Raw genomic sequence first — 72,089 nt, forward strand, 5'->3', positions numbered from 1 at the left:
TATAGTATTGTTCAACTCATGTCAACTAATTATAGTATAAATCAATCTATTGATGTCAAATAATTACAATAACAAAAATGAAGACTCGAATCTGAACATAAGAACACAAACCATTACACATTCAATCAACATTAATCATAAATCAAACAAGTTTAATTACAATATAAATCAACCTAAATCGAGAATCAAACAATTTTAATTACGGTATCATTTAAGCTAAATCGTAAATCAAACAACTCCATAACCAAAAAAAAAAAAAATCAAACTACAAGAATATCCTTATAGAAAGTGATTGAATTGCGACTACGATTCCAGTTACATAGCTCGCACACCCTCCACTGATAGCTAGCTTCAATCCCTCCGCCTGTTAGATAGTTTGCAAACCTCCAACACTCAGATAGCTTGCGCACCGTTCAGACAACTTCGACAATTAGCGCGCTCATCGAGATATCAACAACCAAACAACCTCACAAAGACACTTGAACTACTTATTCCCTGTAGCTCAACATTCACCTCAATATTTGTCACCACCCTTAATTTATTTTCTCACTCATAGGATTTAGTTAATGGTCCGTTTGCGAAACCGTTAGTCACACATATAACGGACATTTTACTAAGTGTCAAAATTTCACATTACAAAAATAACCTTCCATATAAATGTTAAATGACATATATGACTTGTGATAAACTTTAGACATTTCTCACGGAGATGAACATTATTTTCCCCTTATTTAATTATGTATAAATAACGTATAGTTTAAAATATTAAGCAATTTACAAACAAAAGACACAAATCCAATCTAGTGCTTAACAAGGTAGCAAAGGTTAGAGCTTTGAGATCAATCGTGCATGGATTTTTATCTTGGAAAAAATGGTTTTAATAATCCCAACTTTAACCCATTCTCTTTTAATAATCCCAACTTCGGATTATTATTATTGAATACTCCCAACTTTAAGGGTTGTTTGCTTTCATTGAATCCAAATGACTGGTGACCTGATAAACAAGTTAATTTTTTTTATTTTTTATTTATTTTAAGTTAAAAATTGCCACGTGTTGTCGTCTGATAGGTTTAATCTCTCTCTCTCTCTCCCCTCCCTTCCTCTTACCTTTTCTCTCTCCTCCCTTGACATGACCAGCACCTCCCTCCACCATGCCGTCACCTTCCATTGCCCACCACAACATCATCAAACCCACCTCCCTCCTCCCTTAACCCCCGACAACTCTAATCCCTTCCCCGACGGTTGTTTTATGTACATTAGGGTGGTTTTGGGGGTCAAAGGAGGTGGTTTATCGGGATGAAGGAGGTGGTTTTTCAGTTAAGGGAAGGTGTTTTCGGGGGTGTAGAAAGTGAGGGACGGTGTTTTCCGGGGTGTAGGAAGTGAGGGACGGTGTTTTCAAGGGTGGGGGAAGCGATGGAGGTAGTTTTGGGGGCGAGGATCCAGGGTGGTTTCGCAGAGGGAGGGCAGTTTTCGCGTTCGGGGAGGGTTAGGATTACAGGTAGGGGCAATTTCGGGGGCTCAGCTTGGGATGGAGGCCATTTTCGGTGGTGGTCAGGTAGGGAAGGGGCCATTATGGGTGGACAAGGGGCTGCTAGAGGAGTTGGGGCTTGGCAGAGTGTGCTGTCGGAGGTGGCTATAGTCGGGTAATTTTTTTTTAATTTTTCTTAATTTATTTTCTAAATTTTTTTTTATTCTTTCGAATAATCATATGTTGCCATGTGATCTCGATAACCTGTTATATTAGGTTGATGATCGGCTGGGAGTGGGACATTAAAGTTGGAAATAATCCAAAGTTGGGATAATTAAAAGGAAAATTTGCAAATTGCAGTCATTTAAAGTTGGTAATTTGCAAATTGAAGCCATTTATTAAAAAAAAAATGCAAATTGCAGCCCAAAAGTTGTTATAAATTGTAAATTGCAACCTAATTTAATTTTTTCATTGGTTTGCGTGTCGAAAAATGTACGGTTATGTTTTTAGCGGTCATTTTAGTCCTGCCCATAAATCGATACATTTTGGATATGCAAAACAAGACATTGATGTTATTTTTTGCTAATTCCGAGCTCAATTCAGTTCCTTAAGAACTAAAACGACACCTAAAACCTTAACCGAATATTTTTTAACATGCAATCCGATAAAAAAGTTAAATTAGGTTACAATTTACATTTAAAGAACTTTTAACTTGCAATTTACAATTTATTTTAAATAGTCAATTTTATAATTGGACTCTTAAACCCCTCACCGCAAAAGTCTTTGTTCTACAATCTACACCCTCGAAATTTCCAGTCTAATTATTGTTTCCAAATTTCGAATGACTAATTTATCCCAGTCAAGTGAGTGTGTTCGTTAAACGGATCCCAAAAAAACAAGGAAAAAAAAAGCTTAATCTCAAAATTAGATTTGATGATGGGAAACTATGATGGATCAAAGTTTTGGGTTTTGATAATTTTGATTTTCATTTGCATTAGCGGGGTTTTTGTTTCTGCTCAATCTCATCGTCCCAAGAATGTTCAGACTGCACTTCGTGCTAAGTGGGAGGGTACTCCTCTTCTTCTGGAAGCTGGGTATGATCTTTTGTATTTTTTTAATTTTTTTTGTGAATTTCTAATCTTAATGTATTGATATGTTTTTTTTTCTTCATTTGGGTATTTTTTTTTAATGGAAATTATTATGGAAATTAATTGATTTATAAGTTTTATGAGTAATTATGTTGATGATTGTTATTTTTTGAATCATGATGCATTTAGTTTTGATGAATTGTAATGAATAATATGTCATTGGTGGAACTTAGTTTATGTATAAAGTTTAATGCTTGGAAATTATGACGGGTTTCAATGATTTTAGACTTTGCTTATTGTTTAGTGAAGTATTCTGAAGAATTTGGACCATCAATTTTAAGGGGATTTAGTGATATGGGTGTCTCTTTTTAATGTTACTGATGTCTTTCTGTGCTTTTGTGGCATTGCAAATCTGTATACTGTCAAAGCGTCAAGGAAATAAGTTGAATTTACGAGATTGGTTGTTTTGTTTATAAAGTGAACAACTGGCCTCAGTGGTTTATGGTCAATTGCATTTATTTTCGTGGTGTCGATGTCAAGTAGTTGCTTTATGGCATTTTTTTACGTTTGACAATCATAATATGCAAGTAAGAGTAGAAGCTGCTTTATCTTGTTGAGTAATTATTAAAGGGTCATCATCATTTTGACAGGGAATTGCTGTCTAGAGAGTGGAAAGACCTGTTCTGGGATTTTATTGACGTCTGGCTTCAACATGAGAACGATGCAATTGATTCAAACACAGCAAAAGGATGCATGGTTAAGATTGTTAAATATGGGCGCTCTTTCTTGAGTGAACATCTTGGCTCCATGTTTGAATTTTCTCTAACTCTCCGATCAGCATCACCTAGATTAGTCCTATATAGGCAGTTAGCGCAGGAATCTCTATCTTCTTTTCCATTGACCGACGAAGCTGTTACGAATGCTGGTGATGTAGCTTCAGATTTGCATGATACAAATACAGGGAACAGAAAGCCTGACCTCCTTCTTGTAGGGGTGAATCCGAAGAGTCCAGGAGGAAAATGCTGTTGGGTTGATGTTGGTGCTTCATTATTTTTTGATGTTGTTGAATTTCTAGAATGGCTGCAGATCCAGTAAGTATCTTCCATCCCTTGATGATAAGCCACATTGATATAGGATCAGACGATCAGTTATGAAGAATTGAGTAAAAACAAAACTCTAATATTCAAATGTTTATTAATTCACCATTGTATTGTAGTAAGTTTTTGGAGTTCTTGTTAAGGGTATCAATAAGGATAGTTTGATAATTTAAAGTCCTACTAAAATGTAGGAAGCTTCCTATTATCTAAAGAGGAGCTAATATAGAAGTGTGGCCTAATATAGTGATGAAGGGAGGATACAAATACGAAGGACATAAGAGTTGCGGTTCTGAGCTTGAATATCTCCTACTGTAATGTTACAACCTTACATTGTTTGATTGTTGCAGTGGCGGGGATTCATCTCAGCAGCCTGAACTTTTCGAATTCGATCATGTATACTCGGTTTCTAATAGTTCAAGTCCAGTTGCCATTTTATATGGAGCTTTGGGAACAGTATGCTTTAGGGAGTTCCATGGGGCACTTGTTAATGCTGCCAAAGAGGTACTCTCTATCTTGAAATGCTCTCTCTATTGTTTCATGGGGTACATTACTCTTTGCTAGTCATGATGATTATTTATAGTTTAGTACCATAAGCTAGGAATTTCAGTCACATACACAGTGTGCTCATGGCTCATCATGTGGTGGCTTTTGTTTGTGCTGTAATTTGATGACTTTTTGGGCTGTAAGATTTCTTATTTGAAGTCATTTGTATAATTTCATCTTAAGTTTGGGAACCCACCATGAGAAAGTGTTGTGTTTCCCTGAACATCTAGCCTGTTGTATTAATTAAGGGATTTTCCATCTGGTACCACTAAACTTCTGTCTTTTCCATATGGTATCCAAATATGTTTTCTCTTCCAAGCGGTACCACCCAAGTTTATAGTTAATCAATTCCATAATACTTTAGGAATTAAAACGTTAATTACACTGTTATACAACCAAATTTAAGAAAAGATGCTTTAAATAACCCAATTATCAAGCCCACCCACCCACTGAACTTACCACTCAAGATTCCCCTTCTTCAAAATAAAAAAAATGATCTTTCTTCTCTCTTCTCCCATGTCTTTTCAGTTGTGCCATATATACTCCAATCAGTTTGAAAAAAAGATAAGGAGGACCATTTACTCTCTTAGCCGATGAGTATAACTTGCTGTAAACATTTGCAAATAACAAGACCCTCTGAGTAGTATTGAATCTAGGATCTTTATCTGATTTTCCGAACTCTGCCAAAAGCAATGGCTTTCGGAAAATGTTCTGAGCGTCCACGATGTGGGATGTTAACTAGTTATTCATAAAGGCAAGTTCAGATTGATCATTTAAGTTAGACAACCTGTTGATTTGCAATTAAATCAATAATTAGGATTCTGAAAGTAAAATTAAAGTCATGAATTTTGAATCAACCCAATTTATTCAAAATTTGACCTCTAATTAACTCTTCCCCCAATTTCAAAGCTAATTCACATGAAATTAACAAGAAATTCACCGGCAAAGTCAGCAAAAAACAATAAAATTGACAAGGAATTCAAATAAAAACCAATTACAAAAGCATATAAAAAGCCCATTAATATAAACATGAAAATAAAACTACAGAAACTTTCAATGGAGATAGAGAAAAAATGAATTTGAAAAGGAGAAGAGAGAAGAAAGTCATCAGCCTGAGTAGCGCATAGGACATATGAGAAAAAAGGAGGTCGGTGCTCGATTTCATTTCATCTTTGTTACTTGTGAGTCATGACAAGAACAAAGCAAGAGGAAGAGGCGAGCATAATTCTGCCATAACAAAAGCTAGAAGAGGAAGAAAGAGGAAAGGATGAGTTGAATTATCCAAGAGATAGTAACACTTGTCCTTTCGAAGACAATTGGCAAGGACAAGGGTTAAAACGTAATTTTTGTCCAGTTATCTAACTCAAATCTAATTGTGTAATTAACTTTTAATTAACGGAATATATTAATTAACTATAGACTTGGGTGGTACCGCTGGGAAAAAAAAACATATTTGGGTACCATATGGAAAAGACAGAATTTTAGTGGTACCAGATGGAAAATCCCTATTAATCAAGCTGATTGGACCAAATAATCTGATTGACTGAGTCAATCAAATTGCACCAATGGCTTATTGAAGGATTGGTAGTTTGTGGATTCCATGAGTGGGTTTGATATTTGTGCGTTTATAAATTCGCTATATTGGAGAATACTCAAGCAGCAGCTTTAGCAGATTAAATAACAGATGGTCAAACGACAAACAGGTTCTTGAGAATCAAAAGAAAATGCATCTAAATCTCCATTGAAAATGTCATATATACTTTTTTTTTGTATAGTTCTATTGCAGCAAGCACAATTATTCACCCCAAACAGAAGACGCTTGCTAGATTGTCTGAAAAATAGAGGACACTTGCAAGCAATGCATCTTTGAATTGTCATTGCTGGTTACTTTTATTTATTTATCTTATGTTTACATCACCTTAATATATATAATGCTTCATGAGCTGATATCTGGTTAGCAATTTTCAGGGAAAGGTTAAATATGCTGTTAGATTTGTATTACCTCTTGGTTGTGAAGTGAATACTAGCCATTGTGGTGCACTTGGTACCAAAAGTCCTGTAAACTTGGGTGGCTATGGTGTGGAGCTTGCCTTGAAAAACATGGAGTATAAAGCTATGGATGATAGCATGATTAAAAAAAGTGAGTATGTTTTATTCTTCTCCATTAGCACACACGAGTGGTTTAGCATGACTAGGATATTGCCATAATGATCTCCTGCTGTCTGGCTTGATTCAATGCAACTGAAATTTTTGAATATGAATAATTTGTTATTTAAATTTTTTATTATTCACGCAAGTAGTGCACTTCCATCTATCTAGTTTGTAATCATATTAGACATCTATGCAGTGCATGCAACCTCATAGATGACAAAAGTGTAGATTTAACATTTTTTTTTGTTGTTGTTGTTGCTGTTGTTTTTCTTCTTCTTTTGGTCGTTGATTCTGCAACTTGTGGCATCTTATAATGCTTTCCACTCTAACTTTCTTGTAAATGTCTGCATTTATAAAGCCTTGATTGTATTTACTTCAATTTCTCTTTGTTACTTAAGCAATCTACGAAAATATCTGCTTACTTTGTTTCTCCAAGCTTCTCACAGAGTCACAGTATATTTCTTTCCAATCGAGTTTTTTTTGTAGGTGTTTTGCATGCAATCACCATAAGTGCTCTGATATTTATCTTAAAACAAAAGTTTTATTACTTTTATTTGTTATTGGAATGACAATTTTTTTTTGCCAGGTGTTACTCTTGAAGATCCTCATGTAGAAGACCTTAGCCAAGAAGTCAGAGGCTTTATTTTTTCCAAAATACTGGTTTGTGAGCCTAAAAACTGTCTCAATATATTCCTTTATCTTTCCATAAATTGGTTTGTTTTGCTCTTTGTATTTTCGAATGAGCTACTTTGATGCATATATTATTTCTAGGGATTTTTCAGTAACTGTTAAATAAAATTTGTCAGCGTATTGACTCCATTATTGGGTTTTTGAACTCTCTGGTTTCATCCTTATTCTATTTGTAGACTTATGCTGTCATTTTCTTACATTTGAAGCAGAAGTTTTTAAGAAAAAGTGTGTGAGGGCTGTAGAAGAAACTCTAAATCTTCAATCTGAAGTTTTATTTGTTCCTGTACCTATACAGATGCCTGATGTCAGGGTGTTTTATTCTTGCTAAATAGTTATCTTGAGTCTAAAGATATTAACAATGTGCTTATTATGACTTTTCTTATCATTATGCAGGAGCGTAAACCTGGGCTCTCCTCTGAGATTATGGCTTTTAGGGATCATCTTTTGTCATCCAGTGTATCAGATACTCTGGAAGTTTGGGAATTGAAAGGTAACCAATGGTTGACTACAGTTTCATTGATTAGAGTTGTAATTGAACTGAAAAAAAATGAACCTGATTATTAAATACAGATCTGGGACATCAAACTGCACAGAAGATTGTCCATGCCTCTGATCCCTTGCAAGAAATGCAAGAAATCAATCAGAATTTCCCTAGTGTTGTTGCATCATTATCAAGGATGAAGGTATAGCTCATTATGGTTTACAAATATATGCTATTAATAAATGTCCTTATATCCTTATCTCTTGAAAAGATAGCTCAAGTTATTTCTTCAGCATCAGAGCTAATGGTACTCGTATGCATGCAGTTAAATGATTCTGTGAAAGATGAGATACTTGCAAACCAGCGAATGGTCCCTCCTGGCAAGTCCTTGATGGCCTTAAACAGCGCTTTGATCAATATTGAAGATATTGACCTTTATTTGTAATTTCTCTTGTTAAATCATTCTCTGCTTCCATTTTTTATTAGCACAGAGTATGTTTTTTGCTGTCTTCTTGAGTTAATTTATTTCTTCTCCCCTGTGAGTTAAATGATGTGGCATTTCAAACTCTTAGTCTTTCCTCACCGTGTCCAATAATATTGGTGTTGTAAGAGGCGCTTGAGGGTTCACTCGTCACTGCTCTTACTTTGTTCTGTTGTCTTCATCTTTAATTCAAAAATATGAAACGATTAATTTAACTTTAGTTGCAAATTTTGAATAAATTTGGTAAGGTTGGTAGAAATTTGATGATTTTAAAAGAAATTTGAAGAAAATTGGAGGAATTTTGGAGAGACAATATAGGGGTGAGTTTGTGTTTTAGGAGAGAGAAAGTTGTGTTCTAAAATGTTTATGAGTCTTCTACAAAGAGCTATGAAATTCTTGTTATTAACAAGATTGCCATTCCTTATATTCATTGAGATAATTGATAGAGATAATTTACAATCTAAACCACAAACCTCTTTGAATTACATTTAGCGGTGCAGTTTGGTTTTAGAAATATTTGAAACCACATCTAAACCGCAAACAACGTTTTGGTCCAAATTCCAAACCACCCTGCAATTTTCAAACCACAAACCCCCAAAAAATGGTTTGGTTTGTGCTTTCATGTGGTTTAAACTGCACTCTGAATAATCCTTGTCTACACATGAAGGATGTAACTTGTTTTATAATCCTGTATCAGTGTGTTGACTCCTGGCCTTGCTTAACTGTTCAATATTTCTATCAATACATTTCATGTTAGTCCCTTCATTTGTAGAAAAGTTTTAGTTCTCTCTCAGCTGGTTCATTGATTCTGTTTCTACTACATTGTCTTTATTTTCAATGAGTGTTTCTATATATCTTATTTTGAATCACAGGTTAATTGATTTGGTGCACCAGGAGTTGTCATTAGCTGATCAATTTTCAAAGCTAAGGGTATGGTTGCTTTAAGCTCTCCTTATTTTCTCATCCTATTTCCTTACTATGGTAACATGCACGTTTCAAGATGTGGCTGTGATGGAGAACTTTAAACAGTGTATTATCTTATATTATAATGTGTAAGTGATAAGAATAGTGAGGTTTCTCAAGATTTTATTACAGAAATAAAGACCTTCACTTTTATGATCTAAGAAATAATTGTGCTATTAAGACCATATTATGGATGTACTTCCTCCGTTTCTTTATAGTTGCAACATTTTCCTAAACTAGAAATGTCACAATAGTTGCAACACACTACAAAAGGAAGGTTTTTATGGTGAAAATTGTACTATTACCTTTATTTAAAGAATGCTCATGACCCACTTGATTATACTCCTAACAACCTATTAAACCCATTTTAAGTGTATTATATCACGTAAGGTCCACTTTTCTTAGATACCGTGATAAAGTGTGTGTTGCAACTATAAAGAAATGGAGGAAGTATCAAATTCCATAGTCCATCAAATAACTGAATTGAACTTACTATCTTCAGAGTACTGGAGCAAGGGGGTATTTGACCGGATCATCACAATGTTGATCACAATGATACTGTGATAGTAAATGTTCAACAGGATTCAAACTCCTCATAGTACAATAAAATATGTTGGAATTTGGCCATAACTTCACCAGTAGAAAACCAGTAATGAGGAAGCCTGGGAGATTTGGAGGGTAATAGTCTTTAAGTTTGATGGAACAACAGGAAAGTTTTGTAATTGTTCAGGTCACAACAACATGATATTGAGAGTTGAAAACATGAAAAAGATATCAAGTATGGAAAATGATAGGCCAAAAAGCATACAGCCTTATCAGAGAAGTAATGATTAAGTATAAGATTATTAGGACTTAATATATAAAGTGTTTCATTCATATTGGGACTTACAGTTACTTTCTATTTTGCGAGTAGCATTCAAGTTATGCATACCCCACTACAAACTATTATATTTAGAAAGGAAAATTTGTCTAGAAGGGACATATATGTTTACTATTTTGTCTGGAAGGACCTTATTTGTTTAAAGTGGTCTAAAAGGACCTTATAAGTTAATTTTGTTGTTTGGGCGGCAATAATTGACTTTTTTCCTCCGACCTCTCATCAATCAATCAATCAATCAATCAAAGCCTTAATCCCAAAAGTGGGGTCGGCTAACATGAACCAAATTTGATTATTCCGTGTAGTCATCAACATAAATCTTTCTCCTCCATCCCTTACGATCCAAAACTTCATCCTCACGTAAATCCATGCACTTCATATCCTTCCTCACTCCTTCCAACCAAGTCATCTTTGGTCTCCCTCTTCCTCGTTTAATCCCTCCATGGTCCCACTCTTCCACTCTTCGCACCGGTGCACCCTCGGGTCTCCGTCTTACATGTCCAAACCAACGCAGACGATTTTCCCTTAATTTATCTACAATGCCCGCCACACCTACTTTCTTGCGAATAACCTCATTTCTGATTCTATCTCTTAAAGTGTTTCCACACATCCACCTTAACATGCGCATTTCCGTAACCTCCATCTTTTTAATATGCTCTTTCTTAGAAGCCCAACATTCTGTACCATAGAGCAACACTGGTCTTATGGCAGTCCTGTAGAATTTTCCCTTCAACTTTAAGGGAATGCTGCGGTCGCATAACACTCCCGTGGCCGCTCTCCATTTAAGCCACCCTGACTTAATCCTGTGGGTCACGTCTTGATCAATGTCACCATTCTTCTGGATGATCGACCCTAGGTACTTAAAACATTCACTCATGGTCAAATCCTTTCCATCCAAACTCACCACTTCATTGCTTGTCCCCCTCTGAGTGCCAAAACGACATACCAAATATTCAGTCTTACTCCGACTTAGCTTAAACCCTCTAGATTCCAACCTTTGCCTCCATTGCTCCAACTTGACATTAACCCCATCCTTAGTCTCATCCACCAAAACGATATCATCTGCGAACAGCATACACCATGGAACCTCATCTTGAATTGGTCTAGTTAATTCATCTAGAACCGTTGCAAAAAGAAAAGGGCTTAATGCAGACCCTTGATGCAATCCGATTGTAATAGGGAAATCTTTTGTCAACCCTCCGCATGTCCTCACATTTGTTGACACATCCCGATACATATCCTTAACTAGGTCTACATACCTTCGTGGGATACCTTTCTTCAACATTGCCCACCAAAGTATCTCTCTTGGCACCTTGTCATATGCCTTCTCTAAATCAATAAAGACCATATGAAGATCTTTCTTCTTTACCCTATAAAACTCCATCATTTGTCTTATCAAATGGATTGCCTCCATAGTAGATCTCCCAGGCATAAAACCAAATTGGTTATCTGAAATGCTTGTGCATGCCCTCAACCTTTGTTCAATCACCCTTTCCCACAACTTCATAGTATGGCTCATAAGCTTAATTCCTCGATAGTTAGAACAATCTTGAGCGTCTCCTTTGTTTTTATAAACCGGGACCAAGGTGCTCTTCCTCCAATCTTGTGGGATCCTTGTAGCCGTCCATATCTTGTTGAAAAGGTTTGTTAACCAATCAATACCAATCTTACCCAAACACCTCCACACCTCTATCGGTACCCCATCAGGGCCAACCGCCTTCTTAGGTTTCATCTTCCTCAGTGCAATCTCCACCTCTACTCTCCTAATCCTTCGCACATACTCCATGTTGATTTCTTCATCACTCATAGAGGTATCTCCTATCACAACTCCATTACTTCCATTAAATAATTCATCGAAGTACCCCTTCCACCTGTCCTTGATGCCCTCCTCTTGCACTAGGACCATTTGGTTCTTATCTTTGACACACTTCACCATGCCAATATCCTTCCTTGCCTCTTGTCTTCTCTTTGCCATCTTATAAATGATCCTTTCTCCCTCCTTGGAATCAAGCTTTTCATAAACCTCCTGATATGCCTTTTCTTTTGCTTGGCGAACAGCTGCCTTTGCCTTGCTCTTAGCCTCCTTATACGCTGCAAAGGTTTCATCACTCCTACATTTTCCTAAGGCTTGATAGCATTCCCTTTTTTGCTTAATTACTGCTTTCACCTCTTCATTCCACCACGAAGTATCTCTCTGTACCGAAGTTCTTCCCCTTACTTCCCCTAAGACCTCTTTGGCCACTCTTAGGAAACAGTTCTTCATTCGTAACCAAGTCATGTCCGGATCCACCTCTCCATCCCAATCCGCTTCTTCAATTACCTTTTCTGTAAAAACCTTAGCTTTTGCATCCCTTAGGGTCCACCATCTTATCCTTGGTTCTTCTTGTCTAACTTTTTTCTTCGCCTTCTCTTTCAGACGAATAGTCATTACCAATAGCCGGTGTTGGGTGACCACACTCTCCCCTGGGATAACCTTACAGTTTATGCAACTTTGTCTATCTATGCTCCTTGTGAGCAGGAAGTCTATTTGAGTTGCATTTGCTCCATTCCGAAAAGTTATCAAGTGTGAATCCCTCTTCTTAAACCAAGTATTAGCCAAAATTAAATCATATGATTGGGCAAAATCCATAATAGCTTCACCACCGGCGTCCCTCTGCCCATACCCAAAGCCTCCATGGACACTCTCATAGCCATCTCGGCTCGCCCCAACGTGCCCATTTAGATCCCCTCCAATATATAACTTCTCTGAGTGGTGGACACCCTGCACCACCTCGTCTAGGTCCTCCCAAAATTGTCGTTTCTCTTCTGCATCTAAACCCACTTGGGGAGCATAAGCACTGATAACATTCACAATCTCCTTGCCACATAGCAACTTCAGCCTTATCAACCTATCGTTCTTCCGATAGACCTCGATCACCTCTTTTGCCAACCTCTCATCGAGAACCACACCAACTCCGTTCCTAGCTCCACCATTCCTTGTTCTGTGGCTCGTTTCTTGCCCAACATACCATACCTTATACCCCAAAACCAAGCCTCGAGCTCCTTCTCCTGTCCATCTTGTCTCTTGGAGGCACATGATGTTCACGCGTCGTCTTTTCATTACTTCTACCAATTCTGCTGATTTTCCCGTAAGAGACCCCACATTCCAAGAACCAATCCGCAAACTAAATTCTTTTCTCCCACGCTCCCTCCTGATCCCAACTCCAAGCCCTTGATTATTTGACACCACAATTGGGCAATATGGCGCGTCGCTTCTTGGAATGTGGGGTCGCTTCCTCCGACCTCTCATGTGACCTTAAAAAATGACCCCTTTTTCCTTTTTTCCATGATTTCCCTCAAATTCCCTTATTTTGATTTGTGTCATTTGGGGATTAGAAGAGAGAGAAGGAGGAATTGGAGGGAGATCGTGGAAAAAAAGAAAAGGGGGTCAATTTTTTAAGGTCATGTGAGAGGTCAACGTCGGAGAAAAAAGTCAATTATTGCCGAATGCTGACCTCAAGGTCCCCCTAAACAACAAAATAAATTTATAAGGTCCTTTTAGACCACTTAAAACATATAAGGTCTTTCTAGACAAAATAGTGAACATATATGTCCATTCCAAACAAATTTTCCATTTAGAAATTGGGGATGAAAATGTCATTATTCTTGAAGATCCTATTGCTAGCGGCATTTTTTTGAGTCATTGTAGTGGGTCTTGCTTAATATCACGGTCCCAAAGAAAAAGGCACAACATCAAAAGAGTGGATTAATTCAAGTATTTTAGGGTTAGGGGTCATCTTGTTTACCTACTTGTAATGGAATAATATGAGAATTCCATACTAGGGAGGCATGGAATGGGAATTCATCCCTTTCTGCATCTGATTTAAATAAAGAATGAAGTTGTGAATCTTGGTGGTTGGGCCATAAATCTTGGGGTGGGGTCGTAGGGGTATTAAATGACATTTGAGGTGATGAAAGGGGATTTTGATACTGCTAATAAGATTCACTCTCAAGAAAAACCAAACAAAAGAATTGAGTGCAAACGTGTAATTCATTTCGTTCCACATTAGCTACCATCTTTGGATTTTGATTTATGATGGCCTATTCAAGTAACTCATTAAACTGTTGGCCTTTCTTGTTTTTAATGAAGTAGCATAGTGTCCTTGCATATGAGATATTGGTATATATATTGTATTCGATTTTGATGTTGTGGATGACATTTTGACAGCTCTGACTATAGAGGAGTTCAGAAAAGAATAAATATTCATCACTATCACTATTGATGTTCATGCTGTCATTGATATGCGCATTCTTAGTGCTGGGAAGTAAAACTATAATTGTTGTAGTAGGCCAGTGGATATATACAGTTAGCAAAATCTAGCCTCTGGAACAGTCTTTCCTTATTACTTCCATTACATATTTTCGCCATTTCCGTACGCATGAATTTAGTGCTTTTGAATGACTTTGTAAATAAGCATTTCATTTAACATATATTGCACTGAAAAATGTTTTGCATAAACTGTTTACATACTGATCAGTTCTAGAATTAACTTTGCTAACTTGTGTGCACATTCCTGATAAATTCTAGATTCCTGAACCTGCTATAAGGAAACTACTTTCAACTGTGCTGCCTTCAGAATCAAATATGTTCCGCATTGATTTTCGCTCAAGTCATGTTCATTATATCAATAACTTGGAAGAGGATTCTATGTACAAACGATGGCGTAGCAATGTAAATGAGGTAGCATTCATTTTTTTCCTCTGGTTCTGTTTTAATTTTAAATATGCCTGTTCTGTGATTGTTTCGCAAGATGGTGAAATTTGAGTTTCTGACAAGTGATATCACAACATTTGTAGATTTTGATGCCAACATTTCCTGGACAACTACGGTACATTCGCAAAAACCTCTTCCATGCAGTTTATGTTATTGATCCTGCCACCTCTTGTGGACTTGAGGCAAGAATTTTTGTAGCCCACATTTTAGTTTTGTTTAATCAAGTTTTCTGGGTGTTGCATGCTGATTTCTTCATTCAATTTGTTTCACACTTCAGGTGATTGAAATGATTGTCAATCTATATGAAAATCAATTTCCAATGAGATTTGGAGTAATTTTATACTCCACAACATTTATTAAGGAGGTTGAGAAAAATGGTGGGGAAAATCTTGCAGATATCAGTGTCAACTCAACAGATGAAGACATCTCTAGTTTGGTACTGAACTATTTGAATCACTTTTTTCTTTCTAGTTTAAGGTTGATGATGCTAAATTTTACTAGATTTTAATATTAGGCCAGTAATGCTTTTACTATAATTAATGTCTCACTTGTGCCCTGAACGAGTCGACTCAAAGCTGGCCTAACCGCCTAAGTGACTTAAAAAGCTTGACATATATGGTATATGCATAAGGTGGTATCAATGTATAGAAAGGGTGTGTAGGTGGAGGGCAACAAGGGTCATGCTGCTATCGATCTAGGCCAGGATATTTGAATGAGGCATATAGAACTGCACTGAGGTGCATCCTGATGCCCTTGAAGCACACCATAACTCTTTTTCCTCACAAATATTTTTTTTACTAGTATATAAGACAGATTCAGCTATGTGTTTTGATGTACTTTGCTGCGTATATTTTGGGACTTTGGGAGCGGGAACAGTGATGGTGGGAGAGATGATTGCTAGGCTTTATATTAGGATATTTATCAATTTACCGTCTATGGAGATATCTAACAAATACTATCTTGCTTTCTCTTGCATTACTATTGCTTTTGTTATTGTTAATGTTCTGTTTCCTTCCAATTTTCTTATAAATTTTAAATAAATTTCTTTTCACTTATCATGCTTTAATGATTGCGACTTTGAGAGTTATAGCTGAAGTAGGGGAGCACTACCTGCAGGTGCTGTGCAAAATATGGTCTCACCTATTATTATATTACAGTATAATCTTACTAACCTGAAGCAATTGTCCAAAAATTTATGGTATAACACAGGTGTTTTTAAGGTTTTTTGTAAGTCATTATGTTTCTGTTATGGTATTGTTTTTACATGCCAAAACATGTTGATATTCTGTTTAGTGACATTTTTATGTTTACCAATTAAGTGAATGTTTGGCTGGTGTTTGGACTGAATATACATTCCCTTATTTATTTTTATTTTATTTTTTATCTCTTATTCCCTTGCAGATTATTCGTCTTTATATTTACATTAAGGAGCACCATGGGATGCTGACAGCTTATAAATTTTTGGGCAATGTAAGTTTGTCCTCCGCGCACTTTATAGTTAAGGAAATGTTGTCCATGGAGTTGTAGTTTAATTGAGAGGCTACTTTTTTAGATAGTAGTGTTTGTTCCCTCAATATTTAAAAAAAAAAAAAAATGTCTTTTGACATCTTATGATTGGAGTATATATAAGATTATTCGAACGCCTAAGACTCTAAAAGAACCTTTCTTGAGCTTTCACCTCTTAAAATGGGTAACAAGCATCATATACAAGGAGTCGTCTTGATGTGTTGTTTTAGAATATTAACTTTTTTATTTTTTTTTATTTATTATAATTTTTCATAATTTATAGTTGGTGCTATAATTTGTGTTCAAATGAATGCATTGGAAATTGTTCAGAAAGCAAAATGGCACAAACAAAAGGAATGTAGTATTTTTTATTTCCCTTCTTACCACTTAAAATATTGCTAATGTGAACCACTAAAGTATCTGGATTAAATCTCTTATAACATAATCTAATTTTTTTTTTTTCATTCTTAACTTTATGTTTAATCTTTGATCTATTTGTTGGTTATACGTATGTGGCGCTTAATTTTTATAATTATAAAATAAATTGTACATCACTAATCTCGTTAGTTAGATTTTTGGACAAAACCCTTATTTTTATCTCATTAGTTGGTTTGACTTAGGTGACACATGATTTTTTTAATTTTAAAATATGTAATAAATCTCTCTTCTCATTATTTGGGTTTTAGTGATTGCTTATGTGATACTGCGGATGGTTTGATCAAATTTATCTCATTGAACATTCCATTATCCTTAACTTTTTCTACAACCCTCAATTTCTTAAGACTTTGTTTTCTTAATATTGATATTATGTATCACATAATAATACCTATTGTCGGCTTTGTCGCTAAGAGAACGCATAAAGACAAAAGCTACAATCTTCTATAGAAATGAGTGTTACCAATATTTTATATTTGATTCTATAACTAATCCAAATTTAACTAAAAGGTTAAGATGATACCACAATGATAATTTGACTTTTTAAAAAATCTGTGCATTTCACGGGATGGGTAAGAATTTAACGTAAAGATGCATACAGCACATACTCCTTTTTCCTAGTGATTGAGCAAATCCTGGTTTTTTTTTTTTATTTTTTTCTATTTTTTTTTATTTTTTTTTATTGATGATAAGAGTCTGCTCTCTAGTTTGTTTACCCATTATAATTTGATTATCTCAAATTTCAAACAATTGAATAACTTTATAAAATAATTAAATTCAAAATTATAGTCCGTGACAATTTGAGATTTCCATGAAATAAGCTGATCTCTGTCATGTTCAGTGTTTAAAAAAGCGCGCCTAGGCGCTGAGGCGCAAGGTGATCAGGGGTGAGCGCTTATTTTGGTCTGAGCGAGGCGTTTTGGATTAGGCGCACAAAAAGTGCTTGAGGCGCACTTGAGGCGCACTTCAGCCAAAATTTTTTAACTGCCCATTTAGTACGCCTCACTTCAAAGAGGTGCACTGAGGCGCGCCTAGGAGCAACAGAACCCTTCTCGCTTTAGTGCGCCTTGAACTTTTTTATACATCATGTTTATTAGTTAGCAATGCTAAAGTCTGACTTAATTTAATGATGTTAATTTCATGACCATTACAAACTTCAATGTTATTTACATGGCCATAACATTACCATTCTTAATCTTTTGTGAGAAAAGATGAAGTAGCCTACCCACTTTCCTCCTTGTCTTTGTTTTCTTACAAAGGAGTGTTTTTTTTTACTAAGGTCCTTAAAGTTGACTTTCATCTTTTAGGTTCACTCAGAGTTCGGTGATTCTGGTGAAGAATCTCCTGAGAGGCATCATGTGGAAGGAGCATTTATTGATGTGCTATTGTAAGTTCTGGAAATTTTGGTTGAGTTAGCGTGACTACTTCCTTCATTATTTTGACGTATCATTTTAGTGTTTTCGCTGTTTTGTTATGAATTTTTAATATTCTTCTTTTCTTATGTAAACATATACAGAAAATTTCTTCATCAAAAAATTTGTTTGTATTTTCTAAACTGATTTTGAAGCACTCTTGTTTTTTTCCTGCAGAACTAAGGCAAAGTCTTCTCCCCAGGATCTGCTACTGAAATTGGACCAAGAGAAGGATTTTCAAGATGTAGCTCAAGAAAGTTCTATGTTTGTTTTCAAGCTCGGATTTTCTAAGCGCAAATGTTGCCTCTTATTGAATGGACTTGTGTACAATTCTAACGAGGTAGCCTTTTGCGTGCTGAAAAACTTTTGCTAGAACTTTGATATTAGTTTAGAACAACTTCAAATCAAACCTGATCTGCACATTAGCCTGAGTAGGGATAGCAGTTATCATAGATCTATAATTTTAAGTTCTACAAATCAAACTTTTCTAGATCCTTTCTTTAAAATTATTTTTACCCAAGTGTCCTAGCGTTGCTTTTGTTTTCCTGTTCTTTTTAATACTTTGCTTGAATCTATTTGTATATTTTTAACTTAATCAGTATTCAGAATCATGCATCATATGCTCTTTTCAACCCAATGACATTATTTTTGTTGACATCGTTGCGAATTTTAGAAAAGTAAATGAAACAATACTCCTGCGTGGGGTATTCTATAATTACTGACTGGGAGCAGGCATCAGGAAATGTCAACTATATTTAGTTTTGCTGGATAATTTTTCCTAGTGAATCTTACTACATTTGGGTGGATACATAACATAGTATTGTGTTGAAATTTCTGTGTTGGCTGCTGCCTTTATGTTTTTTTTTTTTATTTCAAACACTGGTGTCAGGAAAGATGATGATGAGATATATGCACTATATATTCTGGGTAAGTGTTTGTTAAGAATAAATCTGGAAGGGTTGGAGGCTGGTATTTTGGTAACTTAGCATCGAAATGTATTTCTTTGGTGCAAAATTTGGCAAAAACCCAAAAAATCTAGCTCTTTGTATAGACTGATAAGGAGCAAATGCAGTTTTTGGAACAGACTAACTGGGTGGGTACCTTCTATGAAACTATGACACTCTGCACTTATGGCTATCTTGGGCGTTTTCATTGAAAACAATGATAGTATCCTCAGAGATCAGAATTCTTGTCAAGAATCAATGTGGCAATGTGGAATGAAATAGTGTTTTGCTTCATAGATGCTTGTGGAGATTTTCTTGGAATGTATTTATCTATTTGGAACCTGATTAGAGATCCTTCTCCTGTATTCCTTGATATTTTGTGCAAGAAGTCCCCCCCCCCCCCCCCCCCCTTTTATTTTTTATTTTTTTAAAAAATGAAATTGTTTTATTTAAAAAAGTTGAGCGTTACATGTATTGGCTTATGGACTAGTTTGAGAACCTGTCATTGCTTAGCTTAAACTGGTTAAGCCGTTGTTGGGTTTGCTTTTTACATCCACTGTTATTTGCATACATTCTTGTGAAACATGACAATATTTACTTTTATTGTTCAGGAAACTCTGCTAAGTGCTATGAATGATGAGCTTCCAAAGATACAGGAACAAGTCTATTATGGAAACATTGACTCTCACACTGATGTGTTAGATAATTTTTTATCTGAGAATGGTGTAAGGCGCTACAATCCACTGGTAATGCATCAAGGAATTCTTCACGTGCTCTCTCTCTCTCTCTCTCTCTCTCTCTCTCTGTGTGTGTGTCTCCTTTTCACATATTCTGTACATATAACCAAACCTGAAATCTCTGTATGAGTTATTTTTGTTAATTAAGTGCTCTGCATTCTGAACGCATCTGTGCAGATTATAATTGATGGGAAAGTTAAACCTAAGTTTGTGTCTCTTTCCGATTCAATTCTTGATGAGGTATCTGCTCTTCATGAGATAAATTACCTCCATTCTCCTGAAAGTAAGTGGGTTTTGCATTTTATTGAATTATCCTGTTACAATTATATTTTATTGTTTCAAACTGAAAACTCATTTGGTCCATTTGTATTGCAGCTATTGATGAATTGAAACCAGTGACACATCTTCTGGCCATAGATTTGACATCAACAAAAGGGTTGAAGTTTCTTCAAGAAGGAATACGTTATCTTGTTAGTCTCTTATTCAATGGAAGTAAGTTTGCTGACTAGCTATTAACTCAGCTAATTAACTGTTTTTTTTTTTTTTTCCCCTTATTTCTCAATATCAGGAAGATGGGTCAACAAAAGCCCGTGTTGGTGTATTATTTGTCCCAAATTTTGCTTCTGATTCACCTAGCCTCCTTTTCGTGAAGATCTTTCACATTACTTCATCATCATATAGGTGTGTATAACATCTTGTTCATTATAGACATACGGGATTCACATTCTTTATTTTTCTTTATGTTTATTATTGTCAGGATTTTTTAAATTTCACCTCCTTAAAATAATCCCAATATGTTTTTACTACCCTGATCAATAAAACTTGTATTTTTTCATGTTTACCACCAACTAAAAAGTAAAATTGGGATTTTACCACCACTTAACTGATTATGTCCTTGAATCTGTTAGTAAGGCACATTTCTCTTAAATTCCCCTTTGTTTTCCAAGATTCTCCCTCCCCCTTACCTCCTCAACCTCCATTTCCACCTATTCTCTTATTAATTCCTTTTGCTCTTTCACTCCTTTCTCCTTCTTTGACACACTCCTTCAAAAAATGTAAGAAACTTCATTTTTTCTCTTCTCATCTCTTACTTCAACCTCTTCTTCTGTCAAAACTCAGAATCACTAAAACCAAATACCCACAAAAGTTCTCCGTCTCATTTCTTTCTCTCCTTTGCAATGTGAAGAGTAGAAGATTTCCCTGAAGGTATTTTTAATCTAGTTTTTTGGAATTAATTTAGTGAGAGAATTGGGTTTGTTAAAGAACTAAAATATTTCATTCACAATTTCAGTGGCATATAGTAAGCTTAATGTGACCAAACAGCTTAATATCAAGTTTTTCCCAATTCCAATTGAACATGAATCCTATTTTTATTGATTAATTATTGTTGTTGAAAAATGTGGTTGTTAAGCTGTTTGGTTAACTTAACAATGACAAAAAAATCAATTTCAGTTTTGGTTGCTAAGCTGTTTGCTTGTTGCTGTTGATGTCAAAAAAAAAGGAAAAAAAAAGAAAAAAAAAAAAAAAAGATCTCCTTGGTAGGAAGCAGCCATTGTTATGGGTATGAAACACTATGAATGGGAAGGAGTGAGATTGATTTTGGTGTGTGAATTGTGGTAAAAGAAGTGAAAGAGGACAAAATCATGGAAAGGAGTGTGAAATAAGAGGGAAATGTAAAACGGTGGGGCACTTTAATGGATTTATTGATATAATCTGTTTAGTATTGGAATATCCAAATTTTTATTTGTTTAGTTGTTGGTAATGTACAACTTTTATATATTAAGGTGGTAAAAAAAAAAAAAAAAATATCAGTTTTTATTTTAAGGTCGTTGAATTTGAAAATCCTTATTTTTTATTTATTTATTTATTTTTTTACATATACATAATTTTTATATACTAGAATATTTTTCAGTTGTCTTCCTGTTTTCATTACATTATCTTTTTGTTTACTTCTTACATGTATTGTGCAGCCATAAGGAAGGGGTTTTGCAATTCTTGGATCAGTTATGCTCATTATATGAGCGTATCTTCATGAAAAATTCTTCTCAGCACACAAAAAGCATTAAAACATTTATTGAAAAGGTTTCTGATCTAGCAGATGTGAATGGATTGCCATCTAAGGGGTATAGCTCTCTTCTTACAGAATTTGCAATCGAGGATTTGCAAAAACAATTGAATAAGGTATCTGATTATTTATTTATATCAGAATAAAAAAAAGGTCTTTTCTTTCATTCGTAGGTGCGCTCATTCCGATGCATGCCTTGTACCAGTTCCATCCCATCCCATTCTTTGATTTAACTCTTATTTAGTTGGAAAGTTAATTTCTGTACATTGTTGTGCACTAGAGTCTTGTTTCTTTTTTTGCTGTCTACGTCCTATTTTGTTTTTGGTTTATGACCTTCATTTGCTTACTGAAACATTTTATTATTATTATTATTATTATTATTATTATTATTATTATTATTATTATTATTATTATTATTATTATTATTATTATTATTATTATTATTATTATTATTATTATTATTATTGTTATTGCTATTATTTACTATGGTTCACTAGGATATTTTTATGCAGCTATAAGTTTATGCTGGTGTGCAGGTGGGTTTGTTTCTACACAAGCACCTTGGACATGAATCTAATTTAAATGCAGTCATCACCAATGGGAGGGTGCGTTTTCTGCCTACATCTCTACCTATTCTGATTTTAGTTTTTCTCTGCTCTTTCAGCGAGTGAACATGCACCATTATTATCTTGAGCAAGTTTCACATGCACATATGTCATGGAAAGGTGTCCTGTAGATGACACCTGTAATGATGACTCTGTCAATTGCTAGATACTCATCCCAAAAACTCAAAAAGTAACTAGTAAATTGTTTAAACGTCTCTTCGAAATCTTTATTCACCTCAAAAACTTACGTATTGCTTCTTGATCTAGCAGATCATTTCTGTCCCTCATTGTCTGACAGAAACTTTCCTGCACTAATCTCATATAAGTCTGAACATGTCTTTTCCATTTAAAGATAATGATAATTTTTTTTTTTCTTAAAATTTGTATGGGGATAATCCTTTCTTCATTTCTCCGTCATTTTTTTTAGGGAGTGGGTGTGCGGGGTAGGGGTGGGGAAACTGTACTTATGCAAATTTGTTGTTCTGATTGTTCGGATAATCTTCTAAATCTACAGCCCGGCTCTCACTTTTCAGGTAACAGTACTTTCTGATGAAGAGACCTTCTTGTCTCATGATCTGCATCTATTGGAGTCATATGAGTTTAAGCAGAGAATAAAGCATATTTCTGAAGTTATTGAAGATTTGAAGTGGGAAAATATTGATCCTGATTCTCTAACAAGGTTCTACTCTTTTACTGCTTGTTCTGGTTACATTATTCTGCCTCCTTTCCATATATCTTAAACTTTCAACCTTTTGTATTTTACTACTCCTTCCGTCTCTTATTGATAGTTCCTTATGGCCAATTTTAAGTCCCGAAATGATAGTCCCATTTGCTTTTTTCAAGTACCATTAATATTAATTTTTTTACCAAAATTCTCTCCAATTTGCAACAATATTTGTGCAAATTTAACTTTCCCATGTAAATTTTGCTTTTCCATGTACTTTTATTACTTTCTCTCTCTACATTATTGCATACCGAATGTTAATTTATCTTTCCAATGTACTTTTACTACTTATTTATGTTTATTGATTCCCGTGAAAATTTCCCACAAGGGACTATCAATAAAGGACGGAGGGAGTATTTATTTTTATTACTTAAAATGGTAATGCGATAACAAACAATTGGTTTTTGTGTACAACTTACCAATTAGTTATATCAACTTTTAGAGATGGCTTACGTCCCCCACCTTCCCTCCCCCTCTTTTCAAAAATGAAAGATACCACATTTCAAGTTTTAATAGAGAAGCACTACTAATTATCCCTATCCGTCCACAAATTTCGTCAGAGGCCCATTTCTCCCTTTCTTTTAACTATTTTTCATCCCATTTCGATTCTTCCTTCACATGATCCTTTGAAATTTGAAGTCACTTTCTCTCAAAGTCCACACTTGCTAGCTTTCTTCATGTGGCACATGCAGCTGGAGACATATGTCCTTTTGCAAAGACTTACTTTATATTATGTATCATCTCTGAAACCAAATTATCTTCTGTTAGTGGTTCTCAAATCCCTTATTGTGTTTCTTGCAGCAAGTTCATTAGTGATGTCATTATGCTCGTCTCTTCATCAATGGCTAGACGAGACCGGAGTACTGAGGGTGCTCGTTTTGAGATTTTGCAAGCGACATACAGGTTAAGTGATCTTAATATCATGTTGCATTTTTTATAAAGTATTAAGTTTTCAGATATTATGTAATCTTGATGCTTAAATTTTCTGAAGAATCTCATGGATTTTATATAGTTTTTCTTAGTATTTGTGTATTTGTGATCTTTCCAAATTCCAAATTATGGAAAAATTCCAATTATGTTGAGGCTGTACTAGGAATAATTCTGGTGAGTGATTGAACTAGTTTTGCTTCCACAAATTCTCAGTCCAAGTTACTTGTCTAGTAGGTACAGAAGTTTGGCTTGTGTTGGGCTGTGATCATGCAGATATTACCTGCTGCTTGTATTATATTATTGAGGGATCCTTGTTGGTTGACATAATTGTTAAATTATTTTGCTTTTGTTGTTTACAGTGCTGTTGTGTTGACCAGTGAAAGCCCTATCCATATTGATGCAGTGATTGATCCGTTGAGTCCATCAGGACAAAAGCTCACATCTGTTCTTCAAATCTTAGGGAAATATTTTCAGCCAAGCATGAGAATTGTACTTAACCCATTGGTGAGTTTGTCTTTGGTTATTTTCTTGATTTATTTTTTGAAGCTGGTAGCTGTGTAAATAAATTTCCTGGTCATTCTTTCCAAAGAGTAAAAAGAAAAGATTTTTATTCCAAGAGTGGGTGTATGCTGAGAAGTTTAAGTTTTCTTGGATGTAGACTTATATTCGCATTGGAGACTAGAATTCTTTTGTTTGGATAACTATACGGATTTTTTCTTTTTGAACGTTTATCTAATTTATATTTTAAATGAGATGTTGTACTTCTAACAGAACAGGTTTTGTGATGGAGGATGAAGCCTTGCTTTAACTTTGCCCCTCTTCTTTGTTCCTCTACATACAGATTAAAGACATCTTGCATGTCATTGTGTTTTATGTCTCTGCATTTTGTGTTAGTATGTCAATATGTGACAAAGAGTAGTATCTTGGAAGACGAATCAATTTATCTGTCTGTAGTATATAGTATTGCTCATGAAGCTACAAGAACTTTGCTGTGGACAATAAACCAGGATTATTTTTAAGGGATAATTATTCTTGAAAGAGGTTCTAAAAAACTGTCTCCTTTGATCTCTGGAGCGGGGACACTTACTGCTAGTTTGCATCAAATATGATGGCATTAGGAGTTGAGATACGTCCCTAAAAAAGTTTTAGGCATTAGAAATCACTGTCAAAATGTCAAATTCATGCCTCTACCACTAATTATGGAGTATTAGGAAATATGAATGATAGGCCTGCAATTTTCTGATTACGTGTTCTATTTAGATACATAGTTTTTGGAAAACAGTTGGTCACTCGAAGTAGTAGGGCATTTTTGACTTTCTAATGAAATTGGAAATGAACTTATGAATATATAAGAGACCGGTGACCACTTGTTAACATGATTTAAACACTGACTCTGAATCCTTTACAATATGAAAATTTAAAAGCGGAGTATTATAAGAGAAAGAAACAGTAAATATCTTGCAAGTCAAAGTTAAGGCATGTGGGAAGCTTATTAAATGGACTAGTGAAGGGGACTTTAAATAGTTCTTTGATTCAGCAGAACGTTGTTGCTTGATGGTCTCACTATCTACTGGAAAACATTCACTGGTTGCTGAAAAAAAAAAAAAACTGAGTCCCTAAGCTTTTTAGGTACTTGCGAGCTCTGCTTTTAGCATCAAAAATGAGTTGCTAGATGACTTATTATCCTTTTCTGTTCTGAATGCTAGGCTGTTGCTTCTACTGTGTTCCACACAAGGGTTAACTCTGTATATTAAAGAGGATTACTGGGTCTCTTGCTAATATTCTCAAAATCATATACTCCCTTCTACCTCAAGTAGTTGTCACATGTTCATTTTGGGGTGTACTATTATTCCTCTTAATTTTCTGCTGGTGTTAAATTGGAGCATGTAGTACGAGTTGGATGATTCATAAACATGATTCTATAAAAAAATTCCCTCACTATTAGAGATGCTGTTGTTGATTTCTTAATTTTTTTTAGATTATATATCTTATGCTAAAATGTTCAATTTATGGCAGAGTTCCCTTGTTGATCTCCCACTGAAGAATTACTACAGATATGTTGTTCCATCAATGGTATTTCTCCTGAATGAGCTGTATTTAAACCTACCACTATTGCTGCTTTGATATGCTGACTGTCTCATTTTGTCCAGGATGACTTTAGTGGCTCTGATTATGCTGTAAATGGTCCTAAGGCTTTCTTTGCAAACATGCCATTATCCAAAACGTTGACTATGAACCTTGATGTACCTGAGACATGGCTTGTGGAGCCTGTCATTGCTGTGTATGCTGCTTGTTGCACTAGCCTTTAGTTTCATCATAAGGTCACTTTTAATATTATATTGTCTGTTTTTTATATTTCAAAACCTAATACAAGCCCTTCCGTTTGTCTAACATGCATCAGCCACGACTTGGATAATATATTGCTTGAAAATTTGGGAGATACAAGAACACTGCAAGCTGTATTTGAACTTGAAGCGCTTGTTCTTACAGGTACGATTTTATGTGTGAAAACTAACTTTTTGCTTCCTGATGAAAACAAGTTTGGCAGAACAAAGTCAAAACTTGCGTTTATGGTCGAATCTGATGCTTACAGTTGGCTGTCTTACTTTTAAATGTGGAGATCAGGTCATTGTTTTGAGAAGGACCATGAACCACCTAGAGGACTTCAACTGATTCTCGGGACCAAGAGCGCTCCCCATCTGGTGGATACTCTTGTCATGGCAAATTTAGGCTACTGGCAAATGAAAGTTTCTCCTGGAATGTGGTATTTGTTGCTTGCTCCAGGCCGAAGTTCTGAACTTTACCATTTGATAGAGGATGATAGTGGAAGTCACAAGACCACCTTTTCAACGCGTATAATTATAAATGATTTACGTGGTAAAGTAGTGCACTTGGAAGTAGTGAAAAAAAAGGGCAAGGAGCATGAGAAGTTGTTGGCCTCTGCTGATGATGATGGTCAATCCCCAGAAAAAATCAAAGTCAGTCTTAATAAATCACCATTGCCTTTTATCTTACATATTTTCTTAATTTTTTTTACTCAATATATTAGCTTCTGTTTGCTGCTTTTGCAGGATAGTCAGAGAAGTTGGAACAAAAATATTTTAAAATGGGCTTCTGGTCTCATTGGTGGAAGTCAGAATACAAAAAAGAGAGATAGCACAGTGCCGGTAGTCTACTGTTGCTTTTCCCCTTCTATGTCATCTTTTTTTATTACACCTGAACTAGATTCATATGTCATAAGAACTCTTGAAGCATCGGCTTGATGAGATGTGAGTGTTACACCTGCACACAACTATGTTACTTGAATAGTTATATCTTGCTTTTTGATACTTGACGATGCTTGTCACCAAAGCCTAAAGAGTTGGGCCAAGAATAATTCTATGATTTTTTCTTCAAGTGAAGATGATACAGATAGTGACTGGTTTATGTGTCTATTTAGGATATCAATATAAGTATCCTTCCGAATCATCTTGAAGAAAAAGACAATGCTTTGGAATTCCCATTTCTAGTTTTTATCTAAATGCTTGTCATGTTCCATGGTCTGTTCACCTCGTGCATGCCAGTTTGTCTTTCGATATCTCATTCTCATTCCAAAATATGTGTTAAGAGTATGCATACCTATCAAATAGTTTGAAGTTAAAGTTAGTGCATAATCAAGTTGATAGTAATATTGCACTGATAGTTTGTAATGACAAAAACTGTACATTGATTCTATCATTGTAAACAATCCAAAATGAGAAACTATTATCAAGTCTACAAGTAAATGATGGAGGAGCTTAGCAAGGCTTATTACAAGAAAGCACCTGTTTTTTGTCCCAAAAAACCACATATATATTAACTTCAGTATGACTCTTTAATAATGATTATCTAGGCTATCATAATTTGGGAATTATTTCTTATGCTACCTTATAAAGGCCCTCATATTTCTTGCTTGGACAGAAAATTCAGTTTTCTCCTTGCTCATCAACAAACCTTTTCCACCAAATAAGCTGCTAAGTTACAACGTAGAATTTTATTTAATACTTATTCCTATGAATGAATTATGGCTTAAGTAATTAACTCCTTAGAACCAGATATTCTTCATCTTTTTTTGTTCATGCACTGAAACTTATGTGCCTTAATCCTCCTAAGATTTGACTAGATTAAAACAGAGAAAGCATTAGAATATTAGCAATTTATTTGGGCAACTCTATGATTTCTGTTTGTTTGTTTTGTCGTTTCTCCCTTTTTTTTTTTTTTTTTTTTTAATATATTATTTATTATTTATTTATTTATTTTTTTTTTTTTTTGTTGTGATTTATCAAGTTGTCCTTACTCCCTTCCTAGAAGTACTGACCTTTCACTTTGCTGTCTAGAATTAAATGGGTCTGATCTGGCTGCCTATACTATTGCATAATTTAGCACTGCAATTCTGTGCTAGTTAAATGGGACTTGGAATCTATAAGCTGTGTGTTGATGCTTAAGCATTAGATATCAAAGAGCCATTTCTATATTACAACATCTTGACATTCTGTACTAAGGCTTGTTGTTTATGGCTTGATATTGTTATCTGAATTCACATTTTAGCCTTATATAGACTTTTTCATTGGTTTTAGTTGATTTTTTAGATAACAATACTTGAACTTTATTTTGCAGGAGAATAAAAGTGATCGACATGGGAAAACTATTAATATATTTTCGGTTGCTTCAGGACACTTGTAAGTAAAGCATTGTTTTCTTTCTATTTACATTCTCATTCATTATTTTTTATAATGGAAATAATCTTTATTAAACAAGTGAGCAATATAGCCTAAGGACAAGTGGTCTATGTTACTTGGACTCTTCATTTAACTTCAAGTACCCATGTCGGACCCTCGACAATCGGACATGGGTATGAAACTTGGACACAGTATCGACTTTTTGCTTACACTCACCTACCTTTTCTTTTTTTACTCAATCATGTGATTTTTCTGATAGATCATGTAGAAAATTATTTTATGATAGTACTTTTTCTGGGTTTCTGTAGTTAGCAATATGTTATTTAGTTGGCTGCAGAGCTTGAAGTTGGCTGTTCTTTCACAAACTACAGCTTATGAATCAAACACTTGAACTCCACATTGAAGCCTTAAATGAGTATTTATTGGATGTGCAATGTGTCTATGTTGTCCTTACCATACATTTTATCTTCTCTATTTTATGTTGAGTTGTTGACATTCACTTTAAATAAGAATCAGATTGTTTTCATTTCATGACATTGCTAAAAAATTCTTTATTTTACAGATATGAACGATTTCTCAAAATTATGATATTGAGCGTTCTGAAGAACACTAATCGGCCTGTCAAGTTTTGGTTTATAAAGAATTATTTGTCTCCAAAGTTCAAGGTTGAAAGTTTTCTTCTGTTTTTTTTTTTTTTTTTTTTTTTTTTGTTAAGGTTGAAAGTTTTTCTTTTTGTTAAGGGTGAAAGTTTTTCTTTTTGTGTTGAGGTACAATTTTGGTATGCGTACTTATCTTTTTATTTTCAGGATGTTATTCCACTTATGGCACAAGAATATGGTTTTGATTATGAACTAATAACTTACAAGTGGCCTACGTGGTTGCATAAACAAACGGAAAAGCAACGAATTATCTGGGCTTATAAAATCTTGTTTCTTGATGTTATCTTTCCCCTGTCACTGGATAAGGTAAATTAGCTTGCTTTGCCCTGTTGTCATCTTTCTTGGTTTATAATTTCTGATTTTGTTCACTTTTTATATATGAAGGAATATCGACTATTTCTGTATTGATCTGCAGGTTATATTCGTTGATGCTGACCAGGTTGTCCGAGCTGACTTAGGCGAGCTTTATGATATGGATATAAAAGGAAGACCTTTAGCATATACACCATTCTGTGATAACAACAAAGATATGGATGGCTATCGATTTTGGAGACAAGTACAATATCTCTTATGATCTATGCAATTATTACCATGGTATTTATCAATTTACATTGATAACATGAAACTTTTTGGTGCAGGGATTCTGGAAAGAGCACTTACGAGGAAAACCCTATCATATAAGGTGAAGTTTTTACTTAATTGCATTTTTCTAGTTCCTTAGTATTTTAAATAATAATCTTGTGCAATTTTTTCTTGCAGTGCTTTGTATGTCGTAGATCTGGACAAATTCCGACAAACTGCTGCTGGAGATAATCTTAGAGTAGTTTATGAAACTTTGAGCAAGGATCCTAATAGTCTCGCTAATCTGGACCAGGTATGCCAATTATCTTTGAGTGAATTTTCAGTATTTGTATCCTTTTTATATTCTATTGATAGAAAAAGCATAACCATCTTCAATGTACATATTTGAACAAAAATTTCTTCAATAAAGTATTATAAAAAACTGTAAAAAGTAAATCTTTTGAAACTAAATGTCAAGACGAATTGAATAGGATCTCACATTAGTGTTTTTTTTTTTCCTCCCTTATATAAATCGATGAGTTTTTGTGGTCAAAGTTTCTCTCTCGTCAATGAGTGACATTACAAGCTAAGGGATTCAAAAGGGAATGGAGTGAATGAACACTTTAGGGGAAAGATGTCTCATTTATCCATTGTGGTAACTCAGGCGTGCGTTAAGCTGACAATATCTGCCAATGTTTCAGGATCTTCCTAACTATGCACAGCACACAGTGCCAATCTTTTCACTCCCACAAGAATGGCTCTGGTGTGAGTCATGGTGCGGAAATTCTACAAAACCCAAGGCAAAAACCATTGACTTGTGCAACAATCCCATGACTAAAGAGCCCAAGCTTCAGGTAGTGTCATACTTGTGATATTGTTGTTATAATTTCCATTTTTGTATCCATTCCAGTTTTCACATATCACCTCCTTATACGTTCAGGGTGCTAGAAGAATTTTATCCGAGTGGGTTGATCTTGACCAAGAGGCAAGGCAATTCACTGCTAAAGTGTTAGGTGAAGAATTGGATCCTGTTGAGTCTACACCACCATCTCCTAAGTCCGAGAGTGTGAAAAATGATGAAGAAATTGACATGGAGTCCAAGGCAGAACTGTGAAGATAAATTTTTTACAGTGTGGGGAAAAGGGTTTTATGAGCACGGCAGAATGCTGATCACTGATGTCTTCCATATCTCCAGGCAAAGATAAAGATTTCACAATGTCAAGGAACCATTGTTGAGAGTTCCTTCACTGTCCAGCTGTTATGAGGTAACTCATCGGACACTTGGGTTAGTAACTAAAATGAAAACTTCAAGGAATATGAACCAACACAACAATATCATTAAGAACTTCAGAGATCTGACTACATTTTAAGCTGGGACAATTTTGTAGGAATAGTATAGAGGTAGATTATTTTATGTAGCTCTACAGTTCACAGTAGTAGGATACATGATGTATAATTACCATGGCTGGTAGGATTCCTACCTTGAAGCAACAACTTTAAATCATGCAACTGTGGTTCTTGGACTTCCTTATCTATCCCTTCTCTTGCGACCAGGATGGCTTCAAATCTGTGCTACGTTTACTTGCACAAGTTGGGTCATTCTTCTCAACTATCCAAAAAAAAAAAAAAAAAACCAATCAAGTGTCCAGTATATTGTTCAATGAAATTGATTCCAGCGTAATATAATGGTGATTATACATGTCAACCAGGTCGGCACCGGGTCAAGTTCGGGTTGGGAATTTTATGTTCCGATCGTTTGTGGGTCAGATTTTTTTTTTTCTCCCTAAAATGGAACTCAATGTAATACAAAAACTACTCATTCTTCATATGAAGCAATGGCACCGGGTTGCTAATTTCGAATATATAATTTCTTAAAATGAATCTTACTACTCTGCATAAGAACACAGTCAACACACCATATAAAAAACTTTAGCCTTCATGCTTCTCTTAATGAAACTTCTACTCTAAAGCTTTTGTTCCTAACGAGGAACTTCTTTGGTTATGACTTCTACTCCGAAGCGCCAATTCCTACCAAAGGTACTCTTTATTGATGCAGAGTACTCTTTCTTTAGCCTAGTGCAAGCTGTCCAAAAGCATAGCTTTAGCTATTACAACCCTGTGTTAGTTGTAGTTTCTTCTCTTCGTTCTTTTTATGTTGCTCTGCCTTCTGATCTCAGATCTGGTTTTAAGAAAGAAAGATAGATCTCAGATAAGAGAAAAGGCACTATCAAAAGTAGGTGTAATAGGCGAAATAAGAGGCCACGTTAAAGAACTCTATTGAACTAGTGTTTCTTTCCTCTTTTCAGATACCCTTCAAGCCCTTAAGTAGGTTATACTTTTTTTGGTAAGACTGGCTATAGATTGATTTGGTAAGTCCTTGTTCCTTGAATGCTTCAGCTAGTAAATACCCACTCTAGAATTCCTATGACCTGCTTTGTTCCTTTTGTAAAACAATAAGCTTCCCAAAAAAAAAAAGAGATCACTAGTAACTTCGTAAGTTTGTCTATGCCATCATCTAGACATACAGTCAACACTATATATGCCATATCTTTAGATAAAATTGAAACTGAGTTCCAAATTTATGTTTTGCAAATACATCCATCTTTTGATGTGGAAACAATATTTTCAACCGAAGTATAGGATACTTAGAGTTCCCAGAAAATATTTATGATAACGGAAGTACTCAGCAAAGTCTGAGAGAAATGAGCTCTCATGAATGTGTCAAGCTAAGTGTTCACGTTATCAAGTACAGGTCGTGTATGTGTGTTGTAACTACCTCAACCCACCCTCTCGCCATCAATGTTACTATACTGAATTACACATTTAATTATTATTATCACTCATGTAGATGGTAATGAAAGATAATGAAGATCTATCAAGAAGATACTACTCCATAATACAATCTTATAATGGGACGAGTGATTCGTATAATGAGACATACATTTGTATGTTAATGTTACAATTTATACAACGCTAACAAATCCCTTTTACATTTATTCAGTGTACTGTATGACATAGTACTATACAAGCCGTTAGTACAAAATCTTTTTTTTTTTTTTTTGAATATCAGAACTAGTAAACCTTAGTTAAGCTATCCAAATAGGCTAGTTCAGTACATAATCGTGTCAAGTACTAAACTATCTTTTATCATAATTTATAATAAAGTAAAGAACTAAAAGAATTTAGAATAATAACATAAAATAAGTGTTAGCAATCTTGATCCTTTCCTTGATACTGTTACAGAAAATTATCCCACTCGCAAACATAGCTATGGTAACATATACAAGTAAAGCACAATCTCATAATTAGACTTTGTTTAACATACTATATCACTTAATCATGTTCTATTTTTCAGGTGCATGAAACTTTGTTGCTTGCATTGTTTGGACAAAATGCTGACAAAATTTCGACAGTTATTTCTCAACTCTACATACTGGGAAATCATTTCCAACTTCGACATAGATGATTCCTTGAATAGAATTACAGACTATCCACTCGGGATTGCTATCGCCTTGGTTGTCATCGCTACAGCTGCCACCATCACATTTTTAGGCAAAAGGAAACAAAAAGGTTTGTATTTATATATCATTACATGGTATTCAATTCTTTCACAGAATAATACATATTATTTTTAGTAAAACAATCATAGTAATATTTTTTTTTTTATTGCATAAGTTTATGATGGTAAATTGGCAATAACTACCTATATATGTTTTTTATAGGCTGCTTAGACCCCAGGAAATTTAAGGAATTTAAGCTTGTTAAAAGAACAAGGGTGAGCCATAACTCTGACAAATTCCGTTTTGCACTTCCTACCCCTGAATCTGTGCTGGGTCTTCCTGTTGGCCAATACATCAGATGCAGATTAGCTTATTTTTTCCCTGTAACTTATTCACTAGCTACTTCAATACTTATATGTAGTTAAAAGTATGTCATGAATTTTTGCAAATCAGGGGAAAAGATAGCCAAGGTCAAGAAATTGTCAGACCATATACTCCGATAACTCTGGACTCAACTAAAGGGTACTTTGAAATACTTGTGAAGGTATACATTCACAAGAAATTAGCAAAAATGGAACATATAGTAGATTTGGTATTTGATTTATAAAAGCTTTACTAATGACCCGAAATCAGAACTGCAATTCTTGTTTTTAGCTTTGTTTTTTGGTCTTTTGATAGTACCTGATTATTCTGTAAGACTTTTGTCCTTGGTTCATATGTGTTTGTTATCGATTAAATTGTAGATGTATCCACAAGGACGAATGTCCCACCATTTCAGACAGATGCGCGAGGGTGATTTCCTGCCTGTGATAGGACCAGTGGTAAAACTATAAAAACTCTCGCAAACTTCATGTACCTTTCTATAACTTTATTCGATGGATTACTCCTTAACAGTACTTAACTGATTATGTTTTTTGTGTTTCAAGGGACGGTTTAGGTACAAACCGGGCCAAGCCAGAGCATTTGGTATGATTGCTGGAGGTACCGGCATCACTCCTATGTTTCAGGTTAAACATCATTATTATATTTCCCTAATGTCATTTTTTGAGAAGTACTCGAACTCTGATTACCATTTAATTCTATCATTGGACTTACTGATATCCCAGCTTACTAGAGCCATACTAGAAAACCCAAAAGACAAGACAAAGATCCATCTTATTTTCGCCAACCATACAGTTGATGACATTCTTCTCAGGGTAGCAAAATTCACCCTGTTTTCTGCATTATAATTTCACTACACTGCAAGTATCCAACTGAAATATACTGAGTATATCGTTTGTGCTGCAATTTTTTGTAGGACGATCTTGACAGATTTGCCAATGTATACCCAGAACAATTTAAGGTCTACTATGTAGTGTCTCAGGTACATATTTTCTTTCTTTACAAACTGAAATGGATTATCTTAAATACAGTTTATATCAAAATGGTGCTTATATGATGACTGTGATTCATCTGATTTGCTAGCCTCCCCTGAACTGGGATTCCGGTATTGGTAACATATCTAAAGAAATGATCAAGGAGCATTGCCCTAAACCGGCGACTGATGTGATGGTACATTCTTTCAGTTCTTCTTCCAAATGTCTGTTGATTATATATTGTTGCTCACATAGCTAAGCTTGTAGCTTTCTGATGGTTTGCAATGTTAATTATACAAACTATTGAAGGTTCAATAAAAAATTAAAATATACTCCATCTGTTTTTAAATACTTGCTCCACTTTTTTTTTTTTTTTTTTTTTTTTTTTTTTTTTTTTTTTTTTTTTTTGTTTGCCCGAATTTAAATACTTGCTCCATTCCTTATTTGAAAAGCTTTTATAATATTAAATTAATTTCTCTCACCTAATGGACCCACCATGATCATATTTTATTATTTTCAAATTCTCTCTCCTCCAATTCTCTCTTCTATTTTTGCTTTTTACAATTTTTTATTCTTCCACCTACCCCACTCTATATTTTATTATTTCTCCAATTTCTCCTAAAATTCCGCACATGGAGAAATGGAGCAAGTATTTAAAAACGGAGGGAGTAATAGGCTAACGATTTGTTCTCTTGACCTTACAAAAATAATTAGTTTTATTTCAGTAATAAGATATTCAATAAAAATTAGATCATGTTCTATTCACCTTTTTAAAAAAAATTAGTAAAAATAATTTTGGTTTAATGAAATAAGTTCACTTTAATAAAAATAAATAAGTTCAATTTTAGTCATTATAAATCAATAGCTTTAAAACAAAAATATTAACTTTAAAACAAAAATGTAATAGACAATTAATAAAAAGATGGATTAGTCTTGTATGTGGCTAGCCACACGATGTGGACACATTAGTTTATAAGAGTAATCTTCATTTATATGTATGAGTAACCTTAATTTTTCATAAGAGTAACCTCATGTTGTCCATAAAAGTAACCCAAATTTATTATACGAGTGAATTCAAATAATTAGAAATAAGTAACTCTGTTTGTTCATTCGAGTAACCCCTATTCTTTTGTTCTAAAAAAATGAAAGAATAATTCCACTTATTTAAGAAAGTAAACCCCTATTTCTCATTTAAGTAACCTACATACGCGTAAAGATAACCACATTTGCTCATCACCGTAACCCCCTATTACTTAATTAATTGTCTTATATGTGATTATGTGAAGTGGTCACACCATGTGGCTAGCCACATATAAGACTTTGTGTAAAAAGGATATTGTTACGATGACATCCAAATCTATTAATATTCACTATCATGAAAGTTAGAAAATACCCCAATATTGAGCTCGTTTTCTAGAAGAAGATTATATAGTTATTTGTATATATAAACTAGATGAAGGTTGTGCGATACACGGTTTATTTTTAATTTTTAAAATAAATTTTATACGTTGTAAATAGTATATCAGTAAATATTTTTATTTAAAACAAATTGAGAATTTCCTTACCTTCGTTATATAATTAGTTAAAATCTATAATCCAAAAGATACCAATTTATATTTAATTAATTTAAATTTAAAAATATTATTCGTCAATTTCACTTAAAAATCTCTTATTTGATTGGCTATAACTAAAATTTTTAATCTTACATAGTGCGTTAAGAAAATTAAATCTTATGTGGCTTTCTAAAATCTCGGGAAAAAACTCCCTTTTATATCACTACAACAGAATAAAGCATAGGTAATAGTGAAAAACTATTGCCCAATATAAAAAAAGTGTTGCTTTGTAACTAAGACAACACATATGAGGTGTAGTTTATGCCCCCGTTGTCTATTCTTAAAGCAACACATTTTTATCCAAATACAACACTTTTAAAAGCCAAGGTAAAATGAGACCTAAGACAACACTTTTACAAAAGCAACAAATAACAATTGTTGCAACCTTAAACAACAATTCAAAATCGTCTCATTATGTTATACTTCCTCTGTTCTTTTTTACTTGACTTGTTTCTTTTATCACGCTTGCCAATGCAAAATTTTAGCGATCAATAACTTTAATTCTCCATAAGTAAAAATTATAAAAGTTGTATATTATGATAGTACTTATTGAGACGAATTCAAAAAGATCTCACATGAATATATTTTTCGTTATATATCATTCATAAAAGACGGTCAAAGGAGGGGTGGTGAATAGTGTAAAAGTCAAAGCGGGTCAAGTAAAAAAGAACGGAGGAAGTAATATGCAACAACCTTTTCAGTTGTTGTATTTGCTAGTAATAATATTAAAATGATGCCAAATTTCTTAAAGGCAACACCTTGAAATTGTTACTTACGAATTGAACAAGCTAAGCCAAATTGAATCAGCTATTTTTACTTTTATTTTTTTTTATTGTAAGTAATAATAATATACACTATATATATCTTATATATAAAGTGAAAGGGGATTTTGGGTGATAAATTTCACTTCCCAAAATACCCCTTTCAGTTTTTTCTTTTTTTCAGAAAAAAATAAAAAAGAATTACCATCCTTAAAAATAAAAAAACCATCATCTCGGTTAAAAAAAAAAAAAATAACTGCCATATTTTCTTTTTTAAATTTTTTTTCAGGAAAGTCAAATTTTACATTTAGCCCACATAACATCATCATCATCATATATTTTTAATAACACATTTTTTTTATTATATTTTTTTAACAATTTTTAAACCCACTAATGTTTTTTAATTAGAATTAAGGAGATAATATTGTAAAAAAAAATCGAGCTTGATATATTACTTATATTGCACACGCACATATTGTGTGCGACATTAGCTTATACAAATAAAATATTAAAATATAATTTATTAAACGACTGTAATGTTTACATCACAATAATAATAATAATAATAATAATAATAATAATAATAATTAGTACAGTAGCATCTTTTAAAAGAAAGTAAATACACATTACAACATCAACATAGCAGTGAGCAAATATAGCAAGCAACAAAAACAATTAGTAGTAGCACCAGTAATTGTGGGCACGAGCAGCTGCATCAACATAGAGAACTTCTCCACAGAAGGTAGGGGAATATCAAAATAAGAATCTTTGTTTCTTAGTAGCTAGAGAAAACATAACCAATGGATGAAAGAGTATACCAAAAAAGGACTTGGAACCTGATTGTTATACGATTGTGTATTTGTGCAGCCAGATATTCAACTTAAGCTATTCAGCTCTGTACCAAAGCTTGTCTCGAGGAGCCCAAATAGGATAGACTTGAGGCTCTTAGTTTCAGCTCGCCAAACAGTTTCTACGAAGTTCTAAATAGCAGTCCCAAAAGTGGTATCTATTGACGAACAATTTAAAGCTCATGGGATATCAACAGTGCTTCTTGGTCACTAACACAGGTCTTGGATAGCAGCAAGAGCAATAGCTTTAGGTTTTGAGATGATTTGATCTGTTTTGCTGATTACACCAGCAGTTCTCATTCTACAATTAAATAACAAAAAAAAATGAGAGTCATATAACAAGCAAATACCAACACAAAAGACAAGTGTCTAAGCTATGTAAACAATTTTATTTTTCCAATAAGCAAACTTCAACCAACGAGAACTAAATTAGACAGAATAACATTATTTAATTAATTATCAGCAAAAAAAGTATCTCAAGTAATAATAAAATCACAACGTATGTAGACAGTACTTTCCCTCAATCACATAATCAAAGAAAAAGAGAAGGTGATCAAGGGACTTGACTTTCCCTCTAGTTAGAATTATAACATCAACTTTTGGAACTTGAGTTGCACCACCAGTTATAATCAAAACTGAAAAAATAAAAATTAAAAGGAGATAGGGAAAGGCACAAGGGACATCAACATCAGCGAGAAAGGTGTCAACAACAGTGTTTAGAACTAGGAGTTGATCTGCCACCTTCAACTCAAGAACAAAGTTGACATTCGTTGTTGATTTATTAATCTTAATTTCACTTCACGTAATGAAAGCTGACTACAACACTAACATGACTAAAATAGCCAATGTAACCCAAAACAGGACGCATGAAGAACAATCTTTTATATTAACAGTAGGTGATGAACTAATCAGTACCATTTAGGACATACACGGATGTTTACAGACCACACACTTTATTGCTTCACCCTAGGATGACTCAAGTATAACATCAATTCTCTACTATTAGCTTTATCTTTGAACCCCACATGCTAAATATCTTACTATCTTAGATACACCACATGGGAAATATATAAGAAATACAGAAAGCAACAAGCGACTCCAACAAAGCACAATGCTAATTGAAAGGGTACATATTGATTCGACAAGTTCAGCGAAATGGCAAACCACAAATCAACAAAACTTGTTAAAGTGTATAACCCTCCGCAACCAAACTCACTCAAAACACACCATCGAACGATAGGATGAAAAATATTAATGTATCACAAGTGTCATCATAGCTATATACATCACAATATAGATATCAAGTGAATAGGTAAATATACATTAATCCTTATCATTTTGGAAAATTATCAATTAGTCTTTATTCAAATTTAACCACATATATATTTAGGAACTAATTTATTTGTAAATAATTGAGGGAATGTATAATAAATAAATAATAAAAGCATTCGATCTAGCTACCCAACGTAACACAACAACACCACATGGATCAAGTGAACAATAACTACCCCGCTGCGATAGAACCAAGACAAATTTCAAGAAGGCATAACTCCTAGCACACAATTCCAAATCGAGAAATTCTTAAGCCTAGATTGGATAACTTTTCAAGATCTACAACTTCCAAGAAGGGACTAGGGGCAAAAAACTACTGCAGGTCTATGAATTTGGGACGAACAGAACTACAGCTACAGGACAACTACAGAATAATAGCAGTAGCAATACATCATGGCAGCAGCAGCATTATAACAAGCGACAAAATTTCAGCAGTAGGTAAACAGAGTATAGCAGCAAGCGGACAACAAAATTTTAGCTACAGTACTAACATTTTGCAACAAAAGGGAAATTGACTAGAGTTTAAAGAACTTCTAGATGAATTACTAGCTCATGGAAACTGATTTCATCATATAATTTCCATTTTTTCTCATATTCCAATATTACAAGACACATCACACAAGCTCAATCATCTCAATTCACATAAAACAAACACCGGAAGTTTTAATTAAAAAGTGCTCATAAGTCTTAATCCAAATTAAGCAATGGGAAAGTGATTACCTGTGTTGGTAATATGATGAAAGGTTTGGTGTTTGAGAAGAGTTGGAACCATTATTGAGGCTGAAGATCTCTGAGGTTCCAAAAATGGGTTTAATCGACTAAAATGTCATTTACACTATATCCTTCAGATAACGTAGCTCTAATTTGATCATCCCCCTATTGCCATCATTTGAATCTCACATTCCTCACTAACTTAGCAACAAGAAAAAAAATATTGTTAAAAATATGAGCACCTAAAGCAATAATCATCTTGGAACTGCAATAGTGAACTAATAAATGAAATTTAAAAAATAAAAAATAAATAAAAAAATAAAAAATCCGACAGTAGACATTGAAAATTTAACCCCATATCAACAATTCTTCAAGATTTCTTGCTGGACCAACATCAAATTCACCCAATCATAAACCATGAAAATCAAACCCAGAAAAATAATCAATTTAACAAGCAATTACTGTTCGTACATTAGAAACAATGTAAAAAACAAAAATCAATCAACATCAGCAAACTTTTGCCGCCACAAACTAACAAGAATCTGACCATACAATTCAAAATCATGATCAATTGACAAAAAAATAAATATAACGAAATTCAGTAAATGAGATGGGTTGACGGAATCGTTTGAAATTAACAATCAGAATTGAAACATAGAAATATGAGGTGAATTAACAGGGCAAATATCAAAACACAAATTAGAATGAGAAAAGCTTTACCCAAGGATGTGAAATTTCGCGTATTCTGAAACATATTCAATGTTTAGGGTTTGCAGATTCAGCAGATTCAGCAACTGATTCAGCAAATTTAGCAAAAACTCGAATATTAGTAGTTAGGGATTGAAAGATGGGGTGCAAAATTTGGGGAAATTTGATGAGTGAGAAGTTAGGGTTCGACAATAGTGCGTGGAAGTAATGGGACTTTTGAAACAATTTGGTCATTAAAAATTTCAAATGGCACCATTTTTATTTATTTATTTATTTTTTTAATGATAAAGAGAAGGATCCTGACCAAATACCTCAAGTCCTCAACCCTCAGTGTCAATATTTTTTTATCTAGCATTTGTAGTTGGCAATGAAGAAGTACGAAGCATTTTTAATAACTAGATGAAATTAAAATTTTCATTAAAATTCCTATAATATTTTTTTGAAATTTATTAACAATTGATAAAATACTTTTTTTTTTTTTTTTTTGACGGGATAAAATAATACTTGTATGTTAAATGCTGATTTTTTTGAATTTTATTTTGTTATTAATTGGCACTCTAATATCACTTTCTTTATTTTTATCATTATGTGTACCTTATGTGGCTCTCATCTTTCCACATATATAATTCTTGTGATCTCTATTATTTTTTAGTTTATAAATTAATTTATAATAAAAATTTGTTGTAAATAAAAAAAATTTACACATAATTTCAATTAAAAAAAATGTGTATATATATTTCAAGACTAATTTATCTGCAAATATTCATAATAATCCTCCCACACATTGTAGGCAACGTAATGGTAAGTGTTACTATATTGTTAGACAATAATTTTGTTTTGTTATCTTTTCAAGCAACAATTTTTATAAATGTTGTCATAGATAATAGAAAGGCAACAGTTTAAGCAATTGTTGTATTATACAGTCTACAACAACACTTTCAAAAATGATGCATTGCAATCTAGTATTACTTGTTTATATCAAAGTAACATATATAAATTGTTGCCCTACACTATCAAGGGTAACAATTTTAATAGTGTTGTAATTTTATATGTTGTCTATTCTCAGTTTTTTTTGTAGTGTATATATACATACTAGATTTGTGTCTGTGCGATGTCCGGGTTATATATATATATATATATATATATATATATATATATATATATATATATATATATAGAGAGAGAGAGAGAGAGAGAGAGAGAGAGAGAGAGAGAGAGAGAGAGAGAGAGAGAGAGAGAGAGAGAGAATTGAGATCATGTGAGAACAAGGTGAATAATAGGAACTAGGAACCAATCTCAGTTTTTAATCACGCTACATTCGACGGCTAACATCTCACTCGCATTCATTAATGGCATTTTCATAATTTTGCGATTTTTAAAACTTTTTTCCAGTTTTTTAACTGTTAAGGCAATTTCATTTACTTTATGACTGAATTCATTTACTTTTACTAACTTTTCATTTACTTTTTAGAAATGAAACCGGAAATCACTTTGTAAAGTTGAAACATTACGAAAATTTTACGGGAAGCATGTTGAACGTCCGATTAACATGATCTAAGAGGCCTTGGTTCTCATTATAACTTGGTTATATATATATATATATATATATATATATATATATATATATATATATATATATATATATATATATATATATATATATATATATATATATATATATATATATATATATATATATATATATATATATATATATATATGTTATTTGAATTTTCTACTCATGGATTAATAATCACTTGACAATCTCAAAAAATTTAAAACTAATAATGTACAATCAAAAAGAACAATTAAACTTGTCCGTTTATGGGTTTTATGGATTAATAATCACTTGACAATCTAAAAAAATTTAAAAGTAATATTGTACAACCGAAAAGAACGGTTGTCTTAAGCTGTGATCTCGTTTAATTTTATCTGAACATCTAAGGAAAGGGCTTAAGAGAACGGTTATATACGATAACATGTTTCTTTGATTTTTTTTTTTCCTTTTGTACCTCTCTAGATCCGTCATTTGTATAGAATTATCGGTATTTTATTGAAAATAAAACTCTAAAATAACTTTTTTATCTTACTAAACCTATCCAAATTTTATTGAAAATAAAACACTAAAATTACATTTTTATCCTAATAAATCTATCCAATTTTTTATTTTTTAATTTTTTTTAATTTTTTTTAAAATCCTATTCTAAAAAAAAAATATTCAAATGAAATCCTACATATCATATAGATGATTAATTGTCGCCGACATGGCGTGACACTTGGGCAAAATGTTATAACGCAAAGTGTCGTTATCTCTTTCCTTCATATTCATCAAACTTCCCCATTTTTTTTCTCTCTTATCAAATGAAGATCCAACCTCTCTCTCCTCCATCCCTGGTCATCTTTTCCTCACCATCTCTTTCTCTTGTCTTTCTTACTCCTGTCTAGAAGGAAAATTCAAGTAGGTAAATTCAATCACAAATTCCAAAATCAAATTAATCATCAATTTTATTTTAATTTTAGATCAAAAGTGATTTGGGAGTTTTTGGGTGACATAAGTCGAATCTATGAACATGCGTTTGATTACTGAGTCAAATTAGTGTGTTTTCCGTCAATGAACCAACTTATCTCATATGCATAATTATCTAACTAAAAATGCATTATTCTTGTAAAGATTGTGCACATATTTGTGATGATATGTGCATATTTATAAAGGGATCTTGCTAACGAGCGCCCCGGGGCGTTAGTTAAGGAATAATTTTATTGGTTGAAAGAGTATTAAGTTAGGAATGCATGACAAAATCACGCGTCGTTCGGTGTAATTAATGTTAGTTTTACTCTAATATTTCCACTTTTAATTCTCTTATCTAACGCCCCGGGGGCGCTCATTAGCTTTTGCCTTTATAAAGTTAAATGTGCAAAAATTTTGTACTAAATGTGCATATGTTAAATATTTTCCAAACGATTCTATTTTATAATTTAAATTTCGTTCGATTAATCCTTATAATGGGGTTGCAAGTCTTTTAGGCTACAATTAGTTTCTCAATCATTTCTAAAGTTGAACTTTAAATATACGTTCTAATGGAGAAGATAAAGAAAACGAGTTGTTTGTCAACGATAAACAATGGGAAAGTCAAAGTGAAAAATAAATATGCATAACTTTTTATCTAAATGTGCATAATATTTGAATTAAAATGCGCATAATAATTATACTAGATGTGCATTTGTTCATGTAATATGTGAACCGTTGGATTCATTTGTACGGTCATGATTCCTTCTCATTATAAGATCCTTCTCATTGGATCTCAACCCTATATATATATTGTATGGAATAATTCAAGCATCCAACAATTGAGCCCCACTGTGATCATACATTTAAGTATGGTAGCGTCCAAAGGGAAGGAAGTTAGAGCAAAAGAGTCGCCAACAAGTTTTAGGAACTTGTAAACTGTTCACAGGGTGAAGGTTACACCCCTTCACGATCCATGAGATCGCTAACTCCATAGTGGTCATGAACCATGACTGGATATTCGGGGATGAAGGTACAAATCCAACCTAAAAGGGATTGAACCTGCCCTAAAAATAGGCCTCTACTTTATTTCTTCTCATATTCATGCGCGCTTTCTGACTAACATATAATCAATATATTAATCCTAAACCTGTTTATCTATGTTGGTTGAATATTAATGCACAAACAAAATTATTATTGACATCACTTGAATTAAAATCACATTAGCCTAAACAAGATTATTAATTATCTTATTAAGCGTGATTACAAGTACAAATTCCCTTTAAACCTGCAAGAGAGGGCGTGATCAAGCAATAACAATAATATATCAAGCAACATAATAACAATCATCATCATAATAATAATCCCAATCTCATCAAAGTATAATAATAATATTAGCAAGATCCTAGGCATGATACTAACATGATTAATAACAAATCCTAGCATGTCACTAAACATTAAAGATCAAAGCTTTATCCCTAACATGATACCAACATGATATAAGAAATAGAAAGCAACCTAAGCATGATACTAGAAAGCAATAAAAGCATTCTAACATGATACTAGGAATTAATATAATATAAACATGCTTTCTAAAGATATAGAGCAATTAAAACAACTTACTTTTTTACCTCGTATCTCTTTCTATCAAAACAATACACACGTTAGTAACTTCAAGGAAAATATTAAATCAAACAATTAATTTAAATAGTTGAAATAGGGATTTGGGACCAAACCCTCAGAAATTATCAACCTTTCACGTTTAGGGCGAAGGCAACTTCGAGCTTGGCTAGGTGTGTCTAGAACTCATGAATGCGGTATTTTTATTTGAAAAGGGAAGGCTAGAAAGAGGGAGAAAGAATAAGCTTCTAGCTTAAGAGAGAGAAGAGAATAGAATTAGATGATTGTTGATGATTTAAAAACAGAGAATATCGACCCTATTTATAGAGAAAATAGCCCGAAAACGATAGAAAAGAGTCAGAATTCGAATTGGAATAAAATTGGTTATGTCGTAGAGCTTTCATATCTTTTTCGTTATAGCTTGGAATTAATATTATAATATATCATTGGAAAGAAAATTTCAAGATCTATCCAACCATATAATATTTGGATAAAAATTATGAGGCAAAAAAAATAATATCTGATCATCTTTGAACGTCTTTCATTTCGAATAGAATTAGGACTTAAAAAAGGAAAGTTTTATTCAATTTCAAACTCTTTGATCTTATCTTTTCAAAAAGGATAATTAAGATCTTTTGAAAACTTGTAGAAGCTCTAATAAATCCTAATTGATTTAGGAATGGGATTAAACCTTTGGACCCTCCACATGATTATTGGACCGTAGGTAAAATTCGGTTTGAGCCTAGTTTAGTTTTTTGGCCATAACTTCCTCATTATTCATCAGAATTGGGCTTATAATATATCGTTGGAAAGATCTTTTCGAGCCCAATCTAACTACACCATTATTGGACCCATATTATGAACCAAACTAAACTGGACTGGATATTTTCATAAATAGAGTACATTTTCAAAAACAGAAAGAAAGATATTTTTTATTTAAAACATCCACATCACAAGACTTTTCACACTTTCACTTCGTTCAATAATCAATGACATGAAAGGTATTCATCACTGGGTTTGGTTTTTTGGGAGACACAATCAGGTGTCTATATATATATATATATATATATATATATATATATATATATATATATATATATATATATATATATATATATATATATATATATAAAAGATCTTTTAGGATTGTAATTTTTTAAATAATGGCATTGAAAAAATATGCTTAAGTAATTAATTTTGAATACATCTTGACCGTTCATTAATGCATTGTGCATCAAAGCCTCACTTTGACACGTCACCAAGTATTATTTAATGGGTGAGGATTCTTAAAAAAAGTACAGAGAAATATCTATATATAATTATATTATTAAAACTCAATGGGTAGACATGAGCTCGTCATGTGTCATCATGACTATACATATGATGTGGGGTGTCATGTCATACAATTACTATAATTTATTAAACAAAAATAATGAATTGTTAGCATTAAAGTTAAAACCTATGGCCTCATGCTTATTATACTTTAACTTTAACCAGTATTCCAATGGCACATATCACGTAAACAAAGTTTTGTTAAAAATAGTTAATCATATTCATAAATTTGAAGTCGAACGAAACAAATAAATAATTTTAAATTAGATACCAGAAATTGGATAATATATTTTGATGTTCAACAATGATTGGAAATATCTATTTAAATAGTACGAGTGAAGTAAATGTAACTAATTTAATCTATGTTTATGCTTGTCACATAATTTCTATTATAAAAGCTTATTTATCATATACATATATTGACCCGGTGCATTGCCCGAGTCAAAAACTAGTTTTATTCAATAACCGGTTATATTTTTAACCGGGTATTACTTTTTCACTCCTTTTTATCTCTTAAATTTTATATAATGTATTTACACTTCTCTCCTAATAGCCATTCCAAATGGTTGACAGCTAGGTTCGCTCTAAAACACTATCATTATCAATTAATTGTTAATCTAGTGGTAAAGAAAGGAACTTCCAACCATAAGGTTGGGGGTTCAAATCCTGTTAGTGGCATTTTTCGGGCTTAGGAACCCCTTACCTTTCCCCTTCCCCAAGTTCAAATTGCAAATTTTCATCGAAATCAAGTTGCACTTCAATTTTTCTCTTATATTGTTGTGCGGAGGAGGGTAGATTTAGGGTTTGTTTTATGGTGGTTGAGGGTGTTGTCTTCTAAATAAAAGCACCTGCATCTCTCTAATCCTCATAAATCTACCACAAAACAAGGGAAGTAATTACCTAACCCCCCCTGGTCAATCAAAATTCATGGGATTACTAACTTCCCACATTGCCAACTAAACAAATTTAAGAAATTCCTAGAATTTCATGAGGGAAATAACTTCTCATGAAATGCAATTTTCTAGGGGAATTTAAATCCCATGTCAACCAATCAAGGCCAAAAATAAAATCTATTCTTTATGTAAAAGAAAAAGTTATTAAAAACAATATTTTGATTAAAAGAATAACTATGTATACAGATCAAGAGACCATAAACCATACAAAGAAAAAAAAAACCGTGCTTGAATCTAATTTGGATTACTTTTATTATATCACAAATATTTAAAATTTTGTTAACTTTTTCAACTTTTATCAATCTTGCACCCACTAATTAACTAGACTTTGTTTGTGATGTATACGATATCAGATATTGAGGTGTGGACCACCAGGAATGAACAAGACTATGACAACTTACCTCAACGAGCTTGGATACACAACAAAAATGCAGTTTGAATTCAAAGCTACATATGTATTAAACATAATCAAGACTTTAATATAGTGATTATATACTACTAATTAATTTGTACAGACTCAAAATAATGTTAGTCTATTGATTACAATATTTTCAAACGCATCTTATTCTTTACTTTTGCCTCTAAACTTCTATTATTAAGCAATCACATTGGATAGCTACAACCTTTGCGACAATGTGTACTATATCAGAATCAGTGGCGTATCCAAGATTTCAGAACAAGCTATGCACAATTGAATAGCAATTAAAATATATCCAAACATGATAGATCTTCATACAATTCAAAGCAATAAAATGTTATAAGTTAATTTTATACGATAAAATCAAACAAAATTTTTGAAATTAAATCCAACAAATTTAAATTAAGTCTATTGTAAAGTAAAAAAAGTTTAAATTACAAATTTTTCTCGACGGGTTCTCATACTTTGGAAGCGATTTAGGATGTCTTCGTCATTTATTTTTAAAAATACATATTTGTCTATATAAGTAACTAAACAATCATTTTAAAATAGATCCCCAATACTGTTTCGCAACCTATTCTTTACAATACTCATCGCCGAGAATGCTCTTTCTACAGTTGTCGTTGCCACAGGAAGAATCAACACTAACTTTATAAGCAAATAAACTAGCCTATAAGTATCATGATTTTATGTCTCACAAGCTTCATAGAAAGTTCACCAATATTCTTCAAATCTTGAAATCTTTCATTACTTCTCATGTCATATATAAAAGTGTCAAGTTCATCTTTAAGATACGATGATTCAGCATTTGAAAAGTCATCAGGATAAAAAGTAACAAGTCTTAGTAATTTAGACTTATCAAAAGAAGAGAAGTTATCAACCGGATTCAAGCAAGTCATACAAGAAAGTACCTCCATACTTACCTCATTAAGTCGATTATCGAGCTTGACGCGGGTGAAACCTAGGTCGTTGGTTACTAAGATTCCCCGATCAAAACCAAAATTTATAAAACCAAACCCAGCCCTAAATATAGGGGTAAGTCCGGGTCGAACCCAAGGGAATGCAGTATTTGCTAAGGTCTCAAGCTAAGCTATTCCGAAGTCTTAAACAATGGGTTGGTCTAGGCTGTCGAATCAATTCAATCAAAACTAACAAATAGAATTCAATTATCAAAGCACTAGGGAATTTAGGATCCACATGCACTCATGATAAACTTGCTAATTTGTCAGGAATTTGATCAATCAAGCAATGTGAGGGAAAACGATATTTGCAATCAAAATCACTCAAAGAGCTATTTCCTAGGGTCAAGCTAGATGTCTCTACAAATGACTTCAAAGGAAAATCAAAAAATAAGATCAATCGATAATAATAGCTTCCAAATCAATTTTTCGTGTCATTGAAAACTACTATGCAATCTAGCTTGATAATCAAGGTTAGCTACTCCTCTTCAAATCAAACACATGCACAAATTTCATCAACCAATTTAATCACATCATCAAATCAATAAAAAACCCCAAATTAGCTATAGATTATCACTCATACATGCTTCACCACTTCCCTAGCAAAGAAAATACTCATTACACATTGTAAATTTGAAAATCATAACAAAACTAATCATCAATTCCATCATCAACATTGTAATCCAAATATCAACAATCAAATCAAACAAACAATAGAAATTCAACAATATATCAAAAATCAAACATAGAATTGCATTGAAAAGGAAAGAATTCTTACAAAACTTTGATCAATATCAAAGAGGAATGAAGATAAAAATGTAGCAGTCATCAATTACCAAGCTCCTCTCTCTAAAATCTAAGAACAAAGTTTCCAAAATCTTGAACTTCTCTTTCTAAAATTCTAATCAAAATCTAATTCTCATCCAAACTCAAGTAATTCTATAATTATTCTCTCTCTAGAAATGAAGGAATTCTATATATAGTAAAACTTACTAAGGAGAAGTTAGTTAGACGTCCAAAAAGAACCCCAAATGGCGCGTAGTTAGACGTCCAAAAAGAACCCCAAATGGCGCGACCTCTCCTCTTAATGCGCAGCCGCAACATAATGGGTACGGAACTGGGGGAAGGAGGCTGCGCGGCCGCTCCTGCCACCTGTGTGGCCGCGCCACTGCCCTGCGCGATCGCTCCTTACTCGTGCGCGCCCGCGCTTGGGAGCAGGGGAGTTCTCTTCTGTGCGATTGTTGATGCTCTCGTGCGCTCCACTTGATACATGTTGGGGGAGGCAGTCACTAGAGACCTTCACGGTGGGTTCAACACCGATTTTGATGTCCATGCAGCATGAGAGCGCGGCCTTGAAGACTTAGCTTTTGCACTCCTTCACTTTTGAGCTTCAAGAGGAAAAACCGGCTTGCATCCTAAGCTTTGTATACCCAGAGAAAAAGCCAATGAGCTTCTCGAACATCACCATTCTCCTAAAATCAAAGAGAAGCTAACAAATAAAGGAGAAAAGGCAAAATAAACTAAGAAATGCAAGAAAATGAGAAAACAACTAAGGAAAACACAAACTAGAGAAATTAAAAGTAAAACTAAAGAAAAAGAGATAAAAGAGATACAAAAGTAATGAAAAATCATCCTAAAAGAGGCTAAATGAGTACCATAAATGACACTCATCAAACTCCCCTAAGCTAGACTTTTGCTCGTCCTTGAGCAAAACAAAAGAAAGAAGAAATAGGATGAAAGACTTATTCAAACAAGAAAAAGGAAAGAAAGAGATAAGAATGTACACTAAGACTCACTTTTGTAGGAATCACGGTTGTTTTTAGCTACAACAAGACCTTTAAACCCCAAAGTCGCCAATGAGGACGAGTGAGGTCTCTTAAGGGTATCCAAAGAGTTTGACCCATAACTCTTGAAGGTAAAAATGAGGCAAGTCAATAAAAGAAAGTAAAATAAAAAATTCAAACAAGTAGCTTTTAAAATGGACTTTTACAAATGATCAAATGCAAGTGAATAAACAACTTTCTATACAATAAAGGTATGCACGTTCCAAGATATCTAAGGTTGATTGAAACATATGATATGCTAAGCATAAAGAACTAATGAAAAACAATCACCTTCATCTCAAACATTCTTACCATGTTCTCCCAATTAGCTTCAAATCTACCTCTAATGAGCATCTCAATGATTCCTCGAAGGAACCGAAAAAAGAAAGAGATTTAAGGCTACTTGACATTTTGACTAATGCACACCGCTCTATAGGCTTGACTCACATCTCCCTCCACCGACTTGTGACTCAACCACAAAGGTCAAAAGGTCTTGAGAAGGATTGTAATGTAAGGGCATAAGAGGTGAAGGTAGGCTAAAATTTAAAATTTGGTGTTATACCTAAATTGTGAAGCAAAGGGTCATCAATCCTCAACACCATAATCAAGCAATCATCAAACAAAAACACCAACACCCCCAAGCTTATTCGAAGCAAATATCACAAACATATATACAAAAAGCGTAATAACGCTTCCCCCAAGCTAAAATGAAGCATTGTCCTCAATGCTTAAATTAGGGAGAAAACATTTACATCAAAATAATTTTGAACTTTTTCATTTTTCACATTTTTTTTTCAATTTTGTCAAAGCTTTTTGAATTTGTTTTGATTTTTTTCTCATTTTTTCAAAATTTTCACTTTATTCCATTGTCCTCGCCTCTTTTGACTATGGACGGCTTTTTTAACTTGGCATTTGCCTTTTATTCACAAGATAATTACAAATACAAACTTGCATACATTATAAGAACCAATATTCAACTAATCCACTATAATCTCCAACAATAATGATCAATTGCTTCACAAAAACCAATAATGGAAACAAGAATGAAATAAAAGGCTCAAAATCTAAATATATGGCTTGAATAGAAGTTTTATGGCTCAAATGGTTATCAAGTAAGCAAAGGAAAACCCAAAACAAAGAAATAGAAAATTATCCTAGAAAAAGAAAAATCACCACCCCGAAAAGATGCCTTTGTCCTTCCTAAATGGCTCGGTCGCGATCTCGGGAGACAAGAGTCAAGTTCTAGATAAATCATACAATAGTCAAGGATCCATGTGCTGTTCATGCAAAATATGTAGAAGGCTTGAAAAGAATGAAATCTCACATGGTTGTAACAATAACTCACTATTAGTTTCAAATTCACCAAAGGGAGCAACTCCAACTTTCCACAAACAATTAGAATCCGGCTTCAAGGTCCCAAAAGTTCTAAAGACACTACCTTAGCATACTCTATCCTAGAGTCAACCAAAGATACTCTCAAACCGTGCATACCGATACCACATAGGAAACCATTCATTCAAAAGCAAAAGTTCGGATGATATTATGTCCATAACAAAAGCATAACATGAAAAGAAAACGAAAAGAAAGCCTCAAAATCATATTTTTGTATTTTTGCATTTTGAAAAGAATGAAAAGGAAAAAGGAAAACATAAAAGAGAAGAAAAGGAAAGGAAAGGAAAAGAAAAAGAAAAGTGCAAAGATGCATGCATGTCATATAAATCCCAATCGTCAAACAAGTGGTCATTCGACAACATCGCCAATGACCCCAAACACCCTTGGTGTTACAAAGCAAACATCCTCGAACTATTCAACTCTTCCTAAACTAGTCCTATTCTATGCAAACAATGAAAGAAAAGAAAGAAAAGAGGTAAATAAGAAAGATCTCACCGGGAATCCAAGCTAAGCTAAGAAAAGCGGGGTAACGAAAATACCACCTCCATGAAGCTCCAATCAAGCATAGCAAGAATTGTTAAAACCGAGTGAGAATGAAAAAGAGAAAATGGAACTATATACAAAGAAAACGGTTAGCAACTTCAAAACAAAATAATGAGAAAGCAAAATCAAAAATAGAAAGACAAAGAAACAAAATCAAACTAATCAACAAAATCAAATAAAAAAAAAACCAATCAAAATATTAAAATCAATATACATTCAAAATAGCAAAATCAACTGTACACCTAAATTACAATTATTTGGATAAAAGGGATTTGGATTCAAGGGTTTTGGATTTAGGGATTTGGATTCAAGGGAGCAAAATCATCAACTCATCATGAAAGAGCAATCATCATCAAAATCAATCATTAAAAGATTTTCAACAAGAAAAACATGATATGATCATGGAAAAAAACAACACTCAACAACATCAAGTATAGATCAAGACAAGCAATCATAAACCATGAAGGCATGAAAAATCAAGGACATCCAACAACAAAATTGGTCACCGAGACCATTCCATAAGACTAGTGTCCCCCCAAGCTAAATAAAAATACATCTCAACATCTCATTAATACAAAACAAAGATCACATAATGAAAGGGATGGAGGTAAAAGCACAAAGAGGGGAACTAATTACCACTAGACCCGGCACCATCATTATTGTCCTCCCTATCATATGAGAAGCCAGATGGGGGACCATAAGGATCCCATCCCCCGGTGTAGTCGGGTGGCCAACCATAGTGACCCCTAAAGTTATCTTGTTGTTAAGGGGCCAAGGGAGTAAATTGATCGGGCAACTCAAGTGGCAACGGATGAGTGGGATCGACATAGGGGTAGTTGGACCCTTGAGGTCCTTGCCAATATGGGTAGGTAGGCCTCCCATCACCTCCTCTGGACGGTACGGGACCGAGTTGAGGAGGGAAGTACGGGTAGTTAACCAGGGGAGTGATCTCCCTACGGTTAACACTCGCATCATAGAGTTGTTATTGTTGGAGAAACATACCTTGTTGCATTTCGGAGATGCCTCTCATTTGGTTGTAGATCGCCTCAAAGTCTTGATCATACATCCCCTCCAATCGAACTTGCATGCCCGCCATTTAGGCACTTAAAGCCTCCATGTCGGGGGTTGGAGAATCGATGTTGTTGATGTTGAGGTTGAGGCACTTTTTGCTCTTTTTGTTGTTAACGTTGATTTTGATTTTTCTGGATTTGTTGCTCTTCGTTGAGGACATCTTGCATGTCTTCATCTTCACCGGGTATGCTGTTGCTAATGGAAACAAACCACACATTCGGGGCATGCCAGTGGAGGGAGGTCAAGGAGGGGTTCGGAAGATAACATCGATGAGCATTCCTCACTATTCAATCAAACACCTCATCATCATTGCCCTTTGCTATGAATTGCACTTGGTTGAGTTGAGCAATGTCGAGGTAGAGGGTGTCGGCGTCCCCTGCCGGAGTAGAAGAAAGGAGATATCTACCATAACCAAGGTTGGTAGCCAATCTAGTCACCATGCTACCACAAGGAATGTCTCCCGACTTCTTGCCTCGCATATCCATACAATTTCTCAAAAATATGTTCCCAAAGTTCAACCTTCCACGCAACTCTTATCTAGTTGCCATCCAAAGAACACGCACCTCGGCTTGCGACATCTTTCCCAAGTCTTGCTTTGGGAATACCGAGTAACCCAACTACCGATGAAGCACTCGAAGGCACGGTTGGAAAATGTCGCTAGCAAGAGAATAGCGGGCGATGAACTCATCTAACCCCGAGATATCATTCCACCATGCATTTTGGGCGTTCCCATCCAAGTAATCATGCTCGGGAAAAAGGATATCCACCCCCGAATTGAAATCAAGGGTCGCATTGAATTCGGCCAAAGACATTTGATGCTCCACATTGAAAAGTTGGAAGGAAATTTGGTAGTCCTTGTCACCAACCGGAGTAGTAATCAAAGAAGCCAAGAACTCCCTAGTCGGCTCAAGGTAGGTTCGGTAGCGTTTGTTGACGAAGCTACCCAACCTAAGGTTGCAAATAAGACCCACAAGTCCTAATCGATTCCCAATTTAATCATACTCGATTGATGATAGTGCCGTGAGGGCTTTAGGTTTTTTTCTTGAATTCATTCCAAAGTGGTTTATGGATTGGGTTGGCGAATCGTGTTTTGGGTAGTGGTAGAGGGTCTTCATTTTGTGTTTTGGAAGTAGGTGTGTTTGATGGTGAAGGTTTTTCAATTGTTATGTTTGTTTTTCTCTTTTTAGAAATGAGGGCTTTCATGATTTTAGACATTTTTGCTTTACAAATTTCACAACCAAAATTTAATCACGACTCCACAATCCACCACAAGCACAATACAAGCATAACACTACCACAATATCCTTGGTTTAACCAACCAAAACTCCAATCACCACTTACTACCATCAATGCCAAATTTCAACCTTCCACAAATATCCACCAAATATCACAATTAAGCTACACAATCAACAACAACACAATGTAAGGCAATATTAATCAACAACAACTCATATAATCAACCAAATAACTCAATCAATCATCAAATTCAACCAAAATAATACTACTAATATTCACAAGTATGCATAATCAAATTCTTGCTACAAATTGATGTAATAATGTAAAATAAAGGTAGAGAAGATGATTATACCATACAAGAAGCAAGTTTGATCAAGTTTTAAGCACCAAAATCCACTACACCGAAAATCCCCAAATTGCTCTTCAATGGAGGAAAGAGATTGGAGAAGAAGAAATGGAGGAAGGTAGTATGATTTTTGATGAAAATGATGAAATTTGAGTAGGAATTTGTTGATTTTGTGAGTTATTTGAAGGATTTGAGGGATGATTTTTGTTGTTTGAGGGTTAGGGTTTCGATTTGGGAGAGAGGAGAGTGCGGACGAGGGTGAGGTTAAGAATGAAATTAGGAAAAGAAAGGAGAAAGAAGAAGAAGTAGGTGCGGCTGGGCACTTGTGCGGCCGCGTAGCAGGGGTGTGCGCCCACGCCCCTGCTACTCCTCTTCCTTGCTTGCTTCTTCTTCTTGGTGCGTTCATTTATGGGCTTAATGATCTTTATCATCTCGGGATTATTCAACCCACTAAACACATCAGTTTCTAAACCTCTTGATAGTTGGTTCAACATCCCAAATTAATGATAGCACCATAATGAACCCACTAAGCACAAATTTGCTTCTCAATTAAACACAACTTTTTTCAATCTTACCTCCTTGATTACCGTACCCATTTAACTCGAAATTCAATAATATCGAGCATACTCTCACCAATTACCACGAAACACCTTCCCATTGTGCTCATGCTCCTTTGAGGGGTTCGATTTCCATGAATTCAACCTATTAATCCAAACACAAAAGAAGTAAAAGATAGAAAAACAATTGAAAGAAAACTAAGAAAGATAGAATCAAAAGAAAAAGTTAAAAAACCGGGTTGCCTCTCGAGAAGCGCTTGCTTAAGGTCCTGAGCTCGACCCTTCCTCCAAATCATGAAGGGTCAAAGAACACCACCTTGTCCAAAGTGGTAGAGGAAACAAACTTCTTCTCATTCCTTGGCAACTTCTTATCATCGTTTGATGTATTCTCATTTGTTGAAAATTCCGAATCAAGTTCACTTTGCTTTAACTTCAATTTCTTCTTCATAAAAGCTCTTTTTTTCTTCTTTGTCTTCTTGCTCCTTGTAGTGGACGGCTTCTCACCATCAACACTGTTGGAGTCAACCTCATCCTCTTTCGGGTAGAGCTCAAATCATGAAGGAATATCAATCACCTCCTCATCCACAAGCTTTAAAGGCTCCTTGTTGTCTTCACTAACCTTCTTGCTTTCAACACTTGAAGCCACATCATCACAAACCTTAAGAATATTGTCAGTCGAAGAAATAATCATGCATACGTTATCATTGGAATGAGGTGAATTGATGCACATAATTCCATTAACAAAAGACAAAGATTCATGCATCGATTTAAGCTCAAAACTAGCCTTATTGTTACCAACCCTCAAAGTAATAAGGCCACCCTTCCCATCAATCAAAGCTCCCGAAGTAGCTAAGAAAGGTCTCCCTAAGATGATAGGTATGTTGTCATCTTCTACTATCTCAAGCACAATAAAATCAATAGAAATTGTGAACTCTCCTATCTTGAGGGGGACATCCTCAACTCTTCCCTTTGGAAACTTAATAGATCGATCGACCCATTGCAAGGTCGTGTTGGTTGGAAGAAACTCACCTAGCTTAAGCTTTCTAAAGACCGAATAAGGCATGATGCTCACACTAGCACCAAGATCACAAAGAGCATTTTGAAACAATTTTCCATTAATTTTCCAAGGGATAGAGAAATTACCCGGATCTTTCATTTTCTTGGGTAAATAATTGTGAATCAAAGCGCTACAACATTCCCCAACCTTTATCGAATCAATCTCATTGCACTTTCTCTTGCCACTCAAGATTTCTTTTTGGAACTTAGAATACCTTGGCATTTGGGTCATGGCTTCGGTGAAAGGGATTGAAAGATGAACTTCCCTAAGCATGTCAAGAAATTTCCCAAATTGTTCATCGATTTTGTTTCTCAAATATTTTGGGGATATGAAATTTTGGGTTTGATCACCTCCTCTTGCACTTTTTCATCACTCTTCTCTTCCTCTTGAGCTTCTTTTCTCACTTTCTTTGACACATCAACCTTTTTTTCCTAACTTGAATCACTCACCTTCTCACCTTCCTCACTCTTCCTAGAAACTCTCTCTTCAAGCACTTTCCCACTCCTTGTGGTGATAGAATACACTGTTTTCTTAGGTTCAACTCCTTGTGAGGGTAAAGAAGAAGGGCTAGCATTCACACTCTCTTTCAAGGTATTCGCTAATTGAGTGATTTGTGTTTCAAGCATCTTGTTGTGTGTCATCATCTCATTGAACTTTTTGTCACGTACCGACATGTAAGTGTTTAAAATTTTAGTTTGGTTCTCGATGATTTCTTCCAAGGTAGTTCTAGAAGATGAAGGTTGAGCATAGGAATTCTCACCATTACCTTGAGTTCTTGGAGCAAATCTAGGTGGGGGTCCCCTTTGACTGTTGTTTTGAAAATTTCCCCGGTTTTGGTTACTCCAATTACCCCGGTTTTGATTTTGGCCATTGTTTTGGTATTGGTTACCATAGCCTTGACCTTGGATTTGATTTCCATACCCTTGACCTTGGCTTTGATTATTATATCCTTGATTATTATAGTTTCCTCGGAAATTTTGATTTCCTTGGTTCCTATAACCACCATAGTTATAACTATCAAAGTTCCCTTGTTGGTGAGCATTTCTATTCCCAAAGTTCCTTAGTCCATCAAATCTTTGCCCATTGTTGTTATTTGAAACAAATTCACTTGTTCACAATCATTATTATCAACGTCATCACAATTTTCAAATGCATGTGGACAATTAGTGATAGGAATGTTGTCCTTCAAACAAGTGTATTATTTCGATAGAGGGTTCGGAGCTATTAGAAAGCTAATTATTCAGTAAGTTCAAGTGATCGGAATGCCTAGGTGGTGGCCGCTTCCGATTAGTAATATTAATGTATAATTAATATTACAGCTTAATCTTGATTGAACCCTTCGGGTCACACCCAAGTAACTAACGATCCGACACGACGAATTAATCCGAAAGGAATTAATGAGTCACTCGAGTATTGTGAACAAAGACGTCAGATTCCGAGCTTAGAGCGTCGGAACCGAATCTTAAAAGTCGAGCCAAAATTTAGGAATTGGCGAGACGGGAAAATGCTTCAAGTAACAAGTAAAAACCCTAGCCGCGCGAAAGGCTAGGGAAGCGCGCCAAATAGAAGTGCGCCACGTGGCAACGCACATGGCAGCACGCCATGTGGCAGCACACGTTGGTAGCCACCAAGTGGCAGTGCGCCACGTGGTCATAGATGCGGGCCGAAAGGTGGCGGCCCAACCGAACCCATCTTGGGGCTCAAGGTTGGGTGCCACATGGTTAGCTCACAATGGATGTGAGTTGCATTGAGGAGCAAGTGAGGAAGTGGTCCTCACCTAACCATGTGACACTTGTTACTTAGTTATTCCTTGGTTTATTTAACTAGGAATTGAATTCAACATTCTTTCCATGTGGGATCTTTTTGTGAAAAGTCCCACATTGAAAGATGAGAGGAATTCACAAGGAAGCACTCTTTATAAATAGCCAAGGCATACCTTGGGATTGTTCACTTGAGTGAGAGCTCAATTAGGCATCTCCACTTGAGAGAAAACCTATAAGCTCATTAATTACTCGGGTAGTCTTTTTGGTCGGACTTGGATAACCTCCAAGTAGTAGACCGGTCGGGTCGCGTTATGGGTGGACTCCGTCGGAGGTTATCACCCTTTGTGAGACTTGGCTTTCTCAAGTAAGAGCTCCATTCGGTCGAGCGAAGCACGCTTCAAGGGTAATTTAGTCTTTTTCTAATCTTGTTATTTATGCATTTTGTTATATTAATTGTGAGTTTTTCCTTGGGTTCGGGTTTTATTTTCCGCGGTGAGTCAGACTCATCGAAACCCAACATTGTAATCAGAGCCAAGTTTCGATCTTGGGATAGAAATTTCATTTATCTTCATATTGGAAGATATAATTTTTCAAGGATTCACAAGTTAAAGTTGGAATCTTTATTTGAATTTTGTGTTCATAATTCAACCTCCCCTTTACTTGTCAAATCTAATGATTAATTTAAGTTAATTAAATTAATAGTGAGAATAGCCTTATTCCTTGCATCAAGTTGAACCAATTTTATTAAAGAATAGTTCTTGAAAATAATTTTGGTTTTGTGCACTTGGATGAATTTATTTAAGTTGGACTTGTTATAATTTTCATTTTTCTCACTAAATTAATTCAAAAACTAATTTGGAGTTGATTAATTAAGTCACGCAAAATTCAATTTTTAATCTCGAGGTTTTGGCACGAAAACCAAGGCAAAACCACCCTTGGCTAGCTGGGCTGTGATGGAGGGTGGATTCTAGGTTGTTGGAAACTAAAATTCCTCCAATCAAACTAAATTTATAACCAAACCTACACCTAGTAATAGGGCAAGTTCGGGTCGAACCACTTGGAATGGGGGGAAGCTTGCTACGGCCAATGTCAAGCTACTTCGAAAGGTAAGATGGTAGTGTAGGTTATCTAATTCAACTAATCTAATCAAGTAAATCAATATATCAAGACACTAGGGATTTAAGATCCACATGTACTTGCAATGGACACACACTAATCGGGTTGGAGATTGATTAATTCGAGTGTTGCGAGGGAAGATAGACAATGCAATCAAAAGAGCTCAACAAGCTATCTCCTAGAGGTCTAGCTAGCGCCAACTACAAAAGACTCTAACTAGAAACGTCACTAACCAAGCTCAATTGACAAATGCGAGCTACAAATCAATGGTCCGTATCAATGTAGGCACACAATGCAATCTAGTATGACAATTAAAGTTAGCTACTCTTTAACTAATCACACACATGCACAAAATCAATCAACCAATTTAATCACAATGCTATATCAATCAAAAACCCCCAATTAGCTATGATCCATCACTCAAACATGCTTCACCGCATCCCTAGCAAGTAAACTACTCACTATCCATGGAAGAAATCGAAATCAAAACTAAGCAAATCAAGAAATTCATCATCATCATTTCAATCAAATAAATTCAATCAACTAATCAATAAACTTGAACAATCAACAAAACAATTGAAATCAAAAGCTAAACATTGCATTAAATTAAAAGAAATCCTTACAAACTTTGATGAAATCAAAGGTAATGTGCTTAGAATCAATCATCAATCATCAACCATGAGTTTCTGTCTCTAAAATTCTTCTCTAATGAAAATCTCTAACCTTTAAAATTCTACAATTAATTCCCTAATCCATTCTCTCTCTAAAAATAGAAGAAAAATCTATATATAGTAAAGCTAACAAAGAGAAGTTGGTTAGATCATCCAAAATAGACTCGTACAGGCGCGCCCTTCTTCAAGAAGATGCGCGGCCGCGCAAAAGAGGGTACGAAACAAGGGGAGCAACAGGCGCGACCGTGCCACCACACTGCGCGGTCGCGCCATTGTCGTGAGCACCCGCACCTAGGAGCAGGGTAGCTCTCTTCCCCTTCAACTAGACGCTCCTCGTGCGCTCCACTTGGTGTGTTTGAGGAACACGGAGCATGGAAGATTCTAAACACCTTAACGGTGGGTTCAACACCAAAATTGGTGCCCCCACGGCTTGAATGCACGGCCTAAGGAAACTTGGAACTTGCACATCTCCATACTTGGGCTTCAAATGGAAGACACTAAGCATCCCAATCAATGCAAAACCAGGGAAGAAACCTCGGGAATCCTTGGACAACGATCTTAACCTGAAAATGAAAGAAAACAAACAAATAAAGGGGAAAAAGACAAAATAAACCAAGAAATACACGAAAATGGAAAATCAACTAAGGAAAGTGCAAACTAAAGAAATAAAGAGAAAAACTAAGGAAAAAGGAATGAAAAGAGCTATAAAAGCAATCTAAAATTACCCTAAAAGAGAAAAAATGAGTGCCACAAATGACACTCACAAAATTCCCCCAAGCTAAACTTTTGCTCGTCCTCAAGCAAAACCAAGCAAGTAAGAAAAGGATGAAAGACTTATTCAAAAAGGAAAAAGAAAAACATGAGATGGGAATATACACTAAGATTCACTATCGTAGGAATCACGGTTGTTTTTAGCTACAATAAGCCCTTTAAACCCCAAAGTCGCCTATGAGGACGAGTGAGGTCTCGTAAAGGTTTTCTAAGAGCTTAACCCATAACTCTCAATAAAAACAAACATGAGCAAACAAACATGAGGAAAATCACAAAAGTAAAAGAAATTAAAAGAAAAGTAAAATCAAAACCTTTACGAATTAGACTTTACAAAATGACTACATTTAAAATGAATAAACAACTTTCTTAAGCAAATAGGGGTATGCACGTTCCAAAATATCCGAGGTTGATTGAAACATAGAATATGCTAAGCGTAGAGAACTAGTAATCACAATCCACTTTCATCCCATTCAATCTTACGACGTTCTCCCTACTAGTCTCAAATCTCCCTCTAGTGAGCATCTCAATAGTTCCTCGAAGGAACCGGAAAAGAACATATTTTAGGCTACTCAACGTCTTGACTAAGCATTCCCTCTCCATAGGCTATAACTCATAATTCCCTCCCCCGATATGTGACTTAACCTCTAGGTCAAAAGGACTTTCAGAAGTTGAAACGTAAGGGCAAAAAGGGTGAGGGTAAGCTTAAAATTTAGAATTTGGTGGTATTTCTAATTAGTGAAACAAAAGGGTGATCAAACCTTTTCCTCATAACTAAGTAATCAGCAAACAAAAACAAACTAACACCCCCAAGCTTATTCAAAGCTATACTCACAATCATATATACAAAAAGCGTAAATGCTTCTCCCCCAAGCGTAAATGAAACATTGTCCTCAATGCTTAAAAGGGAGAAAAGATTCACATCGAAATATTTTTTTCATTTTCTCATTTTTCATTTTTATATTTTTGCATTTTTCAAATTCATAACAATTGTCCTCACCTCTTTTAACCATGGACGACTTTTTCAACTTTGCACTTGAATGTCCTTGCCTTTTTTAACTTTGGACGGCTTTTCCATTTATTCACTTGCCATTATTCACAAAATATAAAAAATACAAGCTTGCTTACAAATAAGAACCAATACCCAAATTCATATACCACAATCTCCAATAACATGATCATTTGCTTCACAAAAACCAAAAATGGAACAAAAATGAAACAAAAGGCTCAAAATTCTAAAGATGTGGCTTGAAAAGAAGGGAAAAAAGGCTCAAATGGTTAGCAAGAAGGCAAATGTACACCAAAAAATCAAAAATAATGAAGACTTTCCTAGAAAAGAAAAATTACCACCTCGAAAAGATACCTTTGTCCTCCCTAGATGGTTTGGTCTCGGTCTTGAGAACTATGAGTCAAGATTCTAGATTAGGTCCGCAATAGTCAAGGATCCATGCTGCTCATGCAAGTAAGTGTAGAAGGCTTGAAAAATTGTAAGTCTCACATGGATGTAGCAAAAACTCACTATTGGCGTCAAATTGAATATAGGAAGCAACTACCAAACATGCCACAAACAAGTAGAATCGGGTTTCATGATCCCCCTAGTTCTTAGACATGCTACCTTAGCATACGCCATCCTATAATCAACCAAGCATATTCTCAAACCGTGTATACCACTACCAATTAGGAAGATGTTCATTCAAAAGCAAAAGTCCGTTGGTATATAGTCCAAATCAGAAGAAAGATAACAAAAAGAAAAATAAAGCCTCAAAAACTTTATACAAACCAAAAGCAAAAAGAAAGAGAAGAAAAGAAAAGAAAGGAAAAGAAAGAAAAGTAAAGAAAAATAAAGAAAAGAAGAAAGCAAAGATAAAGGAAGAGTGGGAAAATAAAGAAAGGAACAAAGATGCAAGTATAACACGTAATTCCCAATCGTTATACAAGTGATCAATTGACAACATCGCCAATGATCCCAAACACTCTAAGGTGTTACAAGCATACATCCTCGAACCTTTCAACTTCTCCTAAAACTAGTCCTAATCTATGCATCCAAGAAAAGTAAAGAAACAAAAGAAAGAAAATAAGAAGGATCTCACCGGGTTTCCAAGTAATGCGAAAAAAATAAGGTGAAAGATCAACCACCTTCATTAAGCTCCAAGAAACAATAGCATCATCATCAAAGCCAAGAGAGAAGAAAAATAGAAAATAGGGCTATAAACAAAGAAAACGGTTAGCACCTTCAAAACAAAATAAAAGAAAGTGAAACTAAATAAAATGAAACTACAAAGCAAAAATCAAGGTAAACTACCAAAAAGTAAGAATAGGCAAAGAAAACTAAAGGAACTATACACTAAAATAGCAACTAATCACTTAAACTACAAGATTTGGGTTTAAGGGATTTGGATTCAAGGGTTTTGGATAATAGGGCTTTGGATTTATGGGAGCAAACAACATGCACCATCATCATCATAGAAATCATCACAACAACAACATTATCAAGAGAGAAAGAAAAGACATGGAAAGCTCATAAAAACAACAATCAAACACCATCAATAATAGACCAAGGTATGCAATTATCCAACATCAAGGCAAAAAGTAGACAAGGAAATGCACAACAACAATATTGGCCACCGTGACAAACCCCTAATAAAATAAAGTTCCACCAAGCTAAACATGAATACATCTCAACATCCCATCAATACAAAGCAAGCGTCACATAAAATAAGAGATGGAGGAAAAAGGCATGAAATAGGGGAACTAGCTACCACTCGGCCCGGCACTATCATGGTCATCCCCGTCATAGGAGAACTCGGATGGGGGACCATAAGGATCCTATCCCCCGGTGTAATTGGGTGGCCAACCATAGTGCCCCTTGAAGTTGTCTTGTTGCCAAGGGGAAAAGGGAGTATATTGCTCGGGCAAAGCGAGCGGTAGCAGATGATCGAGGTGAACATAGGGGTAGTTAGGATCACCCCTATAATCGCTCCCACCGGGAACACGGTAATCGTAGTTATCGTGCTTATCGGGGAATGAGCGAGTCACGGTGTTGGACCCCGGGGGTCCTTGCCAATATGGGTACCCACTTAATGGTATAGGACCAAGTTGGGGTGGAAAGTATGGGTATTTAACCGCGGGGGAGACCTCCCCACGGTTAACACTCGTATCATACAAATGTTGTTGTTAGAGAAACATACCTTGTTGCATCTCCGAGATGCCTCTTATTTGGTGATAAATTTCCTCGAAGTCTTGGTCGTACATGCCTTCCAATCTAATTTGCATCCCCTTCTTTTGTGCACTTAAAGCATCCATATCGGGGTTAGCAAACTTGTGATGTTGTTGTTCTTGATGTTATTGTCGTGGTTGTCGTTGTTGTTGTTGTTGTAGTTCTTCTTCTTCTTCTTCTTCTTCATCATCTTCTTCTTCTCCTATCTCCTCATCATCATCACCATAGGGGAGGCGGTTACTCAAGGGTACATGCCACACATTAGGCACATCCTCTCAGTGGATAGAAGTCAAGGAGGGGTTAGGGAGATAGCACCAATGTTTGTTCTCCCTAAGCCAATCAAACACCTCATCATCTTCATTCTTGGCCAAAAATTGCACTTGCTTCAATTGTGCAATGTCGAGGTAGAGGGTGCTCGAACTACCCACCGGAGTACAAGAGGGTAAGTAGTGGTCAAGATGAAGGTTGGTCACGAGCCTCGTAACCATACTACCATAAGGGATCTCCCCGGACTCCCTTTCTTGCAACCCCTTGCAATATCTAAAGAACATGTATCCTAAGTTCAAATGACCCCGGTACTCCTCTCTAGTAGCCAACCAAAGTATCCAAAGCTCCAATTGACTCATCTTTTCCAATTCTTTCTTAGGGATTATCGAATATCCCAAAATCCTATGAAGAACCCTTAGACACGGTAGGAATAACTTGCTTATGGCGGCATACCGAGTAATGAAATTGCCTTCCCCCGATATATTATCCCACTAGGAATTTTGGTCATACTCATTCTTGAAGAAGAATTCGGGGTGCAAGACATCCTCCTCCGGATTAAGATCGAGTGCTGCATTGAACTCGACAAGGGAAAGATCATGATAAATGTTGAAAAGTTAAAAATGGATCCGGTAGTTATCATCCTCTACCACCTCACATGAAGCCGTAGCCAAATATTCCAAAGTTGGCTCAAGGTAGGTACGATAACACGTGCTCACAAAGGTGCTCATGCGAAGATTGCTAAACAATTCCCTCAAATCCTCATCAATACCCAATTTGATCATGTCTTGTTGAATGTAGTGCCGAGAGGGTTTAAGGGATCGGTTCTTTTTTAGCTTGGCATATCGAGTTTTTTGGATTGGGTCATTGATTTTTATCTTAGGCAAAGGAGTAGGTTGTTGTGTTTGGTAAGTAGAGGGGTTTGAAGAAGGTTCTTTGATTGTGATGTTGGTTTTTCGTTTCTTAGAGGAAAAGGCTCAAACAAGCTTCTACATTGTGTTTCCCCCAAATTTATCAACTCAAAATCCAATCAATCAACAACACAAACACCACAAAAATACCACAAAACACTTCCAATCACCAATATCGCAACCCTTAACCAATAACACCAATTACACAAACAACACCTTACTACCAATATTCAAAATTCTCAACTTCTCACAATCACCACCAATTAAACCAAATTTGCTTCACAAACATAAAACAACACAATGTGAGTAAAAATCAATCACAATCAACACAAATAATCAACCAAATATCACATTCAATCAACAAATTCATCAAATCACATACTACTTCTATTCACAACCATAAACAATCAAATTCTTGCAACAATATGATATAATAAAAATGTAAATAAGAGTTTAAGAATATGATTATACCATACTAGAAGCAAGATTGAATAAGAATTAGCCACCAATTCCCACCAAACCGAAAATCCCCAAATTTGGTCTTCAATGGAGGAGAGAGATTGGAGATTGAAAATGGAAGAAAGTAGTATGATTATTGTTGTAGAGGATGAATTTGTAGAAGGAAAATGTTGATTTTTGATGGATTTTCAATGAATTGATGATGAAATATATGAGAAATGGAGGTAGGGTCTCGGTTCTTTAGAGTGAGAATGAGGGTCGTGCGTATAAGAATGAGGTTGAGGGGAAATGAGGGAAAAAAAGAAGAAAGAAAAGAAATAGAGGCTCGGCGTTGCCCAGGTGCGCGGCCGCGCGACCGCGCCCGTTTCTCGCGCGGCCGCGCCCCTTCCTGGCGCGCCCGCGCCACCGCGGCTTCCTTTATTAAAATTGTTGCTTGGTTCTTCGAAAAGAAGAAGGAAACTCTGCCCCTGCTGGTGCGTGCGCGCACATACACTGTGCGTGCGCACCAGCCAAGGCCAAGGGGGGGCCTTGCTCCCTCTTGTGCTTACTCTCGTGCTTGCGCTCTCATCGATGCTCACGAGCGTCATGATCAAGTGATACCCGCGAGAGGGGCAGACCAAAAATCACATAAAAATCACATAGGAATTTTTTCAAAAATCACTTGTTCATGATTAAAATTTACGAGTACGTAAGCACGAGAGCACACTTGTACATCAAGTTCTCCTTCACCTTACTTCAACTCAAACCTCTTGAAACCTTCAATGTTCACCAAAATTTTTAGAAATCTTAATCAACTCAATCCCGAGGTACCTTACCCTTTTACCTCAAAATTCGATAAAATTGAACATATTCTCATCAAAAACACGAAACACCTTTCCATTGCTTATGCTTGCTTGAAATAATCCAATTCCCATGAATTTAACCTATCAATCCAAATAGAAAACAAGTGAAAGAAAGGAAAACAAAAGAAAGAAAATTAAGAAAAATAGAAATCAAAAGAAAAGGGTTAGAAAACCGGGTTGCCTCCCGGGAAGCGCTTGCTTAAGGTCCTTAGCTCGACCCTTCCTCCAAATCATGGAGGGTCAAAGAACACCACATTGTTTAAAGTGGCGGATGGAACAAACTCCTCTTCAATTTTTAGCAACCGCACATTGTTGCTAGATGAAACTTCACTTTATGAAACCTCAAAAGCAAGCCTCTCTTGCTTCAACTTCATCCTTTTCTTCCTAGAAGCTCTCGCCTTCTTCTTTGCCTTGTTCCTTCTAGTAGACGGTTTCTCACCATCCACACTCTTGGAATCATCCTCCTCCTCTTGAGGGTAAAGCTCAAACCAATGAGGAATGTCAATCTCCTCCTCGTCCATGGGCTTGGAAAACTCCTTTTTCTCTTCACTAAGCTTCTTGCATTCAAAACTCAAAAGCACATCATCACAAATCTCAAGAACATCATTAGTTGAAGAGTCAATCATGCATACATTATCACTGGAGCGAGGGGAATTAACACACATGGTTCCATTAACAAAGGACAAGGACTCATGCATCGGTTTTAGCTCAAAACTTGCCTTATTGCTACCAACTCTTAAAGTGATTAGGCCTCCCTTGACATCAATTAAAACTCCCGAAGTAGCTAAGAAAGGTCTCCCTAGAATGATAGGTATGTGGTCATCTTCTTCAATTTCAAGCACAATAAAATCTACGGGAATAGTAACCACCTATCTTAAGGGGAACATCCTCAACCCTTCCCTTGGGGAACTTAATGGATCTATTGGCCAATTGCAAAGTCATGTTGGTAGGAAGAATCTCTCCTAGCTTAAGCTTCTTGAAGACGGAATAAGGCATGATACTAACGCTAGCACCAAGATCACACAATGCATTTTCAAACAATTTTCCTTTAATTTTGCAAGGAATGGAGAAATTGCCCGGGTCTTTCATCTTTTTAGGTAAGTCATTGTGAATCAAAGCACTACAACACTCCCCAACCTCTACCGAATCTATCTCATTGCACTCTCTCTTGCCACTCAAGATATCCTTAAGAAATTTGGAGTATCTAGGCATTTGGGTCATAGCTTCGGTGAGAGGGATTGAAAGATGAACTTCCTTCAACATATCAAGGAACCTTCCAAATTGCTCATCAATTTTGTTCCTCAAAAACTTTTGGGGGTATGGAAGGTCGGATTTTCTCACTTTCTCTTGCACTTTCTCAACACTCTTCTTTTTCTCTTGAGCTTCCTCTTTGCTCACATTCTTTGACACATCGTTCTCTTCTTTCTCACTTGAGTCACTCCTCTTCTCATCCTCCTCACTTATCCTAGAAACTTTCTCTTCAAGCACTCTTCCACTCCTTGTGATAATAAAATAGACGGGTTTCTTAGGATCAACTCCTTGAGAAGGTAATGAAGAAGGGCTAGCATAATCTTTTAAGATATTGGCTAGTTGAGTGATTTGGGTCTCAAGGATTTTGTTGTGTGTTATCATCTCATTGAATTTCTTGTCACTCACCGCCATGTAAGTGTTCAAAATTTTTGTTTGGTTTTCAATGATCTCCTCAAAGTTAGTTCTAGAAGATGAGGGTTGAGCATAGGAATTATCACCTTGGGTGTTTGGAACAAAACCGGGTGGGGGACACCTTTGAGCATTGTTTTGAAAATTTCCCCTACCTTGGTTGTTCCAATTACCCCTATTTTGATTTTGACATAGCCTTGATTATGGTTACCATAACCTTGGTTATGATTACCATAATTTTGGTTTTGATTTTGGCTACTATAACCTTGGTTGTTATAGTTACCTCAGGGAATTTTAGTTCCCTTGGTTCCTATTACCACCACCTTGATTGTAGTTGTCAAAATTCTCATGGTTGTTGTAATTCCTATTCCATTGACCTATTTGATTCTCAAACCTAGAATCATTATTGTTTGACACATAATTCACATGCTCATTCACATTTCCATCTTGATCATCACAAACATCCATACATGCATGAGGGCAATTACAAGCATCATGATCATACGATCCACAAACATCACAAAACAAGCATCCACTAGGTATGTTACTAGAAGAGGGAGAGGGTTGAGAATTAGAAGACATACCTCTCCCCTTAGATTGGGAGGGAAGATTTGAAACTTGGGAGGTAGCACTTTCCAACTTTGCCTTGATAGCGGACATTTCCTTCCCCAAGTTTGTCATTTGTGAGGATAGATTGTTGATTGCATTTAGATGATCAACCGAGTACACCGAAGAGCTACTCTTGCTAGTTGACTCCCTTTCTCCATATTGCCAATCTCTATAGTACCTCACTACGTCTTCAATTATGTCTACCACTTCCTCCTCCGTTTTATTCATAATGGGACCTCCGGCTCCTTCATCTAGACATGACTTTCCTTGAGGACTAACGCCACCATAGAAGATTTGAATAATTTGGTAAGTAGGAATTCTGTGGTGAGGACATTCTCTTTGATACTCCTTGTACCTCTCCCATGCTTCATAGAGACTTTCACTAGGCTTTTGCTGAAACCTTGAATCAAAGCTCTAGCCTCCACCGTTTTCTTTTGTGGATAGAAACGGGATAGAAATTCCTTGGTCACTTCGTCCCATGTCCTTAGAGAATTCAGCTTGACCTCCTTGTCTAGCCATTCTAAGGCACGCCTTATGAGGGAAAAGGGAAAAAGCTTGAGGCGGATGAATTCTTGGGAAATACCATTCACTTTGATAGTGTTGCAATACTTTTCGAACTCCTTGAGATGATTAAGTGGACTTTCATGCTTGGCCCCACTAAATTGTCGCCTCTCTATCAAAGTGATCATTGCTTGCCTTATTTCAAAGTCATTTGCCGGTGTTGTAGGTGGAGCAATACCCCTCTCAAATCTATAGGCTCAGGAGTTCCCAACTCCTTCAAAGAAACCCTTGGATTTTCTCCCATGCTTTCTTGTTCTTCTTGTTGTGGTTCTTCTTCACTTGAAGGGCTAGAACTCAAAGAACGTCTAGCAACTCTTATCCTTGCAATTGTCCTCTCAATTTCCGGATCAAAAGGTACTAAAGTCCTTCCTCTTGTCCTATGCATATGACAGGCTAAAGTCGTATCACCAAATCAAAAGTAATTACCTAAGTTCTCTAACTAAAGTAGATAGGGAAGTAGGGTCGAATCCACAGGGAAACTAGTCTTTCTATTCCTAATTAATTAATATCAATCTAAATTATTAGTAACAATTTGTTGTGATTTAAAGATTATACTACGAAGAATATAAGTAGGGAAAAAAAATAAGAGGAATCAATGAATTAAAGACCTAGGGCATAGGTTCACCAATAAATAATATTCCAAGGTAAAACATAATAACCAATCATTAATGCATCAATTAACCAGATAATAAAGGGCTTTCGCTACGTATTACAATCACAGAATTAATCTACCGGTATTAAATCTCATCTCTCGAATCTCGACTTAACCATTTATAGATTAACCTGCCTATTGAAACTAGACCTAAACATCAATTCTCATCTCTCGAATCTCGAATCAATATTGTCAAACTCATGCATAAAAGATCAGGCCTAATCTAGTCACAGAGCATTAAATCAATCAATAGGAAATTAATATAGCATTGATAATTAACAACAATAAATTACCCCTTCATATTATTTATGGATCCCCATAAACCCTAGAAAAAGAACTACTCACACATAATTAAATCTAAACTAATCAAAGCAATAAAATAAAACATGATAGAAGGAATAAAATAAATATCTGAGATTAAGAGAAAAGAAATCGTTACCAAAGTAATCAGAATAAAGAGTTGAGTAAAGAACAAAGTATAAAGTGTAGAGAGAGAAAATAAGCTTAAGTAAAGAGAGAAAGTCTAAGAGAAAGAATTACAATAGTAAAGAGAGAATAAGGAAGTGTAAAAGAATCCTAAACTTGCTTAACAAAAACATATTTATAATAAACAAGAATCCTAAACTAAAACAAACTAAACGAAGCTTAAAAGATCTATCAGAGACACGCGCCCGACCGGGCGCCACACCGCCCGACCGGGCGCGCCTTTTTGATCGGGCGAAGGGCTGTTGCGATATAAGTCTTCTTTGCCCGATCGGGCGCGCCATCGGGCGGACCATCGGGCGGACCATCGGGCAGACCATCGGGCAGACCACCGGGCGGACCACCGGGCGGACCATCGGGCAGACCATCGGGCAGACCATCGGGCGGACCATCGGGCGGACACCCTTGGGCCGCTTGGACTCCTCGTTTAGGCTCGTAACTTGGCCCAAACCAAATATCCTCTTTGGGGCTTTAATCATTCGGTCCAAATGCCTCGTCTTCACACAAGTCGAGCCCTTATTCACCGGTTTGATTACCCTAACCGATCTTGGGCTACGAAAGATGGCCGTGCTCCTCCAATGCTCGTAGTTGCTCCATAAAATCCCGGGAAAGTACTCCAAAGGTGTAATTCCCTACAAAACTCAACCAAAACTACGAAAACACTAGAAAACACATATTAGTAATAAAAGTGGCTCTAAAGAGCCAAAAACACTACTAATAATGACCAAGGGACGGGGGTAAAATACTACATAAACTAGACATATCAAACTCCCCCAAGCCAAACCTTTGCTTGTCCCTAAGCAAAGAGCTCATCAATGAACATATAAAACATTCCTCACCCCAATAATCAAATCAAGCACAGACAATTCAAGGCAAATCTAATGAGCATGCTTCAATATCAATCAATCTCATTCATCCAATCACTCTTCCTCCCCAACAATTGTCAAATAGAGCAAACCACACGAGCATATAGAATTCAAGACTAGTGCTCACACACTCAACTCTCATTTATGTGGCGAGTAAAAGATGTACTCGATCGCTCTCCAACCACCCTTTTATGTGAACAATGCCCTCCCAAACTCACACACTCGTGTGTTTAAAAAGATAAGCACTGAACCTAATAGTCGACTCGGAATATGTCAATTCATAATTTGCATTGATAAACAACACTTTCACATCTACACAACTCTATGCACAAGGTCGGAAGGTCTTTAAAGCTTGTAATGTAAGGCTAGGATAAAGGGTAAGAAATATTTGGGAACATGTGAGAGAAAAGCCATGCTTAAAGGGAGCCAAATCCTAATAAAACCAATGATCAAAATAAATAATGATCAACATCTCCAACATAACTAACTCCAACAAGAATCCACCAAATACTACTCCAAACAACATAAACAATCCCAACACTTACAATTTCACTCATAAAAATATGACAATGTAGAACTTGAGTGAATAAACAAACTTTGAACTCATTCTTTTTTCAAACTTGATACTTTTTTTTTCTTTGAATTTTTCTTGGGCAACTTTCATATAAATAATTTGAACATATAACAATTTTTTTCTTTTGCTTTTTTTTCTTTTTATTCCACATTGGAAATTTCAACTT

At 35.1% G+C, this 72,089-nt stretch overlaps 2 protein-coding genes, 1 long non-coding RNA gene and 1 other non-coding gene across 4 annotated transcripts; 3 read left to right on the forward strand and 1 right to left on the reverse strand.

The window, feature by feature from the left end:
* The first annotated feature begins 2,210 nt into the window (after positions 1-2,210).
* Positions 2,211-31,371, forward strand: LOC145589529 (UDP-glucose:glycoprotein glucosyltransferase-like). Its single transcript, XM_081646133.1, has 37 exons — positions 2,211-2,562; positions 3,207-3,647; positions 4,001-4,154; positions 6,165-6,336; positions 6,934-7,007; positions 7,431-7,527; positions 7,608-7,720; positions 7,844-7,959; positions 8,872-8,929; positions 14,407-14,559; positions 14,676-14,774; positions 14,870-15,028; positions 15,994-16,062; positions 17,841-17,920; positions 18,123-18,285; positions 19,501-19,635; positions 19,804-19,909; positions 20,002-20,096; positions 20,195-20,307; positions 21,597-21,807; positions 22,228-22,296; positions 22,830-22,975; positions 23,822-23,923; positions 24,310-24,454; positions 25,967-26,023; positions 26,101-26,231; positions 26,352-26,440; positions 26,576-26,928; positions 27,022-27,117; positions 28,586-28,647; positions 29,210-29,312; positions 29,454-29,612; positions 29,722-29,862; positions 29,945-29,988; positions 30,066-30,180; positions 30,569-30,721; positions 30,808-31,371. The coding sequence occupies exons 1-37, from the start codon at positions 2,402-2,404 to the stop codon at positions 30,979-30,981; spliced, it is 4,908 nt and encodes a 1,635-aa protein (XP_081502259.1). The 5' UTR covers positions 2,211-2,401; the 3' UTR covers positions 30,982-31,371.
* A 1,855-nt stretch (positions 31,372-33,226) lies between these two features.
* On the forward strand, positions 33,227-47,598 carry LOC145587682 (NADH--cytochrome b5 reductase 1-like). Its single transcript, XM_081644386.1, has 9 exons — positions 33,227-33,437; positions 33,590-33,728; positions 33,818-33,911; positions 34,111-34,188; positions 34,294-34,374; positions 34,474-34,563; positions 34,665-34,730; positions 34,832-34,918; positions 47,460-47,598. Exons 1-9 carry the CDS (start codon positions 33,227-33,229, stop codon positions 47,589-47,591), a joined length of 978 nt encoding a protein of 325 aa, XP_081500512.1. The 3' UTR covers positions 47,592-47,598.
* On the reverse strand, positions 37,603-41,040 carry LOC145587681 (uncharacterized). Its single transcript, XR_014101361.1, has 3 exons — positions 40,708-41,040; positions 39,997-40,184; positions 37,603-38,245 (listed from the first exon to the last, which is right to left on the reverse strand). It is a non-coding gene; the product is annotated as an uncharacterized LOC145587681 (long non-coding RNA).
* A 21,505-nt stretch (positions 47,599-69,103) lies between the features above and the next one.
* LOC145590477 (small nucleolar RNA R71) lies at positions 69,104-69,208 on the forward strand. Its single transcript, XR_014102069.1, has one exon. It is a non-coding gene; the product is annotated as a small nucleolar RNA R71 (small nucleolar RNA).
* The last annotated feature ends 2,881 nt before the right edge of the window (positions 69,209-72,089 follow it).

This window comes from Chenopodium album, chromosome 17 (assembly GCF_948465745.1).
Source record: "Chenopodium album chromosome 17, dcCheAlbu1.1, whole genome shotgun sequence".
Classification (NCBI taxonomy): domain Eukaryota; kingdom Viridiplantae; phylum Streptophyta; class Magnoliopsida; order Caryophyllales; family Amaranthaceae; genus Chenopodium; species Chenopodium album.

What these genes read in the sequence shown, in the direction of transcription:
- LOC145587682 (XM_081644386.1), top strand. Translation starts at nt 33,227, where the DNA reads ATGAAACTTTGTTGCTTGCATTGTTTGGACAAAATGCTGACAAAATTT. An exon ending in TGCCTGTGATAGGACCAGTG is followed by an intron (nt 34,189 to 34,293) that starts GTAAAACTATAA and finishes TTGTGTTTCAAG; the next exon opens with GGACGGTTTAGGTACAAACC. An exon ending in TCTACTATGTAGTGTCTCAG is followed by an intron (nt 34,731 to 34,831) that starts GTACATATTTTC and finishes CTGATTTGCTAG; the next exon opens with CCTCCCCTGAACTGGGATTC.
- LOC145589529 (XM_081646133.1), top strand. Translation starts at nt 2,402, where the DNA reads ATGATGGGAAACTATGATGGATCAAAGTTTTGGGTTTTGATAATTTTG. An exon ending in CTAGAATGGCTGCAGATCCA is followed by an intron (nt 3,648 to 4,000) that starts GTAAGTATCTTC and finishes TGATTGTTGCAG; the next exon opens with TGGCGGGGATTCATCTCAGC. An exon ending in ATGAAGACATCTCTAGTTTG is followed by an intron (nt 15,029 to 15,993) that starts GTACTGAACTAT and finishes ATTCCCTTGCAG; the next exon opens with ATTATTCGTCTTTATATTTA.